The sequence below is a fragment of the Sturnus vulgaris genome, chromosome 17 (genome assembly GCF_052056855.1).
Source record: "Sturnus vulgaris isolate bStuVul1 chromosome 17, bStuVul1.hap1, whole genome shotgun sequence".
Classification (NCBI taxonomy): domain Eukaryota; kingdom Metazoa; phylum Chordata; class Aves; order Passeriformes; family Sturnidae; genus Sturnus; species Sturnus vulgaris.
Genome location: NC_142259.1, coordinates 3,337,295 through 3,409,056, shown reverse-complemented (window position 1 = coordinate 3,409,056; position 71,762 = coordinate 3,337,295). Strand labels below are relative to the sequence as shown.

The following is a 71,762-nucleotide window of genomic DNA, read 5'->3' as shown; positions in this document are numbered from 1 at the left end:
ATCCTTATATGTCTATGGACAAGACAGCAAAGGCAGGGAGGGAGGCACAGACAGTTAGGGATGCAAAGCAGGAGCAGAACTTTGCTATCAAGACCAGTCTGAACTTGACAGAGGCAGGGATTCCCAGTGCCCTTTAATGGCAGTGGCTCTTCAGGGAGGGCTTAAAATCTTATTCTTGAAAACTGCATCTCCCTAAGTGGCAGATAAAAAGAGAGGCTTTGCAAAGAGCCAGAGAGCTGCATCCAAGTCCTTTGCACAATTTTCGACAGGCCACAGGAATGTCTTTGCATTCCTTCAGGGCATCTGCCTCCTGCTCAGGCCAGCAGATTGAACAGGTTTTGTGTTTTCACTCTTTTACATTCTGTATTAAAGCAGTGGGGGTCACAGCACCACTTACTGATGTTCAGATTGCAAAGGTGTGGAATAATGATCTGTGTAAATGTTTAGTGGGTGTTGGACATGGGAACTCTCTCAAGCCCAAATCTTGTCTGATACATCCTGTCTCTCCATAAACCTGAGTTCACTGCATTGAACATCAATACACTTCAATAAACAGATAAAAGATGTCAAAAGGATTTTACAGAAAATACTCTTGCAGGAAAAGAAAGACCACTTCAACTGAAAGAAGGACTACTTCAACTCAATTCAAATTGAGTTACTTGAATTTTATTTTAACCTGTTGATTGATTATTCAAATTCTTCCAGTGCACTTTGTTCTGTGCACATACATTGGAACAGGAACCTTATTAAAAAGCCAGTGGAGGTTTCCAATAAGCAGGGCCATTTGATAGACTGAGCTATCTTTAGAGAAAAACGAGTTTGCTGTGTTAAGATTAAAAGTCCTGCATTAGTGTCTGGGATATTGTGCAGAAGGCACTGCTTGTGTTTCCACACAGCACGAAGTGCTCTTTAGGCAGAGGAATTCTGCCTGAACTGAGGCTAGACTTTACATAAGTTTAAGAAAGAAAAACACTGAGAAACAGAGTGGGCAAGTAAATCAGGACAATATCCGAGTGTCTGCTCCTATGTGTCTGCTGCTGTCTGTATTGCACCTATGCACACTAAAGCAACAAGAGATTTGAGCCTGGCTTTTCCCAACACCAAACCAAAGCCTGGATTCCCCTTGCACCACAGATAGGTGCTCCTGTCTTTTTACCTTTTTCTTCAGATGATGATGTTGTACAACTTGACTGTAAAACTTTAGTTTTTCCATGTAACAGAGCACACAGCTGAACCCCTCTCCACTGCCTCGTGGGCCTCAGTTGTTTTCCCACTTAGGCTGCACTGAATTTCCTGACACCAGGTATATTGTAGGTTTTTTTCCTGGCCACTCAATTTATTGAAAAGCACGAAGAAATGCAGTGAAATTCCTCTCCACAGAGACATTCTTCCTCCTTACAAAACTAACTGCAAGGAAGAAGCTTTGTGAAATGAAGCTCTGGGAACTGTTCACATGGCTACAGCTGTCCTAGGGCTGGCGTGTTGAAGTATCTGTGAGTGACATAACAGGTAAGATCAACCAGGGTACAGGAGAATTACCCTGGCCCATTTTCCTCTGACTGCTGAAACCCAGTTGCTCACTAGGAGGAAACCACAGAAATGGCCGTGTTTTAGAATGCTGTGCATTGGGAACCTACACAAATGGGCACGTTGTGCAAGCTTTGCCCTGAGAGCCATTATTGTCACTGCCAATATGAATCCCAGAATCCGGGACAGCCCTGGAATGACGGCAGGTGATGATTTAAAGCATGACAGCGAGGGGCTCAGGAGGGAGCCTGCTTCTGAGAGCTGGTGGCAGGAGCAACCTGAAAAAGGCAGGGCAGGCTGCAAGGTCAGCATGCCTGTCCCAGGGCAGGCTGCAAGGGCAGGGCAGAAGAAAGGGAGGATGTGCGAGCTCCCTGCCCGGAGCAGCCCGGGTACAGCGGCTCTGGCAGCGATACCTCTGGCTCGGGAGCTCCTGGATTTCAGGGATCCTCAGGGAATTGCTGGGGGGGTTTCCAGCAGAGCCCTGCACCGGGATCTTCAGCAGCAGTGCAGCGTGGCTGGCATTTAGGAGCACAAACGGTGCGAGAGGATTCCTTGCTGTTCCCCAACGTGAGGTGGCACAAATCCCCAGGTCCTTTTCCAAACAGGATGGAACATCTCCAAGCTGTTTACATCTAGTGGGAAACCTGTCTGCCCTGACTGTCCTGCTGCAAATACCCCTCTGAGGGTATGCAGGCAGCAAAGCAAACCGGAGGGGAGCACTGGGGGTGAGGAGAGAAAAACGAAATGTTTTGCAGGATGTGGTGCAGGGAGGATTTGCCAAAACTGCCAGTGCTGGGGTGCCAACACATCCTGCAGGACCAGGCTCCAAGGTGGGCTCTGGGAGGAGCTGGGACACGCGGGTGGCACCTGGTGACAATTCCCAAGCACAGACTGGCTGGTGGCCGTGCCTGGCGAGGCAGGTGAGTGTGGAGGTGCTGAAGTACAATGTGCCCATCGAGCCACGCCTGGCACACAATCCCAGAGGATGGATCCTGTGATCCCCGAGCAGCAGATCAAGGAACAGCCTGCCCCAGTTGCAGCCAGCTCCAAAGAAAAGCAGGATACCAGTCACCAGCTGGGACATAACTCTCTAAATATCAGTATATGTCTCTATATGAGGCATCGTTATATATGCCTCATCTCTTACCCTTCACACAAGAAGCTTGGAAAATATTTATGGATAATTTGTGTCGACCCTTCCAACACAGCTGTGTTACAGCCGAGGCCTTGCTATGGCCACATATCTTTGGTATCAGAAGCATTTTGTTTTATTATTATCTCTGAGCCACTACTTTGTCTTATCAATTTTCCCTCCTCCATTTTTGTTCACTTTCCTAATTTTTTTCCTGGTTTTATACTGAAGGTGAAAAGCTGAATGTCTGTTTAATCTCCAGTACCAGAATAAAATACCTATCAGTGCAAACAAAGGAGAAGTAAGTTCCAGATTTTTTGTTCACGATCCTTGCAAAAAGCAAGACTGCAGTAACTTATAGAAAGGTTTTTTTGCTGTATTTTTGAGGGTTTTTTTTTTTTGCATTTGAACCAGACAACACAAAAATCATTCTCAGGCAATATTTAGGGAGATATTTCACTCAAGTTCTGAACACTCATGGAATGTTTTCAAAGGAGAAAATGAAGGAAAGTCAACTATTAACAGGCAGTTAGAGAAATTTTCAGATTACTTTCAGTTTCTTACTTATCTTGGCACTCCATTAAAATAATTGCACTTGGTGTAGTACCAGAGAGATTGATTAGACTGAAATCTTTATTGTTAGCCTGTTTAACGTTATATTTATTCCTTTTAGCAGCTTCTGATTCAGAGTGAGGCACTGAGAATAAAAAATGGAGAGTAATGTATCTGAAGAAGCTTCCATTTCAGTAGCTTTGTTTAGTCACTATAAAGGGGGGCTCTGGTTTAATCTAGTTTTCTTGGGATTAGAAGACTTTTAATTACTGCTTGCAATCAAGCTTTCCAGCCTTGCACGAAGCAACACATAAAAGCTGGAATTTTAAAAGAGCCTAAGGAACATATTCATCATTAAAATTCAATGACACTGGCAGCTTAGCTCTCTGCCTCCTTTGAACATCTCAAAGTTTCCTTTTAATAAAGCAACATCTGTGAAATTTAGAAAATAATATTAATTTTGACCCTCTCTGGATTTTTAATGGGTATATTAACCCAATGCAAGGCAATCCTCCCCTCCTGCAAGCCCTTCCTCCACGATTCCTGGGAGCAGTTTTTAGTCCCAGCAATTTTTTTATAAGAATACGACGTTTTTTCAAAGTAAGGAACCTTCAGGGCCATAAGGAGTGGATTTTCTAAGCATTTCCTGAGGCAGAGAGCCCCATGATGAGGGAGTGGCTGCAGAGCATCCCTGCAATGTCAGGTGTCTGTGCATGTGTGTGAGAGAGTGAGTGAGCCTGGAGGGCCTGACCTGTATTTCCACTTAAGTCTTAACTGGCAATGACAATTTTACACTCTAGAAAGTCACCCTGGTACTCTGGCACAGGCTCCCAAAAGCAGACCAGAACATTTTACTGCTGACCTGAGACCAGTCCCTAAGTCTGTGCTCTGCCAGCCCTACAAAATATACTTAGACAAAGCTCCTGCACTGAAAATGACATTTATTTTTAATTCTTTCTCCTTCCCGAGTTTCCACTGGATTCCCATTACAGACAGCAAATTGGCAACTATTCAGATTAAACACCAGAGTGAATTTGCTTGGCTCCAAGGAAGACATTTCTGTGTCGAAAGGTAAATTATGTTGCTGTTTTTCCACCTGTTAATGTGCAGATTATATAATAGAGACATTTTTCAATTTATTTTTTTCTTCTTATGGTTGCAATGACGTAGAAGATTTGACCTTCAAAGCTTCTTCTTTGCTTCATAGAATAATGCCAGTGCTTTTGTGAAAAAGATCAAAAGGTAGGATTTGAAACCATAAGGATTTTGCTTGCTGCTTACAGAGATTATTTTAGTGGTAAATGTTACAAAAACTTTAGTCCAAAGCCATTTTTTAGGTTTAAATCTTTGGCAATGCAAGAGCTCAATCCTAAAATTTAGATGGTTGTGGGTAACGCTGTTGGAAATGCAGATGTGTGGGTCCCGATTTGTGTGTGTTTTGGGATGTCTTGATTTTGGGGTAGGCAGGCTGTAACATCTTTTGAAACTCCCAACTTCCTGGGGTGGTGTAGTCAGGACATTTGCAGAGCAGTGCCAAGACATAATAAAAGGGTGAGTACAAGTGGTGAGAGCCCCAAATCAATGCCCTGCCTTGGAAGCTGAGCACAGGCTGAGCTCTGAGCAGGGATGATTTCCCCCAAAGGACTGAGGCTGCACACACAGCAGCAGCAGGGATGTCACACTCCAACCCACTAGAGCAGCTGGGCTTTATATTTTCTGATTGCTGTTGAATATGCAATGGCAATTTCTCTCTACTTTTTTAATCTCTCCTTAAACAAAGTCATAGTTCTTCCACAGTCACCTCGGAGACAGGGAGAGAAATATTTTCCTAACAATTACTGCAGTCAGCTTAGCTGGGCATTTGAAAGTAACAGACATTTAAAAATATACAATAACAGTAATCTTTAAAAATACTTTATTTTAGAAATATTATTTGGGGGAAAAAGTCCTTGCTCCCTTTATGCAGCAGGAAATGCCTCACAATTATCTTTATTTTCTTACTGTTTGTGGGATGAATTGAAAATCAGTGTTTTAGATAAATTTACCTAGCAGCAATTAACATTTAATTTCCTTTAAAAATATAGAAACAAGATTAAAATGCCCATTGGGGGTGATTTTTCCTTGATTAAAGTTTAGAAGTGACTGAGAAAAGTTGATGCTCAGTGCATTAATCAAGAAATAAGAGAATGAAAACTTATGGTTGATATTCCAGAAACAAACTTGGAAGTGGCTGGGAAACTGGCTAAGTTTATTTTTATTATCAGGGAAATAAGTGTCTTGCAGGCTCACAGGGGTGACCACAGCCCAGTGAAGCAGAAGAGCAGGTTTTTCACTGAACCCAGTGATTTGGCATGCTCAGAAAGATGGGCTAATATTTGCAGAGCCAGTATTTCCTATTTCCCTAGGTGTTAAAGGACAGAAGGAATTCAAAAGTGATAACCTGTGACAAGTTACAATGGTCTGTATTAATATATTATTTATTACTATGATTATCTCACTAGAGAGTGAGTGGATCTGTGATTCAGACCTGCCCATCTCTACAGAAACCCAGAGGTGTGCAGCTACTCTCTGTTTCTCATTGTAGGGACTTTGTCCAGCTCCCTGCATGAAGGGCTGGGACCTCTGTGGACACAGTAATTATGGAATGGACACATAAAGATGGAGACAGAACCTTGATATTTTTATGGAATTTTGACTCTTTGCAGAATGTCTGAATAATAATTTGGAATCTGGTCCATAAGAAATAATATTCCAGATTGTTCAAAATGCATATGTGGTTGAATAATCAGTTTATATGTCCAATTATTTGACTTGTGAGTAGACTGGTTAAAACTTGGCATATTTTTTCCACCATATGGTTGTACTAACTTGCTTGAAAGAAAAAATGACCCAAAATTCACATAAATAACTGTCCCATAGATTTTCCTGTCTGCCTAATTTTGTCTATTTTTCCCACTAGCAACCAGAGATCCAATAAACTATTGAAGGCTAAAGGCTGATGTAAGTCCTTTTTTAGGGCAGTGATTTCAACAAGAGTGTATGAAGAGCTTTTTTTAAACCAGAGAAGAAGAGCAAACAGCTAGAAAAACAAAAAAAATGTAAAGTCCTTATGCAAAAATCTGTCATGGACATCTGGACCACCCTTGTCCAGCTCAGGAAATGTAACACCAGTCATGCCTCTAAGTGAAGAGAATCAATTGCACTTTGTGTCTGCAGAGGATCAAAGGTGCCCTGGCAGCTCTGCTGTGAGGCTGGGCAGTCACTCGGGGCTGGGTGCAGGTCCCTGTCTCCCCTCAGCCCTGCAGCACATTCAGGGCATCACGAGGTGGTTCCAGCTGTGACTCCTCAGCATGCCCAAAATCAGGCAGCTGTGCTCTGTGATGCTGCAGTGGTGATGCAGAAAAAGGAGAGGCTGGTCTGAAAGTGGCAGAAGTCACCTCTTTTTGTGAACACTTGGCTCTTGAGCCCAACTCAAGACCATCATTGTTGCTGTGGCACACGTGCAACTCAGTGAGATACTGAGGTTTAAGTTCTGTAAATGGAGAGTATCTCTGCTTCATCCCTAAGATTTTGGGACACAGGGGTACAGAGCACAGATTTATAACCATCTTATTCTTGGAATACCTAAACTGTTGCTGACGTGATAGACTGTATTGGCTCCAAAGGCCTGGTATAACCAAACAGACACAGTTTGATTTAAGATTAGATACTTTTGCAAAAACAAAGCTTTCAAAATATAAGATGAGGGGAAATTTGCCATATTTATAGTTCAAATACCAAAGAAATCTCTCTTCCCAACACTAATGGGTCTAGACATCTGTTTTTCATGCCTAAAATACAAATGCTGTAGCAGCAAACCAGTTCACAACTGCACAAATTGAAGCTGTCTAGAAATGAGAATAAAAATGACTGGTCCTCCACAGCAAGCAAAAAGCAGGAGGAAAAAACCTCTTGCAATTAGTAGTGGAAAATAAAATTAGGTTTTCAAAATTACTGCAGCCATATGTGAGATGGACTCCCTCCCCACTGAAACCACAGTTTGAAGCTCTCTTTATACATGATCCCTAAATAGCTGGGAGTGATTGGGACATTTTGGGTCCAAGCTATCCCATACAACCACATCAGAAAATACCAGAAAATATTTTCTCCACGTGCTCCCCCTCACCCTCCCTCAATCCTCATTCCAACAGCAAAAGGTTGTACATCCAGTCAAAAAGCAGTCCCAATCCATCATCAGCTATCCAAGGTTACATCCATCTTCTCTCAGGTCTTTTCTTTTAAGACTGAACTCTGCTCTCTGCTGACTTAATCCTCATGAGAGCCATTGATTCACAGTTTCAAATGTTACATGGATAACATGAAAAGAATCATCTATTAAAAAAAAATACAGATGGCCAAATTCACTGGCTAACCTGGACAATGTTCCTTTAAGTCTAAAGCCTCTGTTGTGCTAAATACCCAGCTGTTAACAATCTCTTCTAGAGGCTATTGAACGCAGGAAGGACATGTTTTTAGCAATTAGAAAAATAATAGCACACTTACACATGGCAATATTTAGCAGAGTTTGTTTGGTTAATAGGTCAGCAGTTTGGGACAGTTGGTGGTTGTTATGGGGCAGCGAGGAGGGTTTGTGCAATAAGAAAGCTGAACCCCAGGTACCCATGGGGCACTCTCAGATGAACATGTGCTATATAACCCAAAGCACTCAAAAGACATCCCTCATTCCACAGCTTCCTTGTATATTTAAAAAAAAAAAGGCGCTTTGAAAACATTTTTTGTTAGTTTTGTACAGTGTCAGGACAAATGCACATATATAAACCAGAAAAAATGCACACAGTGGAATGATGTTTTGGGCATATAAGGGTATTACACATGCAAGGCTTGAACCGAAGTTCATATCCTTAAATACTTTTTAGATAGAGCAAGAATTTAATAAGTGATTAAGTGTTTTCCTCGTGCCTGGCAGGAATATGCCATGCAAGGGCTCCTGAGGCATGAGCAGGTGCATGGCAGCCCTGCAGCCGTGGCTGCTGCAGCGATTTATGGTGCAAATCTCACAGCAGCTTCAGTTTGCCTAGTGGCCTTTGTAATTTATCTCTGCTGATATCATTATGTGCCTCGAGAACATTTATCTTCCTCAAAGTAAAGAGTAAATTATTGTTTTAACAAGGAGAAAACAAACTTTATTACAACAGCCCCGGACTAGGGACCACAGAAACACTTGGGTTTTTAACACACTCCAAAATCTGTTTTAACAACTGCTTATGGTTACTATAGCCACTGAACAAATATATGGTTATTTTACCTTTCCTCACTGATGGCCCAAGTTCCCTCTTATTTGCAGAATGGCAGAGGCTGTGCTTGGAGCTGCTGGAGTCAGACAGGTCTGTGCAGCTTTCTGCCTGCAGTGGTGCAACTGGCATGCTGAAATCTCACCCTGAAAATTGCATTGCATAAAAGGATGTGAAAAACGGGGCCATATCCAATCTAAATAATCCATTCATTGACCTTGGTGGTGGTTTCCAGTCTTTTTGGATTCATGGACCCCCGTGGAGCCTCTGACAATAGACCTGCTTTTCTTGGTTATACATTTTGCAGAACCTTAAAATTAGTTCAGAGTCGGCACAAGGTCCATGGAAAACATACATAAAATACCATTTCTAAGGTATTTATAAGATACTAGCACCTAAATTCCTCCTAATGGGTGACAGTGAAAAAAACCTTGAGGAAATTTAATCAATTGCCCAACAATCAGACCAGATATGTGATTATGCTTCCTTGTTGTTTCTAAGCCTCATGTTGCCTTAAAAAAACCAGTTTCAGTACAGAACTGTCTGTATCTATAGTAGATTCTCCTCTAGCCAAGGAAAGAACTAGTGGTGATGTTGCAATTAATCAGAATAAAAGCAATTTCTTTCCAGATTTGTTATTCTTCTCCCTTCTTGGGTATGGGCAGAAACATAAAAAACCAGGACCTCCTGCTAATCTGAAAAAACTAAATGCTAGAGAGAAGTAAAATGAGATTTTCATAAGGAACCAGAGCTTAGTAGGTGTCAAGTGCTGGAATATGACTGTCCCAGCCCTCATGCCACTAGAAGGGAAAATGGAAATTAATGCTGGACTGCTGGGGTTGTAAAGGAAGCAGCATAACCACAGAATCAGCACCAATTTTTTGAATACAGGCTCAGTTTTTACTTTGGAACAAGAACTTGGACTCACATGAATTGCATGAGGACCTGGCCTCGGATAATCAGTGGGTGCTCAGTATCTGGCAGGATCAAGTCCATGGTGACCAAGAATCTTGGCCCAGATTTGAAACACAATTTCTTCTGCTTTCCAACCCCATGGTGTAACCACCAGACCACAAACGTCTTTCCTACTTTTTGCTGCTAAGAAGGAAGCGTCAGTTTTCAGGCTTGGAGAAATGTGGTGGACTGAGGGCAGGAAGGATCTGTCATTCATAAGAAAACGTGGGCTAGAATTTCAAGATTTATTTAAATTTTAAATTTCCTTAATGCTGATAGAGTGAGGGGGCAGAAGAAGGTTCCTTGCCCATGGCTCTCACTGCAGCATGCAGCGAGCTCTCTCCTCTGGCTGCCTTTTAACGTGTCTGCAAACACTAATGACACATTTAATTCCTTCACACTTTGAAAAACAGTGGCACCTTGCACGAAAGAGAAATCTGGCTCATTTTTGATTCTTCCTTCTTCCCAAGGCCCCAAAAGGGACCTTGAATTAATGTGTATTCCTGATTAGCATGGTGATATAAATCACAGCAAGCTGCCTTCATGTGGAGATGTGAGGGCAGGCTCCAGAGCCCTGCAGTGCACACACTCCCAGCAGCGTGCAGAGCACTGACACCAAACAAAGCTGCTGCTGCTCTCCTGTGCTGCACAAACTCCTGCAATTACCTCCAAGGATGTGGGAACTTTATCTGTTTCAACCTTTTGCTCTCAGACATTATAAAGTTAATTATAAAATGTGCCAAGGGGGAGGCAAGGAGAAACCTTGTTAACCTTTTCTTTCTGCGGTTTTCCCCCCTCATTGCATTTACATTGGCCTTGAAGAGCTGGGACATTTTGCAGATGGTTTAGGGTCTATAAATTCTTATTTAAATCATCGTGAGCCAAGTATAACAGGTAGCAGCCCAGACTTCTCTAGAAAGGACAAACTCCAGCTAAGCATGTAAATAATACTCCAGTGCTTTTTAATATATAAATACATACACTGAGCCAGGTGCTCTGCAAGGTTTATTCACATTTTCCTATTGTTGCTCTGTAAAATGCACTGGGTATGCATTGCATGACTCTGCAATATTTTTTTAAAGTACTATTTCTTAGTGAATAGTGCAAAGTAACAAGCTAAAGGAAGGTGCTACTTCCTTCACTGCTCATCTCAAGTGGCTGGTAAAGACAACCAAAACTCTGTCTTTATCCACCAAATCTCGAATGGCCGAGTCCAAACAGGCTGCTGCCAATCATGGAAAATTGAGAGGGAACTACCTGGTGTAAGAAATGATGGGTGATCAAGGAGGACAATGTTATACTTTCTTTACTAATGGTGAGGAGTGTGGCAATAATCCAGCATGGAAGTATTGCTCTGTGCTGAGTTGAGAGAAACAGGGTGCTCATTTCTACTCATAACCACCCATTTCAGCTGGGAAACACCCTGAGACAGGCCCTGATGGCACCTTTCACATGTTTGAGCAAGACATATCCTGCATGGCTCCAGTGTCCCTGTGGGGAAGATGCCACTGTCTTCCTCTAAATGCTTTGAGTTAATCAATAAAGACTCTGCACATTATATTTCTCATGAAGAATCCTCTGCACATATTAACTGTTTTTACTTAGGAGTGAAAGGAATACCATTCTCACCTTATTTTTCCCCCTGAGAAATTCAAGGATCTTTTCCAGGTTTGTTTATTTTTATACCTTATTTTAATTAATTTTTTTCCTGTCCCCACCTTCCAACTGTGCATCATGGTCCATATGTTGGTGAGCCTAAGAGTGTTAAATGTACATAGCACCCTCCAGAGTTTCCCAACGAGATTCAATGAAGTTCCATGAGAGACACCTAGCTCTTCTCCCACAGTTACCCCAAAAGAGGGATATGTTATTCAATTCCATCTATTCTTGGCTGAGACCTGACATAAGAAGCTGTAGATTAGAAGTAATTCACAAGCGTTAAGAAAGATGTTGGCTTGACTTTAAAGTCTATTCTAAAGCAGAACAACATTTTACAAGTGACCATCCACAGCACCTGAAATCACCTGGGTGAAAACAAAGTCTGAATTTCAAGAAAGATCTTCTTTAATATTGTACCTTCACTGATGTTTTGGAGTAGTCTTGCACCTAAACCTAAAGGTTATCCTAGAAAACTGCTAGGGCAGCTTTCTGAAACTGAAATAGAACACAAATGGTTCTGCAGACTATATATTAGTTGTAAATACACACACTTAGCACTGCCAGGTCACCCAGTACATCCCTTGGTATTCCCTCTTAGAGACAGCAGCATTGCCATGGCTTATGGAAAGGGCTTTTGGGGGACCCAAGTCTCTACTCAGAGGATCCCTCTTTTCAGACAACAGTATTTTCAGAACTGTTGGCTGACCAATCTTTGGTTTCCTGGCCTGCTGCCTTCACGTGTGGTTGCCTCTCCTTGCTGTTCTGGCAAGGGGAAGAGAAAATATTTGGCCTTTGGGAACTGGACAACTCAATGCCCTGTATAGCTAACAAGAGTGCAGGATCCCGAGTTCAAATATTCTGTACCTGTTTTGCACAGGAATGAATATTACACAAGGTGCCAGGCAAGTGAAGCATAACTAATGTAAAAACACCTTGGTCTGGTTCCCAGTTGCCCTGCAGCTGTGTTAGTATTTACAGCACTGCGAGTAAAGTGCCCCTGAATCAGAATAGGAACAGCTTTTATACTCTTTGAATGCATAAATCAGGCCACATAGTTCTGCTGGAATTACAGGCTATTTACACTCATTTGTCTCCCTCCACGTGCTTTGCCCAGCAGGTAGCCTGTAATTATTTGATAATAAAAATTATAGGCATTTTTACATTGCTGGTCCTCTGCAGGAGCCGAAGATTACCCAGCAATTTTTACACGAGCTGAGAATGCAAGCCTGATGTCCTGGCAGACTTCCAGGTTGGAAGACTCCATGGGCTGTCTAAATCCCCCTGGTATTTCTAACAGGCTGTGGCACTCCTCTCATCCTCCCGGGGCAGTGTGCTCCAACAGCTGCATCGCTGCACTCGGGAGCACCACAGCACCAGGGTGGCGGGAGGAATCCTTCCCAAAAAAAAAAGAAATGCTCATGGTTACTTTGATACGGTCCCTTGGGAGCAGCAGGGATGAAAGAGGACAGATGAATGAAATCTATCGCTATGCCCTGTGGCTCTGATATGGGATAAAAGCTCGCGATGGTTTACATATGATTATTAAAATTTTCAGGCACCTGCATGAAAACTACTCTGCTTCAGTTTTAGTCCTTCGTCCCCAAAAACGCTTTTAAAATACTTCAAAAGAAATAGAGGCGATTAGTATTAGAGGCTGGAAGTGTCATATGAGAGGTGTGTAGCCAAAATAAAAGTTTGTTAGTGGTAGAAGATTATCTGTTCCATTATTTTTCTCACTTAAGTTGGCTATGCCTGAAAAAAGTAAGTGCTGCTTTGTGAAAAAACTTCTTGCAAAATTATTTCTTTCTCTCTGTTATCATTATAAATGACAACATTTTTGCCTATGCATTTGAGAATTTATGTATTTGTAAATATAATAAAACCACAGTGGTTTGGACATTTACCGAGAATGACTGGTTTGGGGAATTTGAGAAACAAAAAGAGATAAAAACATCAGCTAGAAAAAGGAGTGCCTGCATTACAAATGGACTTTGTTATTTTTTATCTTGGCAAGTATCATTAAACTTTAATTCTTTAGGCACCCGGGACAGATAAGTTTGTCCCACTTCACATTAAAGATGTTAATGCATTATTTTTGACAAAGTCATTAAAGCCATTGCAGTGAGACCTCACCCCAGCACACTGAAGGTCTTGCTTAGCAAATATGGGACTGTGGAATCGGGCCTCAACTTCTCCCCACTGCAATCAGCAGGAATACTGCTGTGAACTTGGAGACGAGCTTCCTTATTTTCCCCTGAAGTTTCCTTTTATTTGGTGAAGCAGCCAGTTTCACCAGGAAAAGTGAGTGTGCAGGGTCCTAGGGCTCTGCCAGGGGCATACATATGTTTTGATTTCTTTGCCTCATTTGCAAAAACTGAAACTAGTTTTTCAGTCTGGAAAAATGCATTAAACTTCAGCTTTTAGTGCCAGCACCAGAAGTGTTGGCCTGGCAGAGCCATGGCAGCTCAGCCTCTTCCCTCACTGCTTCCAGAGGCAGCTGAGCCCTCACACTGCGGGACACACGTGCTGTTTCATGTGCTCGAAGGGAGTGAACATCCACACTCACCGATACAAAGGAAAGTCTTGTTCTGTCCCAGACACATCTAAGTTCAGATTTGTGCTTTGCTTCATGCCAAGAAGCTGATTCTGGGTCCTTTATCAGTCTCTGTTCCACAGGCCTGGTTTGGGGAACAAAGAGGGAATGGCTGGCATGGGCAGGCACCACCTGAGGTGGGCATTCTGACTTGCCCTCAAAGGGTCCCGCATTTTTTCTATGTAGAGTGCTGAGAGGGTTTTTACAGGATTTACCCCATTCTTTTGATGGTTCTGATGATAATGGAGTGTCTGAGGGTGGCAGGGACACAGTGGGCAGGAGGACCAGGTTGTGGGGATGGGGCGACAATCCGTCATGGCCCGGGGATAGAGGGATGATCCCCCCATGGCGTGGGGATGGAGGAATGATCCCCTCATGGCATGGGGACGATCCCCTCATGGCATGGGCATGACAAGATGATCGTCTCATGGCTTGGGGATGGAGGAATTATCCCCTTGTGGTATGGGGATGGGGCATGATCCCCTCATGGCATGGGGACGATCCCCTCATGGCATGGGGATGATTCCCTCATGGTGCAGGGATGACGAGATGATCCTCTCATGGCTTGGGGATGGAGGAATGATCCCCTCATGGCATGGGGATGATCCCCTTACGGCATGGGGACGAATCCCTCGTGGATGGGGATAGAGTGATGATCCTCTCATGGCGTGGGGATGGAGCAATGATCCCCTCATGGCGTGGGGATGGAGCAATGATCCCCTCATGGCGTGGGGATGGAGCAATGATCCCCTCATGGTATGGGCATAACCAGACCATCCCCTCATGGCGCGGACACAGAGGCACGATCTCCTCATGGCATCCCCGAGCCCCTAAAGTCCTCCAAGAGCTCGGGGGCCAGGGCAGCCCCTCTGCCGCAGGTGGGGTGAGGTGGGGCCGCTCCCAGAGGGAGACCTGGTGCCGACCTCGCTCCGTGGTGCCGGGCCGGGGCTGCCCTTCTCCTTCCCCTCCTTCCCCTCCTCCTCCTCCTCCTCCTCCCCCGCGTGTGCGGTGCGCGGCCGCATGTGGGGCGCAGGCGGCGGAGTCTCCACCTCTTCTGGCAGCGGGAACCTGTGGCTGCCAAGCTCCATTAAAGCCATCAGCAGCCGGGGGGACGCGCTCCGCGGCGAAGGCGGGGTGGGCTGCGGTGCTTTATTTTAAAATACACGCTTTTCTTTTTTCGCCCTCCCCTCCACCTTTTCCCTTCGCGAGGCTCGGGCTGAGCAGGACGCCTGCGGGCTGGAGCCGGGGTGCCGCCGCCGCGGGCCCATGGCTGCACCGCCGGGCGCCGCGCCCCGCTGAGCTCCGCGGGCACCGGCGGCGAGCGCGCCTCTGGCCGGGACACACAGCGGGCACCATGCTCCGGGGCTGGTGGCTCGCAGGGCTGCTCCTAGGTAGGTGCCACCGGCGGCCGGTGCCGACAGGACGGGAGGGCGAGCGGGTGGCGGAGTCGGGGCCGCACCCTCATGAGGGTGCCCGTCACCTCCCTCACGCACCGGGCACGGTGAGGGGGCAGGAGGGTGCAGGGAGTGCAGCGGGACTGACTTTATGGAGAGCGCAGAGGGACGGTGAGGAGTGTGCGAGTAGTGTGCGAGGAGAGCGCAGCGGACCGGGGAGGAGGATGCAGGAAAATGCAAGGGGAGTGCAGAGAGGGCGCAAAGAAGCGGCGAGGAGGGGACGAGAGGACCAGGACGGCGGGTCTCGGTCCGGCCGGCGCCGGGACCGGGATCCCGGGGTGCCCCCGCCCGGGCAGGAGGCACCTGGCGCCGGGACCTCCCCGCTCGCCGCTCAGCCGGCCCGGGCACGGTTTCTCTCACTCTTGGTGCCCACCTGGCCCGGGCAGATTTTCCCCACCCTCGCTGCCCGTCCGTTCCGGGCAGAGTTTCCCCTCCGTGCTGCTCTGCAGCTCCACGGCCGCTCGCCGGGGCAGGGACGGGCAGGGAGCGCCCCGGAGCCCCAGGTTGCTGGCCCCGAGCTGTGGGAGCGGGAGCGGGGACAGAACCGCTGAAGCCTTTTCCGAGTGAGCGCCGTGCAGAGATGCCAGAAGGGCTGGCGGTGCGGTGCTGAGCTGCCCAGGGAGGTGCTGGGCTGGGGCTCAGCCTCTGCCTCTCACTCGAGTTTCTCGGAGGGGTTGGGGTCGCTGCCCCCTCCCCAGAGGCAGTCGGGCCATCGCAACTCGTTCCTGTTCCGAGAGTGGTGCGTGGAGAGCATCGGGCAGAGTTTAGCTGCAGGAATGGCTTGGAGGTGATTTTCACTGGAGTTGTGAATACTCCCTGGGAGGATCCAGCACCTGCCCTGCAAGGGACAACCTCCCAAGTAGCCTCCTGCTCCAGGGACACGAGGCAGAGCCCCAGCTGTGCAGACACTCTCGGAGCAGAGCAAGCTGCATCTTTGCGGCTCCCTTTCAGACAGGCATCTTTCAACCCCACGGCTCTTGGAGCAGTTTCAGAAGAAAAGGTTCTGGCTTTAAGAGACCATATGGGAGAACAAAGGCAACTGTGCTGTGAAAAAAATCACAAAATTATTTCTCTTTACGACAAGGAGCAGAGTCTGAGGGAGACACCTCCATCCTCAGACAGTATTTTCCTAGGAAATGCAGAGGAGACCCTTGGGTGAGACTCCTGAATGGAAGGGACAGGTGAAAAAAAAAGGGCTGGGAGGATGTTCCTGAGGGCCTCGTGCAGTCTGGACACTGAAAATCCAGGCACTTGGTTTCCTACTGCTCTTTCTATCACTTAGTTCACTCAGCTGAGGTTTTGGGCAGCAAATACCACACTGGTTTGCCTCTCCAGCTCAGTGATCAAGGCAGAAGAACCATGTAGTGACAGCTATTGGACATTACTTGCATTAAGTGTAAAGGACCAGACTACAGAAGGAAATCTCTGAGCAGGGCACTTCTGTAGAGTTACTTTCCTGTTCTCCTTATGTGGGATCTTTGTTGTGCATTGCTTGCAAAATAAAGCTGAGAAATATGAATTCTCTAAGTATCTTATTAGCTCGAGTTGCTCTGCTCAGGGATCTGTTACACTGCATTATGTAAGTTTACTCACTGAAGTCTAATTAGAATTATTCTTTCTTAAATCCTCATGTAGTTTCTCTTAGTCCAGTCTAACCTAAACTCTCTGCTTCTTGCATCTGATGTCAGTGAGAGAAGTCCCATTGATTACAGTAAGAACGGAAACTGAACCTCAAAATAACTGTTTAAATACCTAAGTCAGACCCAGAACTCATTAAAATCAAAGCAAGCTTTGCTCACTGTGAGCAAGACTAGCATTCTGCATTTTGCATGAGGCTGAACATTTGCATGAGCATGACACCAGTGCATAATTAGTTGAAAAACCACTTTAGTTAGGTAACTGGATCTGACTTTGGAGTCTCCTCCAGAAAAGAATCACTCATTCCTGGAAATGTCCCCAGAGACTTGCTGAGTTTTACCTAAGCTTTCATTAAAGTCTCTACATTCCTATAACAGCACACTGATATTTTTCATGTGTATCTTCTCCTACATGGTTTTAACATAAAAGATCTATTCTTGCTTTCAGTGTTTAAGTTTGAAAGTGGCAGTGTTAAGGTAAGATAAGATCACCAGTTGCATTCAGTTAAGAGATTAACAGGACAATCCCATAAGTGATAAAACTACTTCCAGCATAGAGATGTGTGTCTATTTACATAATAATATATCTGTTCTTACTGTTAAACAAACACCATTGTCTTTGGTTCAAATATTTATTTGGATAATGTTTACTTAGCTAATTTTTTTTTCCATGTTGGTGGTTTTTATTCTTCATTTCTCAAGCCAGCCAAAAAAAATCAACAACTAATGTGCTATGCTGGATCGTGTGATATAACTCTATTTTTTCTTTCAATAATTATAGGGTTAGCCACGTTTCAAAGTATATGGATATAGATAAAAACAGGGCTGAGATGCAAAAAAAGCACAAGTGAAAAAAGTATTGTGTGGTTTCTATATTTTCCCCACAAGCACAAATTGTTGAGTAAGGAGATTTTCAAAAGCCAGAAATTGCTGTGAAGAAAACCAACGCTGGAATCCAATGCTAGGGGAGGCTGCATCTGGCAGAACAAAGTTTGGAAGAGGTTTTGCTTTCAGTGGGATCCTGTGTTTCCCCACAACAGAGCATATGTCATCTTTAAAGACAATGCTTTCAGGGCTGAGATACAATCACTGCTAAAATCAACCTCAAAATTAGGAAGCACCTATACAATGCTCTTTCACAAGTGCTTTGGTTTTCTTACTCATTTGCTGAGGAAGATAAAGGTATGAAAGAAGAGAAACTTCCTGATTTTAAGATGGTGTATCTCAGATATAATAATCCCAAGAAACTGACAGTGAGAACGTGAGAATTTCAATGTGTAACCCTTCTTCTGTAGGCTAAGAGTGCTGCCAGAAACTGAAAATATGATTCATGGAACAGCTCCTTCTCTTCCCATTTTAAATTGTGTAAGATCTGAGGGGTTAGTAAGCTGCAATCTGTGGGGTTTTTTTCTTTAAGGAGTTAAAAGGTCTCATGATTTAAAACGCAGAATTAGAAAAGTTCTTTCTCTGTGTCTTAGAAGAGAAGCTCCGATATCTATTTGTAATGCCAGAGCTTCAGGGTGATAAGAGGGTTGAAATTCACCATTATTTTTGAGTTTTAGCAGGGTGATGGTGTGATAATTGTAGCTTTCATGGTGGTGTTTTCTCATTTTCAGTCAGTAGCTTATTGAATCATCACAGTTTGAATTCAGCTGAAACTGAATGCTGCAAAGAAGCTCAGCTCCTGTGGCACTGTTAGATATCTGGATTGGTGAAACCTCTACTTACAGCTGATGTGAGGGGACATAAAACAACAGGAGAAATCTCACCACAGAGTGCTTGAAGAGATTTGCTTGAGTTTAGATTTTAAAATAATGCTTTAAACTCCAGTGGATGTCAAGCACTGAAAAAGTCCCCCATGGTTTCTCCTGGGTTAATAAGAAACACTGACAAATGTGTGACATTTTGGCCTTGTCTAACTCCAAGACTGTGGTCTTTGGAAACAGCTTTCTCCTGGCACTCTGGGATCAATGTATACACCAAGCTCCCTACTGAGACAATTGGATTCACCTTGTTCACACTCTCACTAAATCCACAAGTGCTGGACACGGCAGGTTATGACTTGGCTCTCCCCTGTTGATACAAAAACACAATGACATGTTATTTTTAAAGCTTTTCAGAGAAAAAGAAAGATCATTTTTCCCACTTAAGCTGCCTGGAAAAGACAGATGAAAATATAAATGACAGCAAGGTTTTGCTGCAGAAAAGCTCCCAGAGTTTGTTGGTTTTGAGTAGCACAAGTCTTGTTATTAGATTATGCAGCACGTAGGTTGAATGTCAGCTTTGATTTTAGCATCTGTCGGCAGAGTTTAGGAGAACTGGAACACATCAAAACTTGGCTAATGTGGACAGGCAAAACAGCAGACTGAAATTTCAGGCTATCTAGAAACCACACCCAGACCCCAAAACACATGTTAGAAGTAACTTTAATTCTGTACTCCAGCTGAACAAGTAACCTTTTTCTGTGGCCACTTGTGACTCTAAGTTAAACGTGTGGGTATTGCTGGTGTGGGCTCTGGATCAGTTTCCCTCCTTTCTGCAGAGCTTTTTTCCTGAGGATACCTTCTGCTATGACTGCTTTTGAATGCTCCTCTCATCCTTGGCTTCACAGGAGCCAAGTAGCCTCAGAATATTAGATCCTATTAGATCCTATTTTTATTACTATAAACAGTATCCTTGCAGCAGCGCCAAGAGTCCTGTTGTGTTAGGTGCTAAATAAAGAGAGAACAAAAGGATTGTTCTTGCTTTAGTGGGTTTATAACCTAATTTCCTGGACTTGGATTTTCAGCAGTGAGTACTTGACATGGCAGGGACTTGCTGGGATTCCCAGCTGGGTCCAGCAGTTTAGTACCTATTGCAGTTGCTTAGGTCTCTACGTCCCTAAATGCCTTTGTGCATCCAGCCCTCATTTCTAGTCCCACGGAGGCCAGGCAGGGATTCTGAAGAGCAGAACAGTGAACAATGTGCTGACACAGGACAGCAGCTGTCCCCCGTGGGAGCAGGGAACTGGGACAGCTCCATGGCAGTGGGAGACTGAAAGGCCACTCAGATTATCCCGCCAGCTCCCTGCCAAGAGTGGGTTGTTCCCTGATGAACTAATGCTTTGCTCAATCCCTCAAATCCTGCCAAGCAAGTGGACTTATGTTGCCTACTACATTGTGCCTCGAGAAGTTCACCCTGCCATACAAGCCACATGTTTTCCCTCTCTTCATTCACTCCCAACAGAATCTTTTTATTCACTGCAAGGAATTCCATCCCTTCCTTGGTGTTTGTGCTTTGTGAATATTTATAGGCTGTTATCATATCCATCTTGCTCAGCTAGGCTATATGTACTCTGCTCTTTTAATCTTCTTTTGTAACTCAATCCCTCCCACCCCCTCATAATTTTTTGTTGTTCTACTCTCAAATCCAGCCAGTTCCAGTTGCTCATTTTGCTTTGGGTAAATGCTGTATTTATGTTAATATTATATGGTGGGTGGTCCTCTCTGCACTCTTGGTCCATGTGAGTGATTTAGACATTTGAAATGAGGTTGATATTTTATAGCCAAGCCATGGCTGATTACTGGTTCTGCTCTTCAAAGCACTCCAGGAAAGAATATGCTTAGCCATCACTATTAAAAATGGCCACGATAGCCACTAATAAAGTGTCTGTGCAGGGGTTCAGGGGCATGGCCAAAACCTGCGTGGGTGCTCTACACATTCAAAACAGTGTGGCATTAACTTCACATCCACATCCAACTTTCTGTTGGGTTTCCAACTCATCTGAACTAAGGAATATAGATGTAATATTTGCCATTTGGTAAGAATGTGAATTCTGGTTAGAATTTAACTGAATCATGATAGTACCCCCGGGGTATTGTTCAGCCTTGGACTGAATTGTCTTGCTTTTGTTTTGGAAAACAAATGCTTCCTCCCATGTGCTCTTCCCAGCCTCCCACTCTTTAGGCACCCAGGGAGTTGGAGATCTCACTGTGGTCTCACCTATCTCACCAAACTGAAATTCGAACTTTCAACAGTTCTCAAGTAAAAAAGCTCTAACATCACCTTTCTTTCCTTTTGGGTTTTGGTTATATATTTACCTGTGCCAAACTTACATAGCTAATAGTGATCAGAGTTTAACACAAGTCAAGGTATGTTAATGCTGCCCTCAGATTTTGGCTCACAGCAGGGCCCTGTTCTCAACCCTCTTGCCCTCTCTCCTGTCCCTGGCTGGGCTGCCCAGTGCAGGGCTGGCAGCAGGCTCTGATCCAAGGGCCAGGGACCCCTGAGCTGACCACAGTGGCTGGGCCAGCAGAGGCCATTGGGCTGCTCTGTTCTCCAGTAAATCTTTTGACACTGACCAGTTTAGCTGTAAAAAAAGCATAGACTGGTCTGAGTCTGTGCAGCATGTGGGGGTGAGAGGGAGGAACATGAAGTGAAATGGCTCCTGTCTCTGTCAGGGCAGTAAGGGTGTTGTGAGTAGAGCAGCTCTGTTGTGCAACCTAAGAGTGGTGTTTGGGTGAGCATGAGCTGCAGGACAGCTCTTGGGAGGGTGGACTCACATCTGCCTCTCGTGCTTTGGTTTGTCATCACAAGTCCTCTGTGCCAGCTCTTACATGTCCGGCTTAGTTCAGCCCATTTGAGAATATCATGATCTGTAAGGTCCCTTCCAATCCAAACCATTCTGTCATTCCCCCTATCCCGTTTCTCCTTCTTTCCTCAGAGAGTTTTCTGTCAGTTTATGGGGATGGGCATCTTTTGAATAAGGTGCTGATGGCACCTTTCCAGACTCCAGTAAAACTGGGATCCAGCCTTTGAATCCCATTTGCAGTGTTAGGCTTGGTTGTCTTTGGGATAAACAGCCAGATAGGCAGTTTTAAGAAGCCATTTTATTTAAATGTAGTTTATACTGAAGATCTTTGAGGTACTTCTCCTTCCTCCCCTTCCCTACCACAAATCCCATCTGTCTTGTCATCTGTCACTGGACATGACACTTAACAAGAAAAATACATGATTCCCTGATTCCAAGAGCAAAATATTTACTTCTCTAGTCCCTTAAAAACCTCCAGGCAACTCACCACAAGCCCTTCACTATTTTAATTGTGGATGAGACAGATCAGGCAGTGCTCACAGCCTTAGAACAAAGCCAGGCTAAAACCATGGAATGGGATGTCTGAGTTCCTTTGCCATTGTGCTAAAAGTATGTGGTGAAAGTATGTTTTGAAAACTTCTCTAAAATCATAAACTACTTGGGACTTTTGAGTCGGCTGAGTTTCCTCTTAGGATCTGCAGGATTTCATGCATGATTATGCTCAGCTGTGCAGAGGAAACTCAAGGTGATGCTCTGCAGTGATAGTTCCTGGGTAATGCAGTTACTGTGCCAGCCCTGAAGGCACAACTGAGAAACATTTAGTGAATTCAGAGCGTTTTATGAATATCGTGAACTGAGCACCAGACTGGTGAAACAGCTAAATGTGAATGCACTCATTTTACAGACAAATAAGAGAAGGGATGAATAATAGAAAAACTTTTCCAGAAACCAAACAGTGCTCCAGTGAAAGCACTGGCATCTTCCCTCAACCACTTGACCACATTCTGGCTTCAGTTCAGGGAGGCATTACTAATCAGGAAAAATGCTCATGCACTGGCTTAATTTCAAGCACACGCTTAAGTTTCACTGAAACCAATTAGACTTAAGCATGTGCTCAAGTCCTGTCCTGAACTGTGTTCAGTTTGCATATAGGCAAAATGCAAGGTTCTGCTGTGATACAGTTTTCCATCCCCAGTGGGTTATATTTAAATTTTATAACTTTATAATATTATAATATAAAATTTATCTCTTCCCACAGAGCTGTGCTCTTGGGAATGCATATTTCTGAGTGAATTAAAAGCACCACTAACTTAACCTCCACACAAATGCAAGAAAAATTGATTTGCTAAATACGACCATCTTGTTTGCTTTTAAAAGAATGCTTATTCCTTTAGTGGCTAACCCAAAATCCATTCTGTGTGTTCTCAGGAGAGAAAAATGTTAAAGAAACGCTGTTTTGCTGTGTTAATGGAGTCTGTGTGGAAAAGTGTAATTCACTTATGCAAAATATATTGATACATTCCTTATTGTCTATTTCTTTGCAGTCTGAACATTCCTCAGAAAATATCAAAGGTTTTATGTCATCTCTAACTGAAGAAATGTGTAATGCTCCATGACTTCAGGCCCTGATCTTATCCCTGTGAATGGGTGACTAACTGAAACATTAGAATTATAAATGGGAATGATAAATTCTGGCCATAGGAGGCAATAACATGTAACAGATTAAACAATCTAGCTCTGGAGAAGAGCTGATGCACAGTAACTAATTTGCTGCAAACTGTAATATATGCATTTTCTCCTCCATTTATGAAGAAACAGATGTGTGACTCAACTTTGCTTTTTTCCAGAGTCAATCTGCTTGGGGGAGCACAAGCAAGATTTGTTTCCAAGGAGGAATATGACAGCATTTCTCTCTTGGTTGATGGTTTTTTCCTTTAGAAGTGAGAAGTGGCTCTGCATCTGGAGCACACAGCACTCGTGTAGCACAAGGCTTTCATTTCCAGACTTGGCCGTTGCCTCGGAATCTTTCACCTTAATTTTACCAACAATTTACTCTGGGGAGAACTTGAAAATTTCCAATTCTGCCCTTCTTATCACTTGATGCCGTGGGTCTGATTTTCCTGGAAGTGGTTGATACAAGTGAGGGTTGGAATAGTTGGTGAGCAGTTGCTGCTGGTGCTGTTGGCTCAAGGCTTGGTTTGTGCTGATTGTGGTGATGAGCAGCTGGCTCTGCCACTCCTGAGTGCTTGTGCAGCCCCCTTGCTCCGAGGCTTTGGGCTGTTTTTGGGATGCAGCACGCATTGGAAAGCTGGGAAAAGCCCCTGTTTTGTCTAAGGGCTGTGCTGGAAACTCTCGTGGTTAATCGATACACACAGATGGCAGAGTGAGCGAGGGGAAGAGATCACAGCTAGGCATTTTTTTAGATTTTCCTATGAATGAGGATTTTTGTCTTGAAGATGAATTGTGAATAATTCCTTCCTCCTGCCTGAGAACTCTGTAGAGCAGTTAATTTGTGTCTCTCTTAAGATAGAGGAGCTGCTCTGATGCACTTAACCAGGGGCTGAGAAACTGAGTGACATATGACTGACAGCCACTTCATGCTGCTCTTGGAATAGAGAAGTGCTCCAACTACAGATTTTAGGTCTGGGACTGAACTTTTCCAGCTTGAAAGGATGTTTGGATCTGGTGGAGCTGGAGTATTTGAGAGAGAAAAAAGCAGCCACAAAATTTGGACACAAGCCAATAGCTTTTGGTTTAAGGATGCATCCAGCTTGGAGTCTTGTGCACAATTAAGTAAGACAAAATCCCTAGGAATTCCCATCATGTCAAATATTTACATTCTGGGGGTTTTGTTTTTTTTCCCATGAAGTTTGATCCCGATTATAAAAATTCCCTTTTGCATTGAATGTGTCAAAATGCAGTGATTGCATTGCCAAAGTGTCTTTGCTCCCAAACAATGTAGACTATTAGTGTTTCTGCCAAGAGTAGCACGAAGGGTTCAGTGAGATATTGAAGCTTCTGCTGCAATAAACACACTCAGAGCTCAGTTTGTGAGTTGACTGGGTTATATCGTGAATATTTTATAGCTGCATTCTATATATCTATAGACTGCACTGATACCTCTGGAGTCTTTCTGTAGTTATGGGCAAGTGCAAATCTGACCCTTATGTCCATTATTACCTCTAATACAAATACAGTTATTTTTTAGTTTACTGTGTTCTCTAGGGTAATAACTTTGTGCTTGTTTGAAGTGGGGTTCAGTTGGGACTGCCCTTGTTCTGATGAGTCTCCAGTATTTAGGCCTCTTAGGGCAGTCAAATGAATTCTGGCATATTCTGCACGTGAGTTTAAAAAAAGAGTCCTGGGAGTAGGGAGCACACAGCACCAGAGAAAAGTCATGGCAGAGCTGGGATGAGGATACAGATCCCCAGCTCCTAATGCCTCTCCTAAAAAGGCACCCATGGGGCAGCCTCACACATGCTGCAGCTGCCAAATTAGAGGTTTAACTAATAGCAGTGGGTTTTGTCATCCCGTATTTTCCCATTTTCACATGAAGAATCACAGGAACTGCGTTTTAGGAAGCACGAGTGCAAGCAATTGTGAAGGAGTTGGCTGTGCCTGCTCACCTCGTCCAGCCCTTAAGGATGGTAAGAACAGTGCAGTTGTGAGTCTGCTCCCAAGAGAGCCCTGAACTCTAATAATGTGTCTTTCCAGCTGTTTCATGCACTCCAGTGCAGGGCGAGGTACCAGAAAACACAAGGCTGATTTCCCTGGCCTTTGGGTACTGCTGTCCTGCTTCACTGGGGGCTTCTCCTTCCATGTGTTTATTCCTTTTGTGGTACTTCAGGCTTTGTGTGCTTAAGTCTACACAAATACATTTCAAGTGACCTGTAAAACCTTCACAAATGGCAGCACCATAGTGAAGTGACTGGATTTGTCCATCAGACAAGAGTCTGAAGTTATTGACTGGAAATCCCTCTCCTTTTAGAGGGATTTAGTGGGCCTCCCTCTCCAGGAGCCTCTGACTTGCACAGCAGACATTTAATTACCAAATTCCCACTTGACTTGGTCCAGAGCTTGTATATTGTGGCTCTGTGTCTTCATCTCCTTGACAGAAGCATGGGGTGTGCAAACCTTTCACATCCTCCTTCTCTGGGAAGGCGACACATAGATATATTGGATCTTTTGTTCCAGCTGATGGCCAAGCTGGAAAGCAACCTGTGTCCCAACATTGGTATGGAGTGAATAAGAGTTGGCTTCAAAATGTCCAGCACACCCCTGGGTAAAATGCAAAGTACAGCTGGAGCAAAGGAACCCCACCTGGGCTCATAAAGCCTTGGCTGGGACCAGGGTCAGTTGTACCACAGAGAATCAGGGGGGTTTCAGGAGGAGCTTCACCAAGAGCTCATTCCGTGGTGCCACGAAGAGGGAAATCCCAAGTTTCTTAGAGAAGCGAGCCTGCAATGAGTGCTGCAGAGTGCTTAAGTAGAGCGAATTAATATGTAGGAATATATGTACGTATGTGTGTGTGCATGCAAAGGTCTTCAGGATTTAGCTGAGTGTTCACACATTCCCTAAGCCAATAACATCCGTTGTTATGGGAAATGAGGTAAGTGACAGAATTACTGTCCTTATGGCGGGCGACAGGCGAGGCCAGCGTTCCCATGCTGTAATTCCCCGTTCCAGCCACTGCCTCAACAATAGCACGAGGGGGGGAGAACACGAACAAAGCACCCTCGGTTTTATTTGAAGATTTCATCTAAAAACCAGTTGGATTCAGATTAAACTCAAGTCGGAAAATTTGAGTGAAATAAAACCCCTGTGTCCTTAGCTAGGAGTTCTCTACTGAGTGAGCCCGCCCGGGGTCCGTTCATTCTGTGGGGGGCTCGAAGGTCGGGGGGTTCGGCTCCGTGCTGTCCCCATGTCCCGCTGACCCCTTCCCCCGTGTCCCGCTGACCACTCTGACCCCTTCCCCCGTGTCCCGCTCCCCCCATGTCCTGCTCCCCCCGTGTTCCATTGATCCCACTTACTCCTCTTCCCCCGTGTCCCACTGACCCCTCTGACCCCTCTGAACCCTCTTCCCCCGTGTCCCACTGACCCCTCTGACCCCTCTGAACCCTCTCCCCCCGTGTCCCACTGACCCCACTGACCCCTCTCCCCCCGTGTCCCGCAGCCTGCGTGGCCGCGGAGCCGCACTGCCGCCAGCAGCTGCGCCACCTGCAGGACAGCGCCGGGATCGCCGCGCGGCTGCCACCCCGCCTGGAGGGGCGCTGGGTCTCCACCGGGTAAGGCACCCCCAAACCCCGGGAAGGGCACCCCCAAACCCCGGGTAAGGCACTCTAGACCCTGGGAACGCGCCCCTAAACCACTGGGAGGACACTCCATACCCTGGGAAGGAACATCCCTTTCAACGCCCCCCAGATCCCCGGGAACGCGCCCTTAACACCCCGGGAAAGTCACCTCATTCTCCTGGGAAGGCACCCTCATCCACTGGGGCCGCATCCCCTGACCTCTGGAGGACCTCGGAACGGACTCGCAGAGCCTCCAGCCCCTCAGCGCAGCTCCTGCCCACCCTCGGTACAGCAAACTGAGAGGCAACAGGAAGAGTTTCCTTCTCCCCTTCCCCAAGCCCTCATTCTCATCTGGAGAGGGCTGGGACCCCCCGGGTGTCCCCAGAGCCTCTTGTTTCTTCCCCATGGGGATGCAGCCCGGATCCCCGCTGCCCTCCGCACACCTCCCTGCGGACGTGCCTGAAGTGTCAGATCCTCTCTCCATCACTTTCAGGCTGTAGTAGCCGATGCCCAGACTGTGAAACCACCCAAGGGTGGCCATCACGTGTGGGAGGCTCTTTCCCGGGAAGCTGTTCTCCCTCTGCTCGCCCCTGTCCTCCCGCACCCCGCCTGTCCTGGGGGGGATTTATTTCTGCCCGCTCCGCCGTGGCTCAGCTCTGCCTCCCCCGCAGGTGTGAGGTGCGGCCGGGACCCGAGTTCCTGACCCGATCCTACCTCTTCTACACCAACCGGCTCTTCAAGGCTCTTCAGTTCTACTACTGGGACCCGTCCTGCCGCGACCCCTCCTACTCGCTGGTCATCAAGGGCAAGCTCCGGCTGCGCCAGGCCTCCTGGATCACCCGCGGGGCCACCGAGGCCGACTACCACCTGCACAAAGTGGGCATCGTGTTCCACAGCCAGAGGGCCATGCGGGAGGTGGCCTCCTGGATCAACCAGACCTCTGGCGAGGGCTGCGCGGGGTTCCTGCCGCCGGGGCGCTCCTGGGCGCCCGGAGCCCTGTACGAGGTGCTGAGCGCCAGGACGGAGCGCGACTGCACGGCGGCGCTGGGCTTTGCCATGCATGAGCTGAGCCTGGTGCGGGTGGAGAGGCACTTCCAGCCCCTGCTGCAGCCGCAGCAGAGCGGGAGCCGGCTGGTGGAGGAGCTGTACCTGGGGGACATCCACACGGACTGGGGGGAGAGGCTGCACTACCGCCCCACCGGCTACCAGCGCCCCATGCAGAGCGCCCTGGTAAGGATGAGGTCTTTGTGCGGCACCGTCATGGCATCAGGGCTTTGACAGCAATTCCCTGGCTGTTCAATGCCAGCAATGTCCCTGACTGACAGCACTTGGCCCCCTCAGTCCTGATGGTGAGGCGGTGTGGGGCTGTAGGGGTGGGATTCAGGATGCTCCAGGGCACGTAGGGCTCACCCTCTGCCTTCCTGGGAGAACAGGACCAGGGTGGGTAAAAGCTCAGCAAAACCAACATGGGAAACAAGCCTACTGTCACTGGCACGGGCCTGGAGTTAACAGCTTTTGTTTGGCCGTGTTTTCCTAGGAAATGCAGTTTCCTTGTTTCCCTCACCAAAGTCAGTGACGGCTTCAGGCGGCACATGGAGCCCGTCTGCTCTGCCCTTCATCTGCTCCGCCCTTCATCTCCCTGCCCTCTCCTTGCTCCCTGGGGTGTGCTCCAGGCTGAGAGAACAAGGGACGTGCCATTAACTCTTCAGCCCTTGGTGTAATGCCAGTAGCGCAGGAATTGCCCCTAGTACAATAATGTTATTACCCAGAAATCAGACTTTCATTTTGACATACATAAAACTGAGCAGCAGACTCGGTTGCATTTTAATCTATTTTGTTCTCTGCTTTATAGCAACTTGGTTTATTCCCAGGAAAGCAGCTTTCCGTCTGAATCGAAGTTGATCAAATCAGAAATGGTGGAGCAGTGAGATGGGGCGAAAAAAACCTCTCTGAACTTTGCCAAATAGAAGGGAAATAAATGAAAAAAAAAATTATTTTGGGGCAACATTTCCCCACACCTCAAACTACACCAATTGAACTTTAAAAAACACAGAGCAACACCCCTCTCCCTCTCAAAAGTAACATTCTCAAATTGGTTAAACTTGTGTTATCTTGGGCCAAAACCATATATATGAGCAAAACCAGATGGTAAACATAAACACTTTTAAAAGTTAATTTAAAATCAAACCTAAAGACATTGAAATTCACTCTCTGAATGCAGCCCTGTAATTAATCAGCCAACAGCTCTCCAACGGACCCACACATGATGTCACCACTTGGCGATAATTAGAAGCTGCCATACATTAGAAATAACTTCACACAACTGGTTTAAGCAAGTAAAGGTTTTGGCTCCATGTCTGCAGTGATAATTTTATTGGGCATAGGATTTTTCTTTTTTTTTTCTTTTTAAAATTTTTTATTTTCTGTGAACTGACATCCATTTGCCTGTGCTGGTGAGTTACACAGCTATGTCAGGAACTATTTTCTAACTCTCTTTATGAAAATATCAGTCTTTTCCCCTTAAATTTATATCTGTTTTAAAGAAACCCATTCTCCCCAAATTACCTTTCATTATCAAAGAATTTCCTGCCTAAGGAGAGCATATATATTTGCCAACTTCTGGGATTATTTAGCCATAATGTACTGTGTACTGTCAGCACTCATTACTGTGACAGTAGCAGTAAAGCAAGCTGAAAATGACTAAATTACAGTAGACTCCAATCAACTTGCATGTAAATTACCCACCCTACAGTTAACTACTGAGTTATTTAACCTTCTTGCCTATGACAGTTCAGTAAAGATTAGCTCGTGTTCTAGAAAATTACATAATGTTCCAACCCTGCTTATTTAAAAATAAATCAGTTGTGATATATGAAGTACAAGAAAAAATTCCAAGCTACACAAAACCCCTGCTGGCACCGGATCAGGGGAAGGGCTGGTTCGACTCAGAGCTCTGCACGGGCGGGGAAGGGAAGGTCAGGGCTCCTCCTGCAGAGGGTCCTTCTCCCGTTCTGGCTGCTGGGAAAACCCCAGGTCTCCCTCTCTCCCCTCATCCCTGGACCGCTCATCCCGGTCCTTCCCCGCATCCCTGGATGTGGGAACGCGGGCAGGAACGGGCCGAGGGCGAGGCAGAAACACCTTGGGCTGTCCTGGAGATGCTGCAGCCCCAGGCCGGGTGTCACAGCCTCCTTCATTCCCAAAAAACGCGGCGTTGTTCTGTTCTGGCACCGCCCAGCACCCTCATCCTCACCCACGGAAAATGATGGGGAACACCGCGGATGTCCCGAGGGAGCGCTGCCCGTGCTGGCAGCGGCTCTGTCCCTGTCCTGGGCTCCTCCTGGGCTGTCCTCAGCACGGGGCGGCCGCCGGGCACAGCCCGCTGTCCTTCAGCTACCAGAATAGCAAAGAGCAGGGCAGCGCTTTATCTCCCTTAATCTGCTCGGCAGCCTCTGCCAAGCTCCCCGCAGTTCCGCGCCCTGCTGTGGACGAGGGGAGTCGCAGCTTTTGAAATATTCTGGAAAGGTTGTGGGGTTTTTTGGTTGTTCTTTTTTTTGTTTTTTTTTTTTTTTGTTGACGTTTTTTTGCTTCCAGTTGGCAGAACTGTTATTTTCTGTCTCCTGCAGCACCACGTGCACCCTTGCCCGGCGTGTGGGATTATCTCCAGGGCCGATGAGCATCACCCCCCGATCCTGCCCGCCAGAGCCGCGCTGCCCATGCAGCTGAGCGGCAGCTGGGTCAGCACCCACTGCGAGGTGCGCCCGGCCGTGCTCTTCCTCACCCGCTACTTCACATTCCACGGCCACAACCACACCTGGGAAGGGCACTACTATCACTACTCCGACCCGCTCTGCAGGCAGCCCACCTTCACCATCTACGCCTCCGGGCACTACACGCAGGGCATCCCCTCCTCCAAGGTGCGGGGTGGCACCGAGCTGGCTTTTAAAGTCACCCAGGCTCGGGTGACGCCCATGGACCAGGTGACGGTGCTGATGCTCAACTCCTCGGAAGCGGGCAGCTGCGGGCTGGCGGGCTCCTGGAGCGCCGGGGTGGAGCAGGATATAACACCCACGAACGGATGCGTGGCTCTGGGAATCAAGCTGCCCCACACCGAGTACGAACTGTTCAAAACGGAGCAGGACACGCAGGAGCGCAGCCTCCTCTACATCGGGGAGCGACCCACGGACGGCTCCAGCCCCGACAGCCCCGACAAGAGACCCACATCCTACCAGGCCCCTCTGATCCAGTGTGCTGCAGCCTCAGAGGAATTCTCCAACTACATTAGTCTGAAATACGTGGGAAGAAAGGATGCTAATGGAATTGAAGCACTAAAACCTTTGCCTGTGGCCTTTTTATTGTTTATAGCACTTCTGTTTTTAAGATGGGACTAGTTATCTCTTCAGGTACCGTGCAGAATGCAGATAAATCTTGGTGCTAGCGTGATTTTTATATCCTTCAAATGAGCACATCTGGAATCAGTTTTACTCAGATTTGGAAACACTTTTTAAAAACACCCAGTAGTGAATGAAGCCAAGGAGATATGCCTGACTCCACACTGTTTGTCCTGTGGCTTTATTGCCTAATCTCCCCTCTTTGCGTGCAAATTTAATGTAGTGACATGGATGCACTGCACATTGCAACAGATAATTTAGCAACATGAGGGGGAAAAAGAGTGACATCAATTAAAATTGCTGCTTTGAGCTTTTGACATTGCTAAAATTTAATCAAGAGCTTGATTCAGATGTAATTCAAACATCCAGAGTGTTGGCTGCTGAGTTTCTTTGAGGTTAAGTTCCCTCCCATCACACTCCTTTTTGCTGTTCATGCAAATTTAATCTGCAGAGTCAGTCAGCAATAAACAGTCAGCAAGTGTTCTTTTGAGAAGGACACGGTTCACATGCCTCTTGCAGATATTTCCTGTACTTTGCCTGTGTATGTCCCACACAGGGACCCACAAACAATCTTTGCACTTGGAGATGCCCAGAACAGCCCTCACAGAGGGCTCGACTTCTCCACCTGACCCTGGGCATAGATTACAGTGGATGGAAAACACTTCTGTGCACAACAGCTCCAAGCCTCAGCATTCCCTGGCTGCAGCACTGCATCCCTGCTGTGCTACCCCAGCTCTCCAGTGCAGGGCTGGCTGTGAGACATCAGCAGTGTCCCCATGTCACTGCTGCCCAGCACAGGCACTGTCACCATGTGCTGTGGGAAGGGAAAGATCCCTCACCAGCCTTCTCAGGCCATGCATTTTCACTGCCTCCTTTTCAGTTACTGGCACAGCAGTTTTTAATCCAGCTCTCCTCCCACAGTGTCACTTCCAGCCTCGTTCCTGTACAGATGTTTTATAAATCTGCCTCTGGTGAACAATGAGCTGAAGAGATGCTCAGATCAGACAGCACAGTCAGGTCAAACTGATTCCTACTGACAAGCAGGACAAACAATGAAATTATATTCCCTGTCTGCTGCAGCTAAGCATCATATAACTTCCTCGAGAAGCCCCTCTCCAGCAGCTAAATCCTCTCCAAATAAGCCTATATATCTTACCCACAAAAGATATTTTGTTAAAGCAGCTATGCAATAGCCACCTTCTTAATGCTGTATTTATGAACTTGCAGCTTGTACTTAGATAAATTATGGGGTTTATAACACAAAAATAGTTTGGGGGGATCTGTACATTAATAATTCAAATGAGATGCTTATTAAATGCATTACAGTTGTGACATAAATGTTGTCAGCATGTTCACATGTTCCAGGCATGACCCAACATTAGTCATGCACATAAACAGCTCTGCTTGAAGGTGATACACAAAAGGGCCAGGCTTGGCTGCCTTGCCTTGGGCTCCCTCCCTAATCCCTGGAGACTTCGGCAGGCAAATCTTATTTCCAGCCTTGTGGGCAGTGCTTTGCTCCCTGCTGCTGCACGGAGATCCATGGGCAGCTGGATGTGATCTCAGAGAAGGTGGTGTCTCCTCCTTGGGGACGTTCCCGTTAGGATGCTGTGAATTGGGGCAGGTCCTGGGCAGCTCAGCTGCACCTCCTGTAAGCCATGCACTGGCACAACTTTTCCTGCAGCAGTTTCCCATCACCACAGCCCAGGGAAAGGCTCCCATGGCTCCCATCAGCACAGGTACCTGCTGTGCAGGATGCCCATGGCAGGAACAGCCTTGTGCTGCCTATGGAGCGTGGGTGGAAGAGGGACAAGGCAGTTCCTGCCCTGCATTTACCCCCGTGAATCAGATTCGTGTGCAGATACTCCTCTTCATTTACATGGCATGGAAATGGATTAAACTTAACAAGTGTCCAGGTCCTGCATGGTGCAAAAGCTCTTAGAAGGCCACAGATCCTTTCCAGGTGGGGATGGGATTCACACGATGTGAAACACCATCACACCCTCGGGCAATGTGACCACAGCCCTCGGGAAGGCTCTGCCCTGCAGCGGCTCAGGCACCATTGGCTCAGCAGCACCAGTGCCCCACTGCTCTGCTGGCTGAACTTCCTTGTGAAACCTCATCAGGAGCCTCCATGACACCTCTGAGAGGAAAAAAACCCACAAAAGAGCTATTTGCATAAATATCATAACTTTTATTGTTCTGTTCACAGTTTTTGAAGACACATTCCTAAATTACACAGTTATTCTCTCTTAAGAATTTGTGCCTTTTTCCAATTTGAATTTGCCTGGCTTTGACTGCCAGTTAGTGATTCTTGTGTGGCTTTTTAAGATCAGAGAGCTGCAGTGTGCAGTATTTTCTGCCTGTGAAGGTACTAGTGCACTGTAATCAAGACAGTCTCAATTCTGGTAGAAAAACTCAGCCAACTGAGTTTTCTCTCACCCTCTCTAAGGCATTTTCACACTCCATCAGTAATTTCTGATTCCTTTTTTTTTTTTGCATCCATTCCAATTACTCAGCTTCTCTTGTAGAATGTAAATATTCAAATTGCATCCAAAATTCCCAACTCTCCCAGCTGAGACATACAGAAGGATAATCACTTACAGCTAACAGTAATTAAAAACAAGAACACATTCGTATTCATTAGGCTTTTACCCTGGGACTGCACTGGCAATGTACATGGAGCTGTTACTCATTCTGGTCCTGGCTATGGATATTTTTGTTGTTTTATCAGTAGTGATTTTGTACCTGTGCTCCTCAGTGATCTGGAACCACTGAATGTGCAGAACCCCTCTTTGGGCATCCCCATTTCATTGTGGTTCTCGTTGAACTGCAGCAGTGTGTGACTGTCAGGGAACACGGAGCTTTGCAGGGCCCTGCCAGACCCAGCTCACCCTGAGCCCAAAGAGAACTGAAACCAAAACACAGAATGAAAGGACTCACACCAAGCTCCATCAGGAACATCCATCTCCTTTTCCATCCCTTTCCAGAGTGTCCCACTGTCCTGACCCACTGACCACCCCCAGCAGCAGCTCAGACACTGCCCCAGGCTCCTCTCTTGCAAACACTGATCGAGGTTTCTGGACCTACTGAATTAAAAACTGTTAAATTTTTAATCCTGAGCATTGCTAAGGAATGACATCACCTTTCCAGTTCTCTTATATCATCCTTAGGTTTTATCTCCTGCATCTGTTTCTTAACAGTTCTTCTATTGCAGATTTCCTCTGAACTCCAGCTCATCACCCTCTCTGAGCACTCCAACCCTTGTTTTTCTTTTCCTTTGGCTTGTGCTCTCCTTACTTTTTACATTTCCTATCTCCCATTTTGAATGGATTGCTGTCTACTTCCCTTTTTCTTATTTGTTTTATATTACTTTCCAGCTAATTTTTCCCCTCATTTCAACACTGAAGTAGGATGGGCAGTTAGCCAAAGTTGTCCCCCTTCTCAATTGCAAAATTATTGGGTTTTTGGCCATTTAATACCTTTCACTTAGAAAACTGTCAATTCTACTTCAGTTTTTCATCTAATTTCCTCCCCCCTCCCAGATCTGATATGAAATTTGCTCATGCCCTTTTGAAGCACCAATTACATTTATTAGCAGCTCACATGGCTGTTTGCTGAGCTCCACTGCAATCAGGATCCCGACCTCAGTTCTGACATTCATTTATCTTTATATCTGGCATAAACAAAACAAACCCAAATAATTTAATCTTTCACGTGTAACACTGCTTCAGAAAAACAGGTCTAGGACATAGACCAGGAGCTTTAATCCTGACTACTGGGTTGCTTTCCACTACTGTCCCTGTGAAAAAAAAAACAAGCCAATGTGTGCTGGAAGTTAATGGTAACAGGCACATGTATCTTAGTAAACTCTTCCATATTCACTTCTCTTATAATATTTTTAAAAAAGATTAATAATTTTTAACCATTCCAAAAAGCAAAAATAAAATAATTTCCCAAGTCTCAAACAATTTTCTGGCTTCCTGCACTGAGTCTGAGCCTTCAGTACCTTCTTTAATATCACAAGCTCCTCAGACAAGCTGCCTTTCCAATTTTCTGCTTCTTTAGCAGGTGCAGAAGTTTAAAGCATGAGCCAAGTCTGCCAGACAAACAGTCCTGGGTGTGACACACAGCTCAATTAACAGTAACTTATTTTTCCAATTAACTACCTTCATGCCTCTCTGTTTAAAATACCTTAGAATGCATTTATGCACTCTAGATTTTCAAGATAAAATGAAACAAAAAAATCTGAAGCACTTTCGGATACATTAACAGCATTGTGCTACTGCTTTGTTTGAGAAGCAATCCACATGGTATAAATATAAAAGCCTGTCCCACACTGTAAATAAATCCACTGCACTGAACAGCAGGAGGAAGCTGGAGACAAAAAGGAGATGGGTGACACTTGTCACTCCCAACTCCACAAGGAGTGAAGAGGAAGAAAAAATGAAGAGGAAGCAGGAGGTGAGTTCTGTGCGGCATGGGGAGAGGCATCCAGGACAGTGAGATCTCCATGGCAAGGCAGAGCCCGGCCCGGGCAGCCAGGATTCCCTGGCCAAAGGCTGGCACAGGCAGGAGGGAAGAGCAAGCCTGCAAGGGTGATGGGAAGAAAGAGACCCAGATGGAAAACAGGCAGCAGGGAAGAAAAGCCATTTAAAGATGCTCAGCTGAACATGGGTTTCTTTGCCAAGAAGCAGGGAAGGAACAGGGATGACTTGGCCTGGAGGGAGGGAATGGAGTGAGATTTGACAGCTCAGGGAGAACAGAGCAGGAGGGAGATCGGGCAGCAGAGTCTGCAGCCCCCACAGAAACGCTCCTTTGGGCTCAGCACCGAGGCACAGATTCCTGGCTCCAATCACACTCGTGTGTGGCCTCCCAGTGAAATGTGGAAACAGAAATTGCTGCTTCAGCTCCGAGCTCCTCCCCAGCACGTCGGGAGCTCAGGTCAAGAACGGGGATCCACACACGGAGCACAAAGAATTCCCCCAACACACGCGAGGGTTACACCCAACACCACAGTGCCACACTGGAAGTTCAACTTAAAAAACCTATTTACCTGTAACTAAAGAGAAATTAGGGTTCTCCAAGACCAGGCACACAAAGCTGGGCAGTTTTGGACAATTTCTGAGCAGTGTCAGCTCAGTTTTTGATCAGTGAAATGATCAGACACTGTAATGTACTCCCCAAACTCACAATGCACAAACCTGGTTCTGCCATTTCCTAACTCCTGAGTGCTTGACTTTGTACAGCCTTAATAAAGGTCTTTTAAAAGTAGCTCTCTGTGGGTAATTGTGTGTGGGATATTTGCCAAACTAAACATGAGGGAGTTCAAGAGGCTTTTCTAATCTTGTGAGTTTATCCACTAAAGAAAAAGATTTGATTAAAAAAATGAAGTACAGCTGAACTGGGAACAATACTTTACTACAGGCTGTTCTTCACAGGCACTTCGAAATCTTGAAAAAATCCCCCACAAAATTAGGAACTTATTAAATCAGAATGAAATGTACCAATGAAGAAACATAAACAGAAATGCCAGATGTATAATGTCAACTTGTAATACACAGCTTCAATTAAATCTTCTTAATTCATTTGTTTTCTTAACTTCTTTTTGTTTTGCTCTCTGGAAAAGACCATTTCCTAATGACAGATCACAGGAGGAAAGATCCAAAGTTCAAGTTTACTCCAAGGAAAAGCAGCCTCGTTTCTGTGCCCACAGACCCCACGTCCCTTTTGTATTTTCCACTCTTGCAGAGGCTTCAGGACAAACTCAGGCCTGGACTGGGAGGCAAAGAGATCTACATGGAAGTTGAGTAAAGGTTTCAGTTTTACTCTTTGAGTACAAATGTGAAATCAGTTCTTGAGCAGGAACTGAAGCCACAAGAAATGGCAGAGGGAGTGACAGGCACACAGTCACTCTGCAAGTGTGCAGCTGCATGTTCATTGGAGTATCACGAACAAGATTCCTGGCTGGCTCTCACTCGTGTTATTTTAAAAATAATTTTCATTTATCCAGTTCATTTATCCAGTAAAAAAAATCCAACCCATTAATCAACCAACTTTTATAGTTAAGCAGATTTGAGTAGTGGAAACACAATTACTTTGTTCTGTGAAGTGGATCTTCTCAAAATCCCGAACACATAAACTGAATTTCGCTCACCACCTGTCACTTCTCAACTTCCTCACTCGAGGACTTTGGGCCATGGACACTCCCCCATTCCCAAACCATGGCACAGAGGCTCTCCAGGCCCTGTGCAGCACCAGTGCAGTTGTGACCCAGCCACAACAAACAGGAACTTCAGTGTTATTTCACAGGGCTTTAATTTCAAACAGAGGGATTTTTTGGTGGTGCTTTTTTCTTCACTTACTTTATATAGAAAAAAAACCTCAGGATGTAGAATTTCAGGACATCACACAGGGCAAGAAAAATATAGTTTCAAACTTCAGAGCACTACTATGAAGCCATTATTGTGCCTGAAAATTAAGGACATTCCACTGAAAAGACAGAAGTGCCATTTTCTGAAGAAAAGGGATGACAGTTTTCTTCCACTGGGCAATGCAACATCAAGTATGTCAAAACATAAATGATCCATTCCTTGTGCACACCACGATGTAAAATTGCTGACAAGAATTGCAAGTTCACATGTGCAGCAGATACAAACCCTTCATAGTTTATTGATGAACAGAAATTCTAGTGAATTGCAAAGTGAAGTTCCAACTTTATCCCACTAACAGCATTTCAGGAGGAAAAAGTAACACCACCATTGAGCTTTACAATCCTGTATTTTTAGAAAATGACATTATGGTACATCAATCCCCCTCAACATAACAACATGACATGATCTTGCTCTTCAGCCCCCAGGCTACTCCCCAGTAACCTGAGCTGGTCCTGGCTGGCACAGGCAGCTGTTCCAGCTGTGCATTCCCAGCTGACAACTGCCAATGCACAGCAATAGTTATGATCATTCATGCACGGAGTATTTGCTTTAAGATGTGGAGAACTACATAAAAATAAAAGAAATAATTTTCCATTCGTTTCCCAGCTCTAGGCTTCAAGACATTTCAGGTATCTTTATCCCAGACTTGCCCAAAGAGTGCACCAAGCAGCCTCTACTGGGTGTTACAAAAATCAACAATAAATGTGCAAGTGGTCATCTTAAAGTAACAGCAAGGACAATAATTAGATTAGTAATAACTTGATTTCTACTACCATGAATCAATCACAGGTTTCTAGTATCTGATGCTGTGTGAGGACCCCAGACAATAATCTTATTTAGAAACTCTACATTTTGTGCACAACTTCCTAAGATGTACAATGTCCTTCAGAATAATTCACTTGCTGTGAATACTTCATGAGAACATTTGCTCTTGTGTTGTCATGAAAGGAACAACTTACAAAAAGAGCCAGGTGGCTCAAGAATATCCATCCAATCTATATTTGCACTCTATCTAGAAACTGGCCTTTCAGGAACCTTGGAAGAAAAAAAATCCTTAAGATTTCTCTCTACTGCCTATGAAAGAAGGGTTTGGTCAAACAAGGAGTGAGAATTCCCCTGATCTGTCACTTTATTTCAAGCTCAGCAAAGCAAAGCATTACCCAGACAATCCAGGGCTATTGTGTTCAGGCTCTTGTCAAAAATGGTGAGGGAAAAGCTCAGGATTTTGTTAAATTCTAAAATACAAGCAGTTAATTTAAGAGTCTTGTTTAGGACCGATGGTGTGGGGCAGCCCAGCTGCAGGCTACAGATGTTACCAACACTGAAATCCTCTCCTGGTCTCCTTGATCAGTGTCTGAAGGCAATGTGGAAAAGCATGAGAGGATTTTCTGGGACCTCTTTATGATCCTGGAGTGCAAACACCACGAACAACTTTGCTCATGAACCATCTACAGTTCCAGGCTGGCACAGACCAGCAAGAAGTGACTGCTGAGCACTGGGGGAGGACAGAGCTGCTGCTGCCTCTGCCCTGGGCCAGCAAAGGCAGCTGTGGTAGCTTTACACAGAGTAAAACCTGCCTGGAACATTATCCCAGATATCCTCACAGGAGACCAGTTTAAACCTTCAATCCTCCCCCTTTATCCTGCAAAGATAGTGATTTTTTTTTTAAACCAACGTCTTTTTAGGCTGTTTTTAAGCACAACAAAGGACTCTCAAAAAAACTTATTTTTTTCAAAGTGAACCAGAAATTTCTGATAAGAGAACAAGATATTTACAGCCACTTAAAAAAAATCTACTTCATATCTCAGTCTCCCTTCAGCAAAGGTTTTCTCAAATACATTCTTCAAAGCCATGAAAATTAATTTTGCAGTATCACTCACAACCCTGTCTTTCTGAAAAGAATGCTTCATTAGAAATTTTTCTTCAGCTTCTACTGCCCAGGAAGTATCATCTTCTTGATCAATTCTGCCCAATTTGTCCCATAAACTCCCTGCTTTGTCCTTCCCAGCTCATCTGCCCAGCCCTTTGCAGCCAGGCTGCAATGGCTCTGTCCCTTCCCTCTGAGCAGACAAGGCACCAGCACTTTAAAATGCTAAAAATACACCTCTCCTTTCTCTTGAATCTCCTACAAATACTTCCAGACTCGTGTCCATAAGCTGAACACACCAGTTACAGGGGGGTTTTTCCACCTATTTTCTTATTAAGCCTCACATAAAATTTCACTTATTTGCACTTGCAGAGGAGGAAGCCCTTGAGACACGAGTGGGACAAACAAAAGAGACAAGGAGTGCAGCAGACAGGCTGCAGCCCCAACAGCTTTCTCAGAATCCCAGGAATAGGGAAGGAATGACAGAAGTCATTTTTAAAAGACTCAGCTTCATCTTGTAATATGCTTCAAAAAAATTTTGTCACTGAATGTTTTTGGGTCTACCATTTAAGAATAGATGTGAATTTACCTGCTCAAAAACTGTTTCATCTACTGAATCCATCATGCTTAAACACTCTTTCTGTATGCACCTTGTAGTAAAAGGAAGCTTAGAAATAAAATCATCTTATTTTAAAGGTGCTGTCAAGTGTCTGAACTCTTGAACAACTTTTGTGTGTCAGGATCACGCTGGGGTGGTTTGGTTTGAATTTTAAGTTAGTCTGGAAATAGAAATTCACCCTGAAGTATGACTGCAAATTTCCTTATGCCATGAACAAAGCTGACAAGAGAACACTGTTTCCTCCCCATCTCTAAAACTGTGAGAACAGGACAAAAGTAACAAAGGAAACATTAATTTGGGGGCTTTATTTAATTTTTCTTTTCTTTTTTTTTTTTTTTCTTTTTTAAGATGCTACATAGTCAAACAAGATTGGTCTTTTTACGGCATAGGACTAGTTTACTACTAATAATTTTGTTTCTCCCCTAGATAGGCTTATTTACATACAAAAACAGTTTCCTGACCACTGTTTCCCCAATGCTCAGATGATCAAAACTCCCAACAATTGTGTAGTGCCCAAAACACCAGGAGGCAGAAGAATCTTGCACCACTACAGCAGCAAAGTTTTAGTTCTTGTCACTGGCTTTGAGCAGGTGCCTTTTCATACCACAAAGTATTAGTCAATCCCGTGACAATAAGGAAACATGAGATGAAATACATTAAATAAGTCAAATATGCATTAAACATCTCTGAATAACATCTTAATTCAACTAAATGAACCAACAGCAATGTAGCTTGGTCCCTTGGTGAGAACAAGGCATTGACCTTTATTCTGAACGAGCCCCTTGGTGCTGCCCAGCTCCCTCAGTGCTGCCACAGACAAGTCTTTGCAGCTCCCCACTACTCATTTAAGTGCCGAGAAATTGGTAACTTGCACAGAGTTGAAGACACTGACAGAAACTGTTAAATTCATGAGCAGAATGGTGGATTAACATATTTTACAGAAGTTATCAACTCCTCCTGCCTAACCCAGCTCCAAACATCCCTAGGGCCAGCTCCAGCAGTGGAGGAAGAGGTTTTTCTAGTTTTCCTTTTTTTTTTCTTTTTTTTTTTTAAAAAGAGGTAATCCAGCAACATGTACCAGGGTCTAAGAATGTTTAAAATGACATATACAATATTCCATTGTAGTGTTAAATCAGGATTTTCTCCCCCCTTCATCACTGAAGCATATTCTCTTTCATTCATTCCCTCACCTTACATTTTGAACTTTCTAGATTATGTTACATAGTATTTGTGCAGGGGTAATTTAAAGGCAAGACCTGTGAGATGTCATACATTAATTTTTTTTTTTTAAACATTGTTATGAATAAATTTAATCCAATGATATGGCAGAACCATCAAACCAATTTACAATTTCCAGCATGCTGCCTCTACAAGGCTATTTTTCCTATAATTACACCAAAGACAAAGAACAAAACCACCAAAGCAAGTAGTCTGGAGCTGAGCCCTTCATCCTTGACAGCAGCTGCAGAAGGAGATATTGGGTTGTTTGTCTGGGGTACCTTCCTCATCCGCAGTCCATCTTCTTCCTAAAGGAACACATATTGATTATTTCCATCAAAAAATGCTTTAAATATTCACCCTTCCCATATTTATTTAGGTGGGTGTTATAGAACGGGTGAAAGTGAATTTACAGCTAAGTTAGAGCTGAGTTTCCTGAATTAATCCTGAGAAGGAAGGGTAGGGAGGCAGCAGGGGAAAGGCACACACTCATGTCCTGCTAAGGGAGGGGGAGGAACTGCAAGAACTCCTGTGGAGTCTAGAGACAGCTCCAGAACTTCAGAAAAATGATGGAGGAAATGCCATGAAGGTGCACGTTTTTCACAAGGCATGGCAGTCACACTCCTCTTTCCCCACAATGTCAGATGTCACAACACATCTTCCCAGCCCCTGAAGGGAAACCACTTTCCCCCTTTATATCAATGCTGACACTTCGACATGAACCTCATGGCAATAATTAGGATAGTTTCTTGATAAATCAGGCTGCTCACCTGATTTAAAGATGAGACAACAGATAAAACAAACAGATATTCTCATTTTCAGTGGGGATGATGCTCCCCTCAGCTCTCTCTGAGCTGTGTGTTAGCACACTCCAGTCACACACACACACTCAGAGCACTTCAGGAGAGGGGCAAATGAGTCTTTTGTGACTTAATTTATGTCCAGCTGAAGCAACAGTGTTAGACTTTTTAATGTGACACAGTATTATAGTGCAAAAGTATAAGGTACCAAAGCAAAAGTCTCCAGTTTATGCTTAAAAAAATACTCAAGAAACTAAACTGAAATGAAAGTTACTGCAGCCTCAAAAATTGTCAGATAAGTGAAGTTCAAAGGACTCAGGATATGTCAGTGTTTCTCACTTTTAAATTTAAAGGGGCACCTACATGATCTGAAGGTGAACTTATTTTTTATTAATTAACTCATTGAAAGCCACAGGCTACCCAATACCTCAGTGCTGCTCTAATTCTGAATGGGGACAACTGACATTTGTAAGCAATAAAATGTTCACATACAACACACCTTGTATAGAAACAACAAATTTTCATTTGAAATATTTGAATTTCTTTCTGACAGTGACTCCAGCCTGACACTCACAGCACCTGGTAGCAAGCAGTGATTTAGCATTGCTTTCTGATGTTTTACAGATGTTTTTAACACTCCACAAAGGGAACAAAGAGCTCACCCATCAAGGATGTTACTGTAAGACATCAGCTCAATTCTAGATAGCTCCTGTAGAGTGTTTATTCAAGACTGATTTGCAAAATTATTAAATCAAATCATATAGAACTCAAAGTATTGAGTTGCTGGCAGAACAGGAACACAAGGAGAAGTTAGGGTCACGTCTGTTATGTACACATATTATTTCTGTGCAAAACAAAACTGTTTTCAAGAATCCCTCCATGCATCAGCCAGCCAAGCAGCATCAGAGCTGAGAGAACAGAGCTCCTTTCACTGGGCTGCACGAGTCACAACATCCACACTTTCCTTGGTGCTGAGATCTATGGAAGTAGACACTTACAGCAAATCAAACTACTGTAAAAAGAATTTTTGGGCAGAGTGATAAAGGCTTCTCAATTACTGGATTTCCCAGCTGTATGCTGGATATGACAGGAAGCCCATTTCCCATTCATCTGTCTTAATTTGGCCATTTCAGCAGCACATTACAGGTGCAATTACTGAAACACTCAGTATTTGCACAGCACTGCCCTCAAGCTCCCATTGGTTTGGGAAAACGGGGCCAAGTCCAACACTGAATGCTTAATTCAGACTGAGAAATTAGGTGGGAAAAGAAAAAAAAGAGGGGGAATTCACTCCTCTGGGTTGCTACCCAATCCCCTTCTGTGACTGCACGACTTGTGCCTCCCTTCAAAGGAACCATTGATTTCAGCACCTTCTCAGAGTTTACAGAGAAACCTGAATTATCTTTTACTTTATAGACAATATTAAAATATTGTGCTAAGGTCAAATAACCAAACCTTCAAGATGGAAGCTTCTTTTTCAGGAAAGGGATAAATCTGAAAAGAAAACAACAGCAATCTTTACCTTAAACTGTTTATTCTCCTCCCGTAACCTCTGAACTTCTACTTGAAGCCTCTTATAGTCTTCCATTACTTTCTTAACTTCATTGTCATCCAAAGAAGAACTTAATGATTTAGACATTACAGAGGAATCTGTCTTTGTTGCAGTTGTGGATACAATTTTATTTATTTCTATGTCATGCTGTTAAAAAAGGATAGAGTGATTTTTGGTTAGTTATTAACACCACACCACACACCTGATAAATAGGAGGAGAATCAGGTAAAATTGTCTGTGCACACCTGACACGTGCCTGTATCAAAAGAAATAAACAACATTTTGCTTTCTGTAACTTTACTGCTATCCCAGAAAACACCAGATCAGCAGCAATAAGTGAAGACAGAACGACCTCGACTTTTCAGGCCCTGCAGACACAGAAATGTCCCTAAAGCAGCTCCCACAGTCAGTGGGATTCCCACTGATACCTTCCCAGGCACAGCACAAGCAGCTGCTGCAGGAGCCAGGACAGGGCTGCAGCTCCCTCCCCCTTCACTCCCCACTCCTGGCTGGCCCCTCTCCCTGTTTCTGTGGTTCTGTGGGGATACAGGAATTTGCAATCCAAGTTGGGAAACAAGGTTCAGAATTCCCAACTCTGCTCTTTCTCCTGCCTTTGGATCTTCTCCATGCTCTGCACTTTAGAAAGGGTCTCTCATAAAATCCAACCTCTCCCCACCCAAACAATTACATAATCCTAATTACAGACTGCTCAGTGCAAAGTAGAACAGCTGTGCCTTTAGCACCTGCACACTAGCAAGCATTTTTCAGTTTATTCAATCCATTATCAGTTTTATACTGGACAATAAATATTTGCATTACAAATTAATATGTCCATTACCCTAACAAGAAAGAATCCTACAATATTATAGCTGCTAATTTTAATATAACTCCTAACTGCACTTGACCTCCTCACCAGTTTTCTATCAATTTACCTGACAAAATCAGAGTTGTACCAAGGAAGTGTTGGACAGGAAAATTTATACTGCTGATGGTTGTAACTGCCTCAATATCAACTCTGAGCTTCACAACCAGCAATCAGCATCTTCAATATTTTTAAAGTATTCTTTATCCTGTGACCTTTCACTAAATGAAAACAGATCAACTCAAAAATTCCTTTGTGCTACTGTTGCACTTATCAAGTTCAAACTGGCTGCTAGATACACCAAGGATTACCAAGATTTTTAATAGTTTACATTGTGTTTTTAAAGGGTGATGCCATCCAGGCAGTGAAACAGAGGGTTCTGCTTGTGCTTATATAGCTGTCTGTACAAACATGCCATTTTACAGGATTTACCCTGGTATTAAGTTAAATCACTCAATATGCATCTGAAAATACTCACAGGCTTATCATTTTCTGCTGGTAGCTCAAACACACACCTAAGTTTCGAATCCATGAGTTCTTCTGGTTTTGCTTCTTTCCACTGGAATAAGTGAATTTCATATTAAACATGTTAGTACAACCAGGCAGATTGGAAAGGCAGTGCATTATGTAAACAAATCACATCATTTCACTCAGAAAGAATCCACAGGTGTTTATCACACTACCATTAACCACACACAGGATGAAAAATGAGATCACAAACATAACTGAGTGGAATCATAAAAACAAACCAGATACTATGGAGCAAATAATTCTAAATAGTCTGAAGCTTCCACAGGTAATTTATGAGAGAACTGGGAGCTGTGTCAGAGTAATTAGCAGAGATGGGGGGAGTTATGAGCCTGCTTTAAAAAAAAGAAGGGAAAAAAAAAAGTAAAAGGAGGGGTAAATTCAAGGAAAGGGAAAGATAACAAGCCCTCAGATAAATCACAGAGTTCTCAATTCTCTGCCCACTGGAATTCCTATTCACACTTTTCAAATTTCACATTAGCTTTTCTTCCCAACTAGAATGAACTTCAGGACTGTTCTTCCCCCTCCTTGTTTTCCACATCCTTATTTTTCAGCATCAATGTCTGAACAGCACCAGATGTGCTACATACAGAGGGACAATCTCCCCTCACACCTTCTCTCCTTCAGCTGGGGAACCTGCCATAAACAAGATTCCTTGCAACCTTTTAAATAGGGATCAGCAGTAATAAATCTTTGCTCAGTATCAGCTGTAACCTTAAAGTGAACAGATTTATTCTCAGTGATAAGAAAGAGCAAGAAGTGTCTACACTTATATCCTGAAGTTCTCACGTGCTCCTCTTGACTTTGCCCATCCTCCTGGTAGTTTGGTATCCCTCAGCATATCTCAAGGAGGTGACAAATTACAGCTAAGCCCGTGCAACCTGGAGTAGTATTTTACTCATCCTAAATAGCTGAATCATAGTTCAGCTCTTCTGGGGCTGAAGTCAATTCTATTTCGAGCTCCTTGGCTGCCTGTGAAGTGTTGAAAGCTTTATAGTACTCCCATAACTGGTCTCACCTGTTCATCCAGAATTGGGAGAGATCTGGAGAGTTGTAACAAAACTGAGAACTGATCAAAGTGCTACAGGAAAAGGAATCACAGTGGTCTGGAGAGCTCTGGAAAACTGAAAGGCCCATCTAGGCACTAAAAACATTCTTTGCCAGCAGAATAACATTTGTCATGGTATAAAGTAACTCGTAAAATTAAAGAGCTCGAAAGAAAGGCAGACTGACTTATCTTTCTAGTGATGCAGACATTTTATTACTATTGCTTTTTCTCCCACTGGATCTTATTCTGAGCCCATTAAACAAATATAGTTCCATAAATCAGTTTCAGAAGGGAAATTATTAACCTGCAGAATGCCCCAGCTTTAAGAAGCTGCTCAGAAGAAGACACATATTGCAAAGACTACTGCAGAGTATTTTGGGTTTTTTTTGTTTTTGTTTTTAAGTAGTGGTCAAGCACACACTTTTAGAGTAATGGTCGTTTTCCTTTCAATAGCAACTGAGTGTTCTCTCCAACTAAACAAAACAAAACAAAAAAACTGACAACAGCTAGGCTGCAGAGAGCTTCCTCGGGCCTTCTTCTGGGGGCAAATGTTGCTGTTAAAGGAAAGCCAGCAGTTGACATCGTGCTTTACTCCTTTCCAGGTTGTCTTAAATCTTATTTTTATGTCTTTTGTCCTTCTCTGCTCTAGCTCCTACTACATATTTCTACTGCTCTCATTTGTAATCCACAGGACAGAATCTATGAGGGCCTTTTATTTACAAAGCCACAGCAGACATAGGTAGGGATAAAGAAAAACACAATACTTGTAAATCACCCTCTTGCATCTTGCAAAAGTAGCTGCCCAAGAGAAGACTAAAGACCGAGAACAGATGCATAAAATATAAAAGATGCCACAGAATATATCCTGTATATCCTTAGAATATATAGTTCAAGCTGGCCTTTCTAAAGAAGGATATATTGCAAAAAACTACAATTACTTGTTTCATGGCTTGGCATCCCATTAGTGACAGCAGCTTCCTAAAGAAGCAACCACAGACAACAACTTTCAGTGCAGGATTCCTGGGGCTCAAAATAACAGAAAATTCCTTGTCGTGCAGAGATAGAAACCTGAAAAATCTTTCAAGAACCATTCCAGCATGGTTTGACAACAGCTCTTAAATAATGCAGTCAAAGGACTTATAAAATTCTACAATTAGAAAGAAATCCATTTAAATTAATTTCAATACTTACTACTGCTTCCATATCTGAAGTATCAGCTGGAGCAAACATAGACTGAACCATAAACTTGTGTTTACTTTTCTCATTAGGGTCATAGTCAAAAGGCTGTAGCATCACTGGAAGAAAAAAACCCAGAACACATTGCATTAACATTGCTCTGGTGCAGAGTCATGCACTGATGACACAGTTACCAGATTTCAGAAAAACAAACATTGAAATGGTTTCAAGATGCCTGTTGTTATGACCAAAGCAGCAGCTGAGATCAGGAACCTCACTTGAAACCAGAATTTTGAAAGGAAGAAGGAGAAACAGATTTCCTTAGTCCGTCTAGACTTTGGTCTGAGAATTCTGGAAATGCTGATCACTCTACAATATTCTGTACAAAGCTATGGCAAGATAACAATAGTAATTTATAGGAAATGGGATCATTTACATATCTTCTGGGACACAGGGAAGAATTTTCCAAGGCAGCATCTTTTTGTCTTGCTCCATCCTTGGGGCAGAAGTTCCAAGCATTTTGATGAGCTGTACACACAGTATTGCTGATGGTGCCTGAGAAAAGCTACAGAGGCAAACTCAACCATTGGAAACCTTGAGGTTCAACTCTCAGGATGGAAATTTCCTCTACAAACTTTAAAAGTCTCGTGGTATTTGATTTATCAAGTACAAGTACTTTGCTTCCACAAATAAGTTACTGCAAGTTTGTTACCAATTTATAGCTGGAAGTTTATAGTTAAATCTGAGGTAAAGTTTGCCTATGAAAGGTATGCAAGGAATGTGTTTCTCTTCATTCAAAAAATCTAAAGCATTCCAAAATTTACTTATGCAGAAAATGACTCTGTTTAGGGTGCAGAGAGGAAGGAACAGCAGATTCAGGGGGTGTGTGTGCTTTAATTTAATTTTTTAGCAATATTGGGAATTTCCATGTCTTTGCTTTTGGGTTAAAGCAACCTGAAGAGGGACAGTTGGGTTTTCCATTGACATGGAATATTCTTTCATCACAGTGGTCACTTGGAACCCCCACATTTTCAAGTGACATCTGGATATTCAGCTCTAGGGACATTAACAAACATGAGCTTGGCTTCACCATGAGACAGAACACGTGGAAATAAGCAATGCAGTTTTCACAAACATGTTATTAGAGCCTGCAAAAAGTCACCACCCCCTCAAACTGAAAATGAAGCTTGCAAATACTGCCATTACTGCTAACAGAAAAAAACGGTGTAAGGTTTAAAAATTCCCATTTTATGACCTGTCTTACTTCAGCCCCTCAATTCAATCACTAAGAAGAGAAGCAGGTCAGGAATGAGACCATTTTCAAGTACTGGTGCTTTTAACATTATGTGCTCAAATTCATATGCACTAATTGCAGGGGTTTGTCATATAAAAGCAATATCCAGAGATCTCATTTGTTGCAAATGAAGGCAAGTCAAACCAATTTGCCTCCCTTAATGAGCAGGGTATGTTATGGCTGTGCCATCTTTACTGTGCACACAATCTGCGGCCATCAACAACCACATGCCTTTTAAAGCCCAAAGAGAAGGCAGGCAATAAATTCTCTCAGATGAGGTGCTTTAAAAATTATTATACATTTTAAACTCACCTTGCAGTACTCTAGTATTATTCCAAAATAAGTGCTTGCAAATTAACTGGCTATCTTTAAAACTATTTTCCAAACAGAAGTGACTGCACTGTGAAAACACAACTATTTCAACACTGCCTGACACATCACTGAAAAGCAGCAGCATCATTTTTTCTCCTCTGTAATAGATACTTCAATAATTTCAATGTGCAAGATCCAACTGGATAGTCAGAACTTATTCAGACTTTATGGAACTTCTACAGATTGTGGTTTGTTCAGCTCGCTTTGCTGAGTGCAACTATCAGCTCATTTGAAAATCCTCATTTCCCAAGGGACAGTGCTGAATCCATCCTGGAATGCCAAATGATCACTGCTCCGAGCTCCATTCACTGAACCACAAGAGCCAGAGAGGGCTTGACAGCACAGACGTTGTTAGCACTCGTATTTTTAGATCAATACATGAAAGCCACATTGACAGAAATTATTCAGCAAGTGTCTTGTAAGCCAGATGGGATGCTTAAAAATAAGTACTTTTTTCAAGAGGAAACCAAACCATTTTAATATTTATCCACGTACTATTGGGGTTTCTGTGAAAGATTAGTTCCATAAAACTGCCCTAATTGCCAGAGAAATTGCTTCTGGGAATGTGGCTCCTTTGTTCTGAATGGAAATCACAAACCTCCAAATGCAAAAATTATGTGAGAAGTATGTTCCTACAAAATGCCTTATCACATCAGTTGTCCCATCTGGTCAGAAGTTTCAGCTTTCATCACTAATCAGAGTTTTAAGAAACAAAATTATTAATATGATCTTCAAAAGTTTGCTGTCAGCAGCATCCAGCAGGCAGAAATATCTCTCAACCACTTGTCAAGCTGCTCACCCCACAGCTCAAGCACCAGCACTGTTTTACCACAAGCAAAAACTGCAGAGTCACTGAGAGATCAATGGACAGTTTTCTCCCACAATTCTGCAATATCCCCAGCATTTCATGCTCAGCAGAGAGCTGAGGAGAGGCACTGACCACTCAAAACACTTCTTTTCCATGGAACAGTTTATTGGAAAAGTTAGTTACCATGACAGAAGCATTAAACTCCTCTGGTTTTCCTAGAATAAATCAGCTTTCTCAAGGAACAGAGGAAATCTGAAGCAGGGAACACCTTTAACACTTGCTAGGATCTAGCTGTCCTTTCCAAGAGCAGAAGGAACAGAAAAGTCTCCCAGCTCAGATCATCAGCAACCTTCCTCTGGTTTCCATCTAAATTTATTAATGGCCTGTTGACTTGGTCCTGGACCAGCACTGCCCTTATGCTGAAATAGCAGAGAAGGGGGAGAGTCATTTACTTCTGCTGCCCTCCAAGACATCAATCACAGCAACTCTTGGCCTCGGGGTGAACTTAAGCCAGACTTGGTCTGTTCTCTCTAGGCCAGGCTCCCCATTCATCCTCTGCACCTGTTTTGGTTTGAGTTCCTCTAATTACACATGCAGGGAAGTTTACTAGTGCCTTGAACCACAGCATTTGTGCCCTCTCACCTCTTCCCTCACCCAGATGTACGATGCTACATCTGCCTCACTCACAGGCACATTATGTCAGCATCCTCCTCACCCCAATCAGACCCCTTCATTTAACAAGCTTGCAATTGTGGCCAGAGTATTTTATTCTCCAAATATGTGATCTTGAAGTTTTTCTAATGAAACTCATCCCATTTCCCTTACTGTGGCTTTCAAGGACACCTAATTCTGCTACATATCTTCAGTGTTCCAACTTTACAACATCAGAGTTTTTAGTGTACTCTTTGTTCCAGAATTGCTTGTAAAAGCATTAAACAAGATTAAGACCAAGAATCACTCTCAAACATCACTAGTAGCTCCCTGCTATCACATTTCCATCCACATCACTGTTGATTCTTAAGCAGCTCAAATCTATTTTTTCTTTTCCAGCTTTATCAATCATTTTCCCAAATGGTACTGCATGGAATTCTTCATGGTCCAGATGGATCAAATCTACCCCACTTATGTCACATGAAATACCCCAACCAGAAAGAGGGGCAAGCCTCAAGATCCTTGTGGAATTCCATCAGCTTTGGCAGAGGTGAGCAAAGGACACCCACATCTACAGAAATGAGCAGAATCCATTGCATCATCCCACCTTTGTTTCATGTTTACGTAAACAAACATAAAATCTCTGCAAATATTTCAATAAAAAGTGTTTTAATGTGTGAAGATCGAGACAGAATTTTAAAGCAGGCAGGAAAGAACAACCCAGAAGTTGGTAGTTTCTGCAGAGTCCTGGGAGGTCTGTGGGAACAGGGCACTGGAGTGACACTGCCAAGGCAAGTTTGGGAATGCAGCAGTGGATGGGACACAATCAGTGCCTGAGGGAATGGGGCAGACCCACTGTGAGAGCAGAGCACAGGGCTGCAGCTCCATTCCTGCCTTTACAAAGTCAGGCAAGCTCAGAAAAAACTGAAAATCCCCCCCAGATATTCGACAGCAACCCAAGGAAAACGTCAGCTCCTCCTCACTTTCAGGAGGAACGTTCAGACTGGAGCTGACTTTTAGGAGCAATGCTCAGACTGCTCTCTTCAGTGGGACACTGAGCACAGATGGAACCATCTGCAATTCCTCTCTCCTCCTTATACATCTACTGCAGACTCACCAGCATCTGCTGGTATTCCTTCACTTTTCCTTTGTAATCCATTCATGGCTTTTATTTAGGTTTCAAAGCCACAAAATCAGCTATCTTTGCTGAAATCAGACGTGTTTAACAGCAGTGGAATGTGTGCAAATACTCCTTTCCCAAGTATTGCAGCCCCAGTGCAATGGAATCAGATGACAGTGCTCACACACGCTTCCTGACAGTTACATAAACTCAGCTGTTAAAATTACATGCCATTATATAACAGGTGAAAACACGGGCTCCAAACCTGACATCCCAGCAGGCAGCACATGCTGACAGGGCCTTAAATGCTGGTATTTAGCAAAAGCTGTGATATGGCATAAGAAGGCAGCATTTGAGACTCCACTAGATTAATGTGAGCTTTATTTTTCTAGCGTTTTGTACGTTTTTAAATGAGCCGTCGTATTAGTGTGAAATAAAGTGGAACTGCTGCCTCTTAGAGCAAAATATCTTCTCATATACTTACAGCAAAACAGTACAGACACAGCTTCACAGGAGTACAACAAAGGTATCTGCTTACTACAGAGCAAGAAGGAAGAGGCTGTCCCAAATTCAGCTTCAGGCAATAATATTCTCTGAGACTAACAAATGCTTAGGCACTGATTTTTTGGAGACAAGGTGCAGCACCAATGCAGGGCTATCAGAGGCTGTGGTAAAGCCAGTCAGCAATTGGGAAGGGAACAGATTGCATATAGTAAACACAACCCAATTAGCTAAAGTGTCCAGAAGTTACTGTATTAACTGTATTTTAATACTTTCTCATCAGTAGTATTTTCACTAGGTTTGAAGGAATTCAAGTCCTATTTTTACACCCAGTGCAAGACTTGAATTAAATGACTGAAAAGGTAACTGATTTAGAGGCAAAGAAACAAATTCTATTTATTTTTCACTTCATTAACTCCAAAATCAGTCTTTTGTTCTCAAGCAATATTACTCCAAAGCAAAGTTTAAACACGTATTTCCCCCTTTCTGTGAATCTGAAAATAATTCTATTTTGCAATTTAATGGCAATCCCTTCTTTGATCCCTCTTATCCAAAGGATCCCATCTGCTGATCAAAACCAAAGACACTGCCATCCTCAAGTCCAAAATTAGGTCCATGCATGGTTTGAAGGAGTTTAATACATCACCTATAGGAATTATGAAAGTGTGCTACTTGCATTTTAAAATACAATGTTAATGTAAGGACTGGCAATTTAAGATCATTATTTATTACTGGAAATATTAGAACACACGTGTGAGGTTATGACTAAATATATCACAGCCATTTTCCAAACTAACCAAATCATAAATCACTACAAATAAGGTTATCAGAAAAGGGAAATTCTTAAAGCTGTGTAAGCAAGAGCAAAGCACAGCTCAGGGTTAGCACAGCAGTCTCATGAGGGGATACTTTAGCCCTGGACTAGATGCACACTCTACCTGCTGTGCCACTGGGAAGGGTCAGGCTGGAAAAGCAAGCTGCTGGTAGCATAACAAGAGCTTCCTACAACACTTGCCTGCACTCTTATCTGCTCGAGGTGGAGCTAAGGGGCACTTGTGAGCAGAACTTTAAGAAACCATTCAACACTGAGATCAACACATTTCAAAAAGCCTGGTAAGAGCCTGCAAAGGAAGCAGGCTTTTAATTTTCAAAGTTCATCTGCAAGATGAAAAGCATCCACATCTTTATAGCATGAAGATAATTTGTAGCTAGAAACCATGCTAATTTTCATTATCATTTCATTGATTTCAATGCATTTGATATGCTTGCCTGCAGCTAGTATAGATGACAGACAGCTTTACTTGGGAATTGTCCCGACTTTTAAAAATCTCCATTTCTCTCCAGAGAGCTTTTTCATTTCCATATTAGTCATTTCAGAGCTCACTGGGTATGTGCTGGCCCTCTCCTGAAGCAGAAGTGCTTTGCCTGCCCCACCTGGAGCTCCCACACTTCCCTGGTTACCTCCTCACTGTGACATTCCCCTGGGATTAACAGCAAGGGAGGCACAATCCTGCAGCCCTTTGCACACTCAATTTGACAGCACAGAAATCCCAAAGACAACAGATCAATCAGTGTGCAAATATGGGCATGTAGAAGAAGACTTACAGGATTAGAGTTGCTCAATTTTACAGTGCAAAGTGATTTTGGGATCAATTTTTGTTTTGTTAAAGCAAGCTCTCTCCAAGGGTGAGGTGTTTAAATATTTTACATTTTATTAAGTAAGAAACAAGTCTTGATTTTTGCATGTTGATTTTTTTCAGGTAAAAAACAGTGGTTTTAGCTTCCCAAATTTTTTAATCCCAGGCTAAAAGAGGTTGGTAGGAGCAAATTGAATAACCTATCAATAATATTTCTTATCAAGCCAATCTTATTTTTTTTAGGAATAGCAAAGCAAATCTGCATGTTTAGAAAAATAATTTTCTTAACTGAAGTCTGACTTCATTCATCCAATATGCCACAACTACATCCTTTGATAGAATTCTTTATGAAGAATATGGATCAGTCATTGAGAGAATATATTAATCAAGTTAATATACAGATACTGTGTTTGTGAGAATACTCAGCTCTTTATGCTTTCAAAGTAAGCCACTCCTTTGCTTTTCCATTACCAAACTTAGGCAAGTCAAGAGCTACTGACTCATTAGAGAAAATCATTAACTTTTCCTATGCAACAGCAAAGATTTAGTCATTTGACATTTTTAACACCAAAGGACTCTTCAAGGCACACAAAATAAGCATGGTTTGAAAGTAAATGTTTTCATTGTTGGTTAAATCAAAGGCAGTTTGGCATCAGCCCACACCAGTCCAAACCAGTGGCTACAGTCCACCCAGTTTTATTCTTCCTCAATGTGCTCATCCAAGCACTCGTTTGACCCTGTGATGAGCTGGTTCAGGAAGTTAAGCTGGCAAAAAACGAACTGTACAAAAATAATCCCACAGGGAGGGCAGGGCTGCAGCAGGACTGGTTTGGATATGCTGGCTGAGGCTGTTAATGAACCATATCAATCATTTATGTGTTTCCTCCTTTTTCCTCTCCACAAGACCAAACCTATTCCTGCTGGACCAGGAGTAAGGGAAGTAAGGATACATGAAATGGCTGCTTCTCCATGAAAACACAACCTCTTGGATTCAACAAAATATTTTCAGGCTGCAAGGCATTCCAATAAATAACTGCTTTTAAGAAGCTATTTTCAATCACCAAAGAACTGCTTGAATGGCTTACCAGAAACATTAATTGATGTTCCTGCATCGATAATTCCACTGTTGGGCCTTACACAGTATCTACGTGGTGCTGTGGTCTTAACTTTGAAGCACACATTTCTGTCCGTGGGGTTGCCGAGCTTCAGGTTTGTAGTGACCACATCTGTGAAAGGACCTGAGGAGGAGAGCAAAAGCAGACTTGAAATCACACAGAAAGCACTTTTCAAGCAGAGGCTAAGCAGGCTCTAAATCTCTGTTCACAAATCTTATAAAGTAATTAGATGTTCAATTTCCATCTGCAGCATGTACAGATAATCGTGCACGCAAAGCCGAGGCTGCCCCAACCCAAGAGCTCATCATTAACAGCAAAACAAAAGGGGGAAATCATTCACACATTGTGCCAACACCACAACATGGCATTCAAAGGATGCCAAATTCCCTGCTGTGTCACAGTTGCTCCATTCTAATCACTGAAACCCAGGCTAGCAGAAATACCACATATAGCTGTAGATGGTAAGTAGTGAGTACAGTACAGTTTGATAACTGGGCAAGGAATAGGAACCAAGGACTACCACAGATCCATCTGCACATCTCCACAGAACCAGGATTGCACCAGGTATTCAGGAATGCCATACCAAAACCAGCAAGACGAGGTACTTCCAACACAGGGTACACCTGTTTGTTGCTTTTGCTTTTTTTTTTTTTTTTATAAACTGTCTTGGCAACTAGAAATTATAAATCAGAAGAAATAAAGCAGCCTACCTCACCCAGGACAGGAAATAACCATGTGGAAATAGGAAAATTTTTAGACACTGAGAGCACTGGCACAGATTTCCGTATTAGCAAGGCTAAAATCAAACCATTGTCAAGTTCTGCAAAACCAAGTGCAGGCAAATCCATTTCTCTCAGGCTCACTATCTAATTGAAACTCCCAAATCCCTCAGGCAGAAGAAAGGCCGATTTCCTACAAGACACTGATAAATCAGACAGGTAGCACACAACTACAGTGCTTTACAGATGGTAAAGAAGTAAAATTAAAAGAAATATAACCACACTTTGATCAACTGTCTTCTCCACAGAAGTGATTAATTTGATGCCTGAATAAAATACCTTCATCTGTCCTCAGGAGTAAAAGCAAATTCATTAAAAAAAAAAGCATCAAACTTTTCCTTGCAGAAATGGCAGCCCTAAAATTGAAGAAGAGTGAATGATGATGAAAATAAAAATAGTGGCAGGCAGCATTCCACCACCCTCCTCTCACAGCATGGATGCCTTGATGTAATTTCAGTTTGCTTCTTATTCTACACAAATTTGTCTCCTAAGCCAATATTTAACCCAGCTGTAACAGTACTACAGTCCTGCAACCTCTATCCTTGATCCAATTTGTCTAAAGTAATTAGGAGGAGAAAAGCCTCAAAACAATCACACAAATAACCCCAATCAGACAACAAGGTAGCACCATTTCTGTCTGCACCCTGAGAAAACAAGCTTTGCAATGTAACACCAGAGCAAAACTGAAGAAATAAAATTTTCAGATCCCATGGCAAGGGTTTCACTAGATCTGTGCCTAGTGAAACACTGAGATGAGAAAGAGAATGAAAGACAGCTGTAAAGTTTTCTGTGTGTTCTGCATGCAGGAAGAGACTTTGAGCTAATGGAAAATAACTGGCCAGAAGCAGCCATGAGTTGTTAAAGAAGGTAAACAAGCCAAACCATCAAAAGATCCAGCAAACATTTAGGTGAGTAAGGACAATAGCAGATCTTCCAAACAGCCCTAACTGGGAGAAATCTAACATTTCAGAAGAAATTATAGGATGCCTATGCAGTAAGGATGTGCCTTTACTAAAAAATTACAGCTTGAGCTGTTCCAGCACAGGGGGAGGGTTGGCTGTACAAAGCCCTTCATCTGCAGCTGCATCCTCAGCAGTGCTTTACTGGTCTGCATGCTGGGATAGATTTCCTGGGGGAAATACCATGTTTTTACTTGGCTGATCCATGAATGTGTGCGGGATTTGTGTGCCCTAGCACAGAGCTGCTGTTTGCAATAGTAATACGACAACAATTCTGTGTGAAAATAATTTCCAAATGGAGTTACTTATTGCTAACACGGATCATACCAAAATATTTGGCAGCAAAACCTTTCAGCAGACGGAACTAATTTTTTCTTGTCTGCTTGGTGTTTCCTCTTCTGTTCTGTCCATTAAAACCTAAACAGTTTCTTTAGCTACATTTCCCCCAAATTACAAGTTTTACAGCCACCACAACTGTACTAGAAGGTTGATATCTGCTTTCAGCAAACCTGTGTGCAGGCATGCTCCTTCTTACAGGACTGCTGTGAAACTCTGCAGCAAAGCAAAACACAGCAGACAAATGCAGGATTAACGTGCCATTAAGGTGTCCTGAAGTGTGTAAAAAAATAAAACAGACCACAGGGTATTACTCAGGGATAATTGGGGCATGGCAGTGAAATATCATCACTTGGCTGGCCTGCCTTTTAAGAGCAAGGCCCATGCACTGCCAACTTGGGCTGAAATGAAACCTTGCTTGCCTGCTGTTGGATTACTACAGCCAAGATTACAGGTTTTTTGGGAGGTTGGGGTATGTGGGAGAACTTAGGATAGACACAAGCTAATGGAGACACTGGATATAGACCTTTGCTTACCAACATCTGGATATGAGCACTGCAGATAAAGCTGCTGTGGGTATTAAGAGACAGAGGAGATGCACAGCAACCTTGGATCTTCATTTTCCAATGCAAGGCATTGGGACTTTGGGAATCGTATCCAAATACAGCAAGAGAAAACAATCTACAGTTCTTTCTGGGAACTTTGCTCTCATGACAAGTGGATGGACTATTTACATAAGTTTATGCAACACCTGGACAATGCTTGTACTCCTAAGGTGGGCTGAGAGCACAGTTAAACCAGACTGGTGCATCTGGATGGTCCTTGGGTCAAAGCAAGGACTTTTAAAACCCACAACCCTTACTTCATCACATTATTTTGTTTTGAATGCTTTTTCGAGTGCTCATATTTCTAGATAAGTGGAACTCCTACTAAGTCAGGGTCCTTTCCAAATGACAATTTGCTCTTTAAAATCATCCCAACTGTTTTTCTCACATGTTTTTTAAAGATCATGAGAAAAATGCCACTGGTGTCATCCCAAGGACAAAGTTATGGGAAACAGGGTCTGTACACACATCATCTGACATGGGGCTGTCATGGGAGCAAGCTGTCTAGAAGGAAGAATGTAGTAAATTGAATTTGGTGCTGAAAGTTTGAAATACTCCACAAGGGTTTGGTGATTTTCTCCTGCCAAAATAAAGTCAACTCATGTTAATGCACTGGGCACTTAGTGATACACAAACTAGCAGTATTACTGAAAGGAAAGGAAACATCACCTCCTATACTTATAAAACAACAAATAGTTAAAGATATCCTGGTTTTTCATAGGACTGCTTTTCAGCAGGTTATTTCTGAACTGTGGCTTTTCACCCACACATCTAACCCTTCATGTTTGAAGATCTCAGTGTTATCTCAGGGTTTTCCACAGTCCATTTCCTATTCAAATACCAGTTCTGTATCAATCTTTCCTTAGAGAGTCATTCTACAGTGTATGGCATTGTAATATCCCACACCATTTAGTAATGATAAAAAAATCTGGGAATTAGGTCAAAAGAATATGATGTCAACTCTATTTAAATTTTAAATAACTCTCACTGCAATAGAAATTGCCCATAATTGTTTCAGCAAATCCAGGCTGATAACTTTTTGATGAGCACAGTACTCACTGTGAGTTCCTTGCCACTTGCTCCTCACAGAAACCACGTTGCACAGCCACATCATTTGTATTACATCTCAATACAACCATCCTCACCTTAACCAAAATTCCATGCTTTGGCATTGGCAAATAATCAGCCCTTGTGCTGTTTGGCACATGAAGGAATTCAGCACAAGTACCAAGAGAGGGAAAACTTCGATGGCACAGGCTTGGGCAGGAACATTCAAACCCAGCAGGGACAGTCTCTGCAGACCTGTACCTGCAATTATCACTACATCTATATCATCAACTACACACATCAGGTGGGCCACAGGGTTGCTTAATTCCTGCCTGAGTCCATCTCTGCTGAAAGGGGAGGTGGTCTGGCCTCTCATCTCCACCAGCTGCCTGTGCAAGCTGCACTGTGTTCCTGTGCCTGGGCAAAGAGCAGAGCCAGGGAGCTGCTGGGGCTGGAAATTAATCCACTTACCAGGCAGGGAGAGAGGGAGGGGGCAGGGGGGAAGTGAAAAAGGAGAATCAGTTTTCAGCCAGAATGAGCAGCACTCAGACCTGGCATCAGAAAAACTGCATCTTCCTGCCCAGCATTCTGCCAATTTAAGGTCTCACAGTTGCAGGTCAAAGCTTGCAAGCACATCTGGACATATGTGCTGCAGTCACACTTGTATTGTTGGCATAGCTGCTGAAAGTAATTAATACACATGCATTATTTTTTCTGTACTTAAATTTAATGCAAATTCTCATCTGCTAAAAGCTAAGTATGCCTAAAAAATGTGGTGAACTTTTCAAAGAAAAGCACTACAGGAATACTTGACACAACTGGCAACTATTGATCCACAAGACTAAGAACAAATTCTTATCAAGCTACCCATGTTATTCCCAGAGTGTTTTAGATGCACTTTCAGCATCTTATCCCTAAACAACTTTTGCAACTCCAGCTCACCACAGACCTGTATCCAAGAGCAGAGTAATTGAAAAGAGCCAGAAATACAGGCAGAGCTTCTCATGAGATAACCTCTCTTGTACTTGTACTTCCTTTGTGGAAAGCAGTGGAATGCAATAATAGGAGGGGAAGGATGTATTTCACCATGGTTCAATCCCACTGATGTGTCAGATCAAAGTTATTAATCACCTGACACATTAATATGCCATAGAAAGGTAACTGAAAAATCTTTAATAAAGGAGATGGTGGAAAGCAACAGAGGGGAAACCTAAATGGTTTTGTGACTATTCTCAAGAGCCCAAATCCTATATGTAACTGCTGATGTCCACATGGAGCAGTAATTAATCCAGTGAAGAGCCACACTGACTGTGTGTGAGGGGAAAGGATGGGGCTGAGTGTGACACTCATCCCTTCCCCATCCCACACCCTACACTGGCCTCTCACCCATGACATTAAGTGCCTCCCCCAGCTCTGCCAGCCCCTCAGAGTGGGGATGTCCCTTGCCCTGCTCTAGAAAGAGCTGCCAGCACCATCAACAGCCACCATACTCATCTCTCCATCTGATTTGTTCAGCCTTTCTACATGCAGCTGTTCTCATCTTCACATCCAAGTGGTTTCTCAGCTCCTTTACTGCCTCTGACAGCACCGAGTGATTTCATTTTATTTCCATGGGCTCTCCCATTTTATTTTTGTGGATGTCTATCAGCATTAGAGAGACAGGCAGAATAAAACCAGTAGTGATGTGCAGGAGGGCTCAATAACAGGTGAAGAACTTGACTTACTGCACACTTCTTTAAAGTCATATATAAAGCTGATGACCTTTGAAGATAAACACTAAAATGAAAAGAGCTGAAATGTCAAGCAAGACATCTTGAGCTATCAGCCAGGTGCCTGAGAATCAAGAACACCCAAGATCCAATCAAGCTCTCCCACCACCTTACTTGTCTTTAGACAAATCACTTAAGGGCTTGATCTTCTGCTATTAAGAGCCTTAAGAGTTGACAGCAGCTTCAAAACAGAAGCAGGTTTGGACCCTTATAGTTTACCTCTCTGTCAAGTAAGGAGAATACTTACCTGATTACACAGAATCTTGTGAAGATTAGTGTTTTAAGAAGTACCATATGCCAAGGTTTAATCATCATCTGGCTCTGGAGACTTTCATAATTAAGTGAGCATCCCCAACTTTCGAAATCAAAGAAGTCAAAAAATCAGAAGCAAGAAGAGCCCATGTTGCATAAATATCTGATTTCACAAGTTACTCACTGAGAGAACCCAAATCCTCCAAATTTAGTAAATATTTTTAAAAAAAAATCATTGTGTAAACCACATGCTAACCTTTCTACCTCAGCTCAGATTTTAAAAGGAATTAGCTACAAACCCCCAGCCCTGTGGAATCAAGATCTTTACTCCCAGCACCCACCTCCTCACCCAAAAGAGCCCTGGAAGCAAAGTGACAGGAGGAGAGTGGTCCCCTCCACTTCTGCTGTGTAAAACACTGGATGCCTGGAGGAAAAAATATTACAAAAATAGAAGCAACATCCATATCACTCCCTATGCAATAGCTGATGCAGTGGAGCAATTTTTTTAAGAAGTATGCAATCAATAAAGTGACCTAAGAGAAAAAAAAAAAGATGGTGCAGAAACCCAACAAAATTACATGATCCAGATGCCAAAGTTGGAGCAAGGTTGGCAGTAAGTTATTCCATTTAGATGGATTAATCTGTCCTTCCCTGGCCTATTCTAGCATAAACTATTTTTCTCAGAGCATGCCTCATGCTTAATTGGGAAAAAAGTCCAAACCCCAAACAAATATGAGACTGAAGACTATTTTCTGGGTATCTGTTGGTATGAAATTTTTGTCACCTTTTATTCCTCAGAGGATCATTAACAGTCTGACTTCAAGCTGCAAGAACTGAGAGGCCACACATAAGCTTGCCAAGAGAAACAGAAGACTATGTCCTCATATAATTTTGGTACCAGTGTCATTTGTTTTTTCCCAATTCATCTCTTCAGTTTTTTTACACCCAAACCTTACCTACAGCAAACTTCAGCAACAAAATCACCCAAAATGAAATATTTTCTCTGCATCATAAAGGTAAATCAGATTTCTGCACACAGTAGCATAAACAAGAGCCTGGGAGCAGCCTTGGTGAGCTTTCAGAGGTGTGTCTCTGTTTCAGCTGAGCTTCCAGATCCTTTCACAACTGAGTGCCAAAAAGATTGTATATTCTGCTCATTCTGCACACAAATATCACATGAACCAACTCTGCCCAGGTATGAAAACAGCTCAGGAAACAGTGGGACAGCAGCTGCACCTCTTTCAATAACCATGATGTAGCCAGATGCAGAGTAAGACATCTCCTTTTTGTTCACAGCCTGGAGCTCCATCCACGGGCCATGGAAAGGACACAAACAAAGCCCAGGCTCCCAGGAGAGGTGGGGATGCAGCAACAGAGCAACGAAGCCTCGATGTGCAAAACTCCCTGACAAAAACACTGCTAAAGACTGAAGTCAATGCAAAATGTTTCCCTGGAAAAACCATCCTGATTTTAATCACCAATCCAAGCTACACTTTTCCCTCTAAAGTGATTTTTTCCTGGTCTAATTTCATCACTAATCTCCATTTCAAATGCACATTAAAATGTTAGGGAAGAAGCAACTTAACTACTCTAATTTTACGCTCACATTTACTCCTCAAATAGAGACATTTGATGTGCAACTTAAATAGCAAACGAGCAAATATTTTAAGTGCAAAAATGTGCATAAATCGAAAATACGAGAAGAAACAAACACAATTAGATATTCTGGGGATGCACAGAATAATAGCTGCTTTTCTAGTAAGTTTAAAAAAAAACCCAAGCCACATAAATAGGCAGTGGGATACTATTTATGTATTTGTGACTACAAATAAGGACGGAATCTTTAGTTTAGCAAGATATATTTCAGGGGAGCCACTTGAAAACCAGCCTATTAACTGTACTTTAAAGACAAAAGGGGAAAAAAAACCAAAACAAATCAGAAATTTAGCCAGCAGTGAGAAAAAAAAATCTGACAGTTTATATGTGTGGCACAGAACAAGAAACAAATGTCAAGTTGTGTTCTTCAAGCCTAAACTTCTGTCTTTTCCAACCTAAACAATTCCATGATTCTGTGATTATCTGCATTACTGCATGACATCACTAAACACAGTGTAAAACCAGCTATACAAAAATTAATGGAAAAAAAGGTTACTGGCATTAAATCTTTGCTCCTAGTCTGTTAAAAATATAGAAAGGCCAGAAGAAGAGAAATCACAATCCAGAGGAAATGCAAATGTTTTGAGAAAACACAAAATTTATTGTTATTTAAATATCACAAGAAGCACTACTAGCAAATATCAAGAGACAACAAACATGAAACTGCACAAAGGAGAGGAGGAAGTGTTGGGAGGAACATCAGAAGCACCAGGAAGGATGAAGCAACTGTTGCAATGAAAAAAGTAGCAGTCTTGGGAAAAACACAAAATGCAATTTTTTTTTCTTAAAAGATGACATAGTCATTTTACATGCCTTCTACAAGCACAACTGATTTGTCTTTTAAATTGCTTGCAAAAACATAAGATTTGGCTCCATAGTGATCCCCACACCTACATGATTTTATAATCTGCATCCTAAATAACTGGATCACCAGGCAAACCTCCCCCTTCTCTATTTTTCCACCCCTTGTGAAAACCAACCAAGAAAACAGGATTAAATTTAGAATGATAAAATCTTTAATCCATGCACCATGGTATGAGGGACTTGGTTTACAGCTCAGAGAACTAGACACTAAAGTAGTTTAGTAAAGAGATTATTTTCATAAAGTATTTATAATAACGTGGGCTAAGTACTGCAGGCAGCAGCAATACCCAATCTGTACAAATGTGTTTGAGGCCAGGAGAATTACAGTTGAATTGAGCAATTTTCAGAACAGCTCTAATAGAGAAAGAACAGACTCAGGCCTCAGTGTGGGAGGTGCTGCTGGTGTGGACACACCATCACTTGGATCCCTGTGCACCCCTACCCTGCCCTGAATTCAACAGGGCAATGGTGATTTGCTTTGCATACATTTCCAGTGACAGCAAGACCGTGACAGCTGTTCCAGACCCATGGCACAAATCCCTCTGTACAAAAGGTTGCCTAGCAGGCCAAATTTTAAACTCAGCAACATCCCAAGCATCTCAGAAAATATCCTATATGGCTCTACAGACATCTTGGTCTACAAAGCACTGAAAGGGTTTCTATATCGAAAACAACACTGGGTCAAATGCCAGAGGAAGAGACTTAGCATGAATCTAACCCCTAGCTTGGACAAACTCGTAGTTAAATATTCATATATGTATGTAAAATAAGCTTCCTTTCTGCCTCTGGTCATCACACTGAAGACAAAGGACGTTCAGTGCTGTGGTAGGAACTGTCACAGCAGTGCCAGTCCCTCATCCAGAGGGGAGAGGGCTCTAACTGGGAAGAGTTCCTGACCTAATCAGTGAAGATTTACTTCCAGAAAAAAACCCAACAAAACAACAATAACATTATCATCTTGTTGATGCAAAAGATCACGTTTCTTACAAATACAAAGATGAAATTTAAGTCTGAAACAACAGCTGTCACCACAAACAGAACTGTTGCAAACACCATCAATAAGGCTTTCAAAGGCAAGCAGCCACACTGACAGGGAAAGTAAAGAGGCTGTTATTGTACCAACTATGAAATGCATTCAGTAGTTATTAGCTGTTCCCAGCAGGCAGCAAACATAAGACCAATATGGTAACAAGATAGTAGAAAATGAGTGTGACTGCAAGATGTAGGCAGAATTAGCAAGGGTCATTTGATTCCTGCACTGCCTCAGCTGGGCAGAAAGCTGTGCTCAGAGGCTCTCAGAAACAAGACAAACCCTCCCTCGCCCAGCTTCCCACAAAAATTGCATTATAACATACGTAGAAGTTGCTCATTTGAGCCAAAACTCATTTGATGCAATCAATACCATCCAGAGCTGGCTGCATAGAACAAATTAAGCTGCTTTTAAAATTGGGTATTTGTTCATAGATGTAAGCTGACCTGAGCTCATGAAGTTGGATCATTTGCTATGGTGATGATGCCTTTTTTCCAGTTGAGTTTCAAAACAGATCTGACAATCTATTTAAAGGTTTGTACTTGAATTTTTACAATCCTAATTCTGAATTAGAGAGCAATTAAACAGAATTCACTCTTGTATTTAATGACAGCTAACCTATTTTAAAAGAAATAAAGCATTACACAATTACTGGTAAGCTTTTAATTTAAAAAACTTGTGCAGTAAGGGAAAAAAGGTAATAATTTATTTTCCAATGAGAAGGCACTATCAGGAACTGCTGTATAAATTTCTACTCCATATTCCTTTCACGGATGACAGGACACTGCACATGGCATGCAGGGCAGCAGCTGGTAAATACAATTTACTGCTAAGCACCAGTGTGAACCTGCATCCACTCTGACACATTAACTGTGTCTTCATTTTGCTATGATAGCCATGCTCCCAGGACTTAAGAGAGCCACCCCTTCCATCTGTATTTTCAATATAATCTGTTATCAGATATATCTTCTGAAGTGATGAATAGAGGTCACATCGCAGCAACCAAATCAGACTGGCAGGCTGCCATCCTGATGAGCTTTAAATAACAAACTTGAAAAACTTTTTCATGTATCATTGCAAGAGCTCCATAGCTCAAAGTGAGCTGAAAATTTATGGACAAACATGGGATTCCCAAGGAACAGGAAGCTGTGAATGCATGCAGCCCATTTTGTACAGCAAAGGCAAGGACTTGATCACATTTAAAACACAAAATCCCACAAAACTAAGAGAAGCAATGGCCAAGCAACAAATTTTACCACTGCATTAGGTCTTTCCCTGAAACAGCAATACTTTGATCCTCTTAATGCTCCTAACTTCAACTGGAATTCTTAAAATCTGTGCAGTACAAAATTATTCAAAAGTCCTTAACCCATAAATCACATTGACCAAAGCCTTCAAGGAGATTGTGGTATTTTTGGAAATAGTCTTGGGAGACCTAAATACATTAATTAAATTTAACAGAAGACCTCCTTGACTGCTTCACACATCTCAACTGTTCTTTGGTGCTCCAACCATCGTATTCAGAGTTTCAAATTTCTGTTAGTCCCACATGTAGAGCTCCTCTCTCCTTTCCCAGTGGAGCTGTGAGTGCTGTGGCTCTAGTGTATAGGACATCAGCAGATTAAGGAAGCTCAAGAGAAGCATTATCTTCAACTTATTCCACCTTTGAAAAAGGGGATGTGTTGTAAGAAATTCACAATGCATCACTACCCTCTCTTAGCTCCAGTTTTTTCCCTCCTAACACCTCTCTTTTAAAGTGAAGACAATATGTAAAGTGATGAATTAATTATAAAACCCAATGGAGCACGTGAAATCAGAATAATTCAGTGAGATGCAGCAGGTCTGTACAACTAAACAAACGTTTAATAGAATAAGTTATTGATTTTAGCTAAGCTGCAAGAAAAGTCAGTGTAACATGAACTGCACCAGAAAAAGACTGATTTTGTTTGATAATTGGGATATATTTCAGGATAAATTTGTGTAGATTTAGGAAGCCTGCCTGTTATTTAAGTACTATGTCCTCTTGTTAAGACTATAATTTGTTAATTAAATTCAGATATGTAGAGAGATGTAAAGGTTTGCTCATATTTAATGCAGTAACAATGACTTGACTTGGAATCAGGCCAGACAAAGGGAAGCAAGGGCTGGTAGATTTTTCAGCAGGAAAGTAGACAGTCATTGGCACAGCAGCCTTCAAAGAGTAAAGAAATCCTAGTACTGGCTGCCATTCTGCTGTGAATATCAGGAGGGCTCTAAAAGAGTTTAAAGAAAAGATCATATAAACATTCAGCTTAAAAGATGACTATTAATTATCCTAAACAGGCAACTCCTCACAATACTGTCACTATTTTACATTCTTAAACACGGCCTGTGACTAGAAATTCCTATTTATCCAATAAAGGAGAGAACGAGCACAAAGACAAATTCCTCTCAATACCGTCAGTGCAGGAGTGATTCAACCATTCCCAGTGCATCAGGACAGGGACAGGGAGGTAAGGGAAGAGTCCACATGCCCTTAGCCTCTCTTCTGAGACTTGGCAACGGCAGCTTCTGCAAACTCTAATCTCACATCCCAAACGTTACTGGCCCGTTGGACTGAGGAGCCTTAGCCTGGTATCTGGGAGGAACGGGATATTCCTGTCAGACACAGGAGGCTTTGCACACCCCCACTGCAATGAACAGATCTGGCTGGACTTTACTCAGGCTGACCTGGAGGAGCTCAGAGTGTCACAGCAGGGAGCAGCCACCCAACCACGGAAATACAGGTCACACAAACTGCACAGGATTGGGGCTGTACACTAAATATTGAACAGTTCAGTGCTGCAGATGCACTGTTGGGCTGGGTGTATCGATACAGGCAGAGGCCACATCTTTGGGCTGAAGCTCTGAGCTACCCAGGGCCTGCACCTGAGCCAGGGACAGGTGACAGCCCCAGGTCAGGGATGAATCTGCTCTGTTAGCAATGGAGAGGATCGGCTCTTCTGGTTCATTGTTGTGCCCTTAGCAGAAAGCAAAGCTACACGGTGACATATTGCATAGGTACAGAATCCCATCCTGGGGACAGGAACCTGCATTTCCAACTGGCACGACTTGCAGTTTAGCAAGGCACTAATCCCTGCTTGGCAGTACTGCCGGGAGCCACTTGGGGAGCACGGACAGAGTGCTGAGTCATAAGTCCAGCCTAACCTGGAGCAAACCTCCAGAAACGCTACCAAAATGTCCCTCAGCCTCCACCACCTCCCATCTGTGCCACCCCTCCTGAGCAGCACTGCCCCAGCACCCCATGTCCGCAAACATGCAGAAGCATGTCAAACACTACAAACCCAGGGGAGCTCTAAAATATGCGGTATTTTAACAAAATTTTACTTGCTGACATTAAACAGCCAATCTCTACTCCTGGTGGGCACATATGGTGAAAAGACAGATCAGCCTTGGTGGGCAGCGATCCTGTGAGGTGCAGGAGGCATCCTGCAGCACAATTCCACATCTTTGTTCAGGTTTAAATCTAGGAATTCTTAAAGTGAGAGCCTTGAATATTGTAATTAATTCTTGGCAGCTTGCTGTCATTTCTTAGATTGGAAAAAAGAAGAAAGGGAAACATAAATGTAAATGTCACTTATACCAACAACAACGCTCTTTTTCACCATTTGCTACCAGTAAACGCTGAGCTGTAAATCTTTAGCTGGATAATTTTTTGGCAAGCCTACAACGGCCAAGAAGTGGAGGAAGTCGCTGGCAAGACAGTGAAGCTCCTATTTCACATGGCATCAAAGACCAGGGCAAGGAAACGGGCACCTTCAGCCACCTAATGGTGTCCAGCCTCCCACGACTCACAGCTGCATTTCAGCACAGCACACGCTGATGCTATTTTGGAGCACGAGTGCTCTGCTGTAGGAGATGCGAGGCGGGAGGAAAGACAACCCCTGCTCATGTTCACATGCTGTGAAAAAAAATTCCAGCATGAAAAACTCCTTTGATATTTTTTTTCAAACGAGATGCAAGCACAGTATTTTGAAACAGACCACCAAATGAATTTATGAAATTCACTGCAAAACCAAGGGGCTCCAAAAGCTTTTTTAAAATGGTCTTCAACCCTTAAGAAGTGAAAGTGCAGCCATGGCTGCAACCCCAATGTGACTGGGACACATTATAGAAGATATCTTCATTTACTGTATTATTCCCAACATCCCACCACCCTCTAAATTTCATACTGAAGAGCTACACAGAGCCTTTCAACAGCATCAGAGCAAACAATTTTCTGCTTTTTCTACCTGTCTGCATTTGGATTAAGCCCTTCACTATTTTCAGTGCTCGGTTCACAGTCCAATCTCAGTTTCCTACACTGAGCACCATGTCTTCCAGCACACACCATGAGGACACCTGTACCAGTCAGCAGCTCCATGACCTCTGCCAGCCTGAATCTACTTGTACGGGGCCAAGGAACACTCTGGAAATAAATGCAACTATTTACAAAGGTGACAATATCATTTCAGCCCTATCACCAGGCAGTATGTCATCACAAGATCAGAAGGGTAAGAAATGCTTAGAGCAGAATTTACTTCATGAATACTTCAACCTGGTGTTTCCTGAATGAAGGACAGCGGTCAGCACTGCCTGCTAGAAAGAACTGTAAGGCAGAGGTTTTGCCAAAGCATATGAATGCTGCCCGCAGCATCAAGTCTGTTTGAACATTAATATTTAAGTGTACTTTGAAACTAAGCCATTTAGTAGCTGCAGTTAGTCAAGTAGCATTTTATGTTATAAGGAGTATGCATTGCTGGCTAAAGATCTGGCAACCAAAAGAGCTGTAGTTAGTTGATTTAACTTCAATGGCTACCGGTTATTTAGCCCAGAAGCTCATCTGAAAGAAAGACAGTCTAACAAATTATCATTATTTCAAGAAAAAAACAAGAGTCTGGCAATGTTTGTGTCTACCTGTGATGAAGAAAAGGAAAAAAAACAAACCCTGAACCACAATTACGACTCATTAGCAAGTCAGCGCCAATTAAGGCTTCACTTCTTGCCCACCTGGGCTTGGATTTGCTTGTTTGCTGAAAGCACTTTTATCCAGAACAAGAAGCGATTTTCATTTAATCATACTTAACAAAAAGAACGCCTAAACAACAGTAGTTTCCTTCTTAAGCATGTTTGATACTGCTGCCATAACAACTTCAGCTTACAACAAAGATATATATTCATTCCCCCCAGTGTTTTTTAACAGGGTGTTTGATAAAACCCACTTCATATTATTACTTCAAATATATTTACTAATAAAAACTGGTAAAGACTTCCTCTATATTTAAAAATGTACATGAAAGCTTTTTTTAAAGGAGCTTTTTATTTTTGCCAGAGGCCAATAAATGAATCCCTTTTTTAAAAAGAAAAAGCTTATTTGCCAGATAATCAAGTGAAGCTATAAAACACCTCTGACTCTGGTCGCATAAATAAACTTGCTGATTGCTTATTTGTAATCCCAGAATATTGTATTACAGCTGTGCTGTCAGGCTGCAAGACAGGAATTTCAGTGCCAGTGGAAGCCCAAACCCATTCAAGACTTTTATTTAAAGGATGGATTTTTGCACAGGGAGACTATTTGTGACTAATTTAGCCAAACGACTTGCTAAATAATAAAAAAAAAAATTAAAAAAAAATAAGCATAATAATAAGCAGGGAAAGCCAGCAAGTGCTGCCCAACACCTGGCCAGAGGCCTCGTGTTTTTGGCCAGAGACACAACTGCAACCCCACAGTGCCTGGGACACATTACAGAAGAAACCCTTACTCGCTATCTTATTCCCAACATCCTTCCTCTGTCTAGATTTTACACCGAAGAGCCACGCAGAGCACTCGAACAGCTCCACAGCGAGCAATTTCCCGATTCTGTCTTTTGACTAAGCCCTTTATCCGTTCCTAGGGTTTGTGACACCTGGGTTCCCAGTCCTACCTCACGGACATCGCTGTCCTACATTACAGCACCAGATCTTTGGGCCGGGGCCGCGCACACACCCCCGGCGGGGCCCGGGGAACGCGGCCCCGCTCCCGCCGCTGCCCCGCGGGGTCCCCCCCACCCCGTTCCCCGGCCGCCGCCCCCGGGAAGGTCAGCCGGGCACAGCCCGGTGTTGCCGCTGCCGCCCGGGGAAGGCGGCGGCCGGGACCCCCCCGCGCCGTCCCCGCGGGCCGCCCCCACCCGCGCCGCGGCTGCGGCAGCGCTGAGGGCGGCCCGGGGGGACCCCCGCGGGCTGGGGGCGGCTCCGCGGAGGGCGGCGGGGCCCGGCGGGGCGGCGGGCGCGGCGCTGAAGGACATTTTATCTGCCGGCGGTGCCCGGCCCCCGGAAAATGGCTGCCGGGGAGCGGGGCCCGAGCGCGGCCGCACCGCCCGCCCGGCGCCGGGAGCGGCGGCGAGGGATGGCGGCGGCCGCCTCGTACCTTTGAATTTGAGCTCGTGCTGCGGTTCGAGGCTGAGGACCTGCTCCGCTTTCGCCATGTTCCTCCTCCTCCTCCTCCTCGGCGGTGGCGGCACCAGGCGGAGAGAGGAAGGGACGGGGAGGGAGGGGAAGGAAGAGGGGAGGGAGGGAGGAAGGGAGGGAGCAGGGAAGGCGGGCGGGGTGCGCGCCCGGTAGCGGGTTCGCTCCTCGCTCGGGTGCTGGTTCACCGTCTGCCGGCTGATCGTTCGCTCGTCGCTCGGGCGCTGTTTGACCCTCGCCCGGGTGGTTGTTGGCGCTGTCCCGGAGCGGGGCCAGGCGCGGTGGGGCGGCGGCTGGCGGCGCACACGCTGCCGGGCAGGGCGGGCGGGAGGCGGGATGATGCAGCACGGAGGGGCCCGCGGAGAGGCTGCGGCGGCGGCTGACGTGAGCCCGGCCCCGCCGTGAGGGGCCGCGGGGGGAGGCTCCGCGCCGCCGCTCCTCGGGCACTCCTGTGGCCGGAGGTGCCTCCCCAGGGCGTTACGAGATGAAAGAGGGTTAATAAATAATGTTTAGTCGTCACTGGAAAGCGTGATTTGTAATAAACGCCTTGTTATCCACAAGCGGCGTGTTATTTTAGGCCTCTACTCCGTGTGGCCTCAGGGCTGCAGGGGAAGCCCTCGGGCCCCTCGCCGCCCCTGCCCCGCTTCCAGCGCCGCCGACAGCTCCGGGCAGAGAGAAGGAAGGGCTGGGAAGCGCTCCCGGGAAAAGGAGGAGCTCCCGGGGCCGCAGGGCTATAGCGCCAGGGCAGCCCTGGGAACCGGCATCGGGCTGCAGGAAATACTCGCTTTTTAATGAATAGAACCAGAACTTCAGGTCACCTCCGATTTTAAGACATCCCTCCCTCCCCTTTCTTAACAATAACCAAAGTTTTGGGTTGCTCGTTGGGGTTTTCGTGTTTGTTTTGCGGTGGTTTGTGGTGGTTGTGTTTTGGGAATTTTGTTTGTGTTTTTACTCCATTGGTTTAAAACATTTTTAAAAAATTTAAAGCATGGTTTAATATAAAGTGCTGCTTTATTGATAGCCCTAGGCCAGTGTAATTACAGCAACACAACGCTTTTTGCTCCTCTCTCCCCTCAGGTTGTTTTAAACATTTGAAAAGTTCCTAAGAATTTATAAAGCATTGCTGTAACCTGTCAGAGGCAGGAGTTTGGGAGGCCCCTGTTACCAGCAGAAACCTGCTGGTCTTAAAAACTGGTAATTTATGTCCACTAAAAAGTATTAATTGGACATACATACTGGACTTCATACATACATGACTTCAGGAGGAGATCCATTTGCAGAAATTAAAACCTTCCAAAGAACAGCAACTCAAAGTTGTTGCAGTTGTTTGGTCCTAGGCAGGGCTGTTGAGCA

At 43.9% G+C, this 71,762-nt stretch overlaps 2 protein-coding genes across 2 annotated transcripts; one reads left to right on the top strand and one right to left on the bottom strand.

The window, feature by feature from the left end:
• The first annotated feature begins 14,752 nt into the window (after positions 1-14,752).
• APCDD1L (APC down-regulated 1 like) lies at positions 14,753-32,386 on the top strand. Its single transcript, XM_088175189.1, has 4 exons — positions 14,753-15,099; positions 26,543-26,654; positions 27,332-27,890; positions 30,284-32,386. The coding sequence occupies exons 1-4, from the start codon at positions 15,063-15,065 to the stop codon at positions 31,046-31,048; spliced, it is 1,473 nt and encodes a 490-aa protein (XP_088031315.1). The 5' UTR covers positions 14,753-15,062; the 3' UTR covers positions 31,049-32,386.
• Positions 32,387-40,258: 7,872 nt separating this feature from the next.
• Positions 40,259-70,796, bottom strand: VAPB (VAMP associated protein B and C). The gene is made up of 6 exons (XM_014873825.2): positions 70,372-70,796; positions 54,621-54,773; positions 47,168-47,271; positions 44,879-44,959; positions 43,509-43,685; positions 40,259-41,494 (listed from the first exon to the last, which is right to left on the bottom strand). Exons 1-6 carry the CDS (start codon positions 70,427-70,429, stop codon positions 41,336-41,338), a joined length of 732 nt encoding a protein of 243 aa, XP_014729311.1. The 5' UTR covers positions 70,430-70,796; the 3' UTR covers positions 40,259-41,335.
• Between the last annotated feature and the right edge of the window lie 966 nt (positions 70,797-71,762).

What these genes read in the sequence shown, in the direction of transcription:
- APCDD1L (XM_088175189.1), top strand. Translation starts at nt 15,063, where the DNA reads ATGCTCCGGGGCTGGTGGCTCGCAGGGCTGCTCCTAG. An exon ending in GCTCGCAGGGCTGCTCCTAG is followed by an intron (nt 15,100 to 26,542) that starts GTAGGTGCCACC and finishes CGTGTCCCGCAG; the next exon opens with CCTGCGTGGCCGCGGAGCCG. An exon ending in GCCCCATGCAGAGCGCCCTG is followed by an intron (nt 27,891 to 30,283) that starts GTAAGGATGAGG and finishes TGTCTCCTGCAG; the next exon opens with CACCACGTGCACCCTTGCCC.
- VAPB (XM_014873825.2), bottom strand. Translation starts at nt 70,429, where the DNA reads ATGGCGAAAGCGGAGCAGGTCCTCAGCCTCGAACCGCAGCACGAGCTC. An exon ending in GCACGAGCTCAAATTCAAAG is followed by an intron (nt 54,774 to 70,371) that starts GTACGAGGCGGC and finishes TCTCCTCCTCAG; the next exon opens with GTCCTTTCACAGATGTGGTC. An exon ending in AACATCAATTAATGTTTCTG is followed by an intron (nt 47,272 to 54,620) that starts GTAAGCCATTCA and finishes TTTTTCTTCCAG; the next exon opens with TGATGCTACAGCCTTTTGAC.